The sequence below is a fragment of the Cynara cardunculus genome (genome assembly GCF_001531365.2).
Source record: "Cynara cardunculus var. scolymus isolate 2C chromosome LG 1, CcrdV1, whole genome shotgun sequence".
Lineage (NCBI taxonomy): Eukaryota > Viridiplantae > Streptophyta > Magnoliopsida > Asterales > Asteraceae > Cynara > Cynara cardunculus.
In genome coordinates, this window is record NC_037528.1 from 7421739 (window position 1) to 7477845 (window position 56107).

Sequence of the window (56107 nt, forward strand, 5' to 3'; positions counted from 1 at the left end):
AACTTGCACCTGATTCCTATTTTGGGAAACCAACTTTCAAAATCGTCATTTTGGGGAACCAACTTTCAAAATCGTCATTTTGGGGAACCAACTTGCAAACGATTCTTATTTTGGGGAACCAACTTTCAAAATCGTCATTTTGGGGAACCAACTTGCACCTGATTCCTATTTTGAGGAACCAACTTGCAAAATAATTATAGAAAAATAACAAAAATTCGTTTTTTTTTCCAAAAATTAATGCAATAAAATCTATCTTTCATTTCAAATATCGTTTTTTAATTCAGATATCAAATTCAACATTAAAAAAAAATCCAAATTACCACAATAAAAATTGTTTTTTACAGTTTACTAATGCAAAAAAAATGAATTTAATAGAAAAAAATTAATTGATGCAATTGGTTAGATATAAAAATCTTGAATGTGATATTAAATATTTATTTTTTATTGTATCAATTAATTTTTTTCTATTAAATTGATTTTTTTGCATTAGTAAAAAACAATTTTTATTGTGATAATTTGGATTTTAAAAAAAAAATATTCAATTTGATATCTGAATTAAAAAAAATGAGATTTGAAATGAAAAATAGATTTTATTGCATTAATTTTTGGAAAAAAAAATGAATTTTAATTATTTTTCTATAATTATTTTGCAAGTTGGTTCTCCAAAATAGGAATCAAGTGCAAGTTGGTTCCCCAAAATGACGATTTTGAAAGTTGGTTCCCTAAAATAGGAATCAAGTGCAAGTTGGTTCCCCAAAANTGCAAGTTGGTTCCCCAAAATGACGATTTTGAAAGTTGGTTCCCCAAAATAGGAATCAAGTCCAAGTTGGTTTCCCAAAATGACGATTTTGAAAGTTGGTTCCCCAAAATAGGAATTAGGTGAAAGTTGGTTTCATTTTGGTGCAATTTTCCCATGAGAAAATGAAAGTACAATGTTATAGTGATTTTTTCTCGAATTTAACCCTATAAAATACAGCAAGAAGTAGAATGCACAAAAAGAACAAGAACCGAGGCCGCATCAAGAACTAGACCTTCCTAGATCGATTATGGGATCAGTCTAGGTATTTCGATCCAAATCAGATAAAGTTATTGGACCAATGACAATCTTTACAACCCAGTGGCCGGTTCAAACCGGTTAGTGGGCCTCGTTCAAGGACCATTTTGGGCTCAGTTTTCAAGCCTAATCAAAACCCAATTTCCGACTAGTTTAAATATAAATAAAAAACAGGTCCGACCCGAAGTCGGTTGGTTTTGTTTGGTCTGAATCAAGCTTTAATTTTTCTACGATCATGGAAGGATTTAGACGATTTTTAATGCTTTGAACTAGGCCCGTCAAGTACAGATCCGAGGACCGATCATTGACCATCTCTACATTAAGGTTACATGAACTTACAATTTATTTTTTGAGATGATACTTAAACAGAGGTCAACAAAGTTTACAAAAGACTCAAACAGGGAAACTCAACTTCAAGATTTGTCCTATTTAGACATAAAAAAGACAAATATCTCTAAATTAAATTTATTTCAAAGTCAAAACATATAAATATATATATTCTGGTAGTCAGAAGTACTAAAAAAATTCAAATAATCTTTAACGGAGGAGGGGGGTTGACGAGCATTTGGTGGTATTGCCATCGTCGAACGAGGGGTCTCTAGGTAAGGAGAGGGGTTGTTTGCAGAAGAAAGGATGAGAAAAATGTCGACGAATGGCTGCTACTGGTTGAGAATCTTATAGAGATATAATTCGATAATGTCAAAAAAAAGACAATATGACTATTGAGCATTATTACTGAGTTGATGTATTCATTGCTACTGCCATCTATTGATGGTCAGTTTTATAATAAAGCTTTATATTACCATGAATGATGAATTTTTAAGGGGTTGCTTGATCCTTAACATTGAAACGGAGATTGTTTCTTTCTTTTCTATAAACAGCTCAAGGACACACAAATCATCAAGCGCTTATGGGTCGTTGAGATCGATTGAATAATGGTGTTTCAAAGTTTGTCGGGAGGTTGGTTCACTGGTAATAACACTTGGGTATTTGGGGTTCCTCTCCAAATGCCCACTGGTTCGAGTCCCTCTAAGGCCACTGGAGATTTTCTTGATTGTTCTCTAGATTCCTATAAAATTAGTCAAGGTGTGTGCAAGTTCATCTGGACACCCACAATAGACAAAGAATTTGTTGGGTACCATGATAGTTAAAAATGTTCATTGGAGAGTGGAGAATTCACTCTTTTGCGTGCTTGAATGGTATTACCTGTGACGTTTATAATAAAAGTGGAAGAGTCTATAAGGACGCTCAAAAGATGTGTCGATCAAGTTGAATTTTGGGCAAACAGGACTAAGAATATTGCTTCATGTCAATATATTTCATCATTTTCATACACAAACACGTTAATCCATGTTGGAACGTCGACTTATTGTCCACACGAAAGGAAAACCTAAAAGAATAAAGGTAAAAAAAAATCTTTTCAGATGATCATATTGAAAGAGTTCATGTGGTAATGAAACAACAATTTAAATATCGAGAAGACACAGACACTTACTGAAAATGTTACCAAATGGTAACAATAAAACTAAACATAGACAATTACGGAATTCAACTTTTATATACGTTGATATCAAGTGATGGTTTTATTTACAAACACAACCATTAGTATAATTATTTTGCAAGTTGGTTCCCCGAAATAGGAATCAGATGCGAGTTGGTTCCCCAAAATGACGATTTTGAAAGTTAGTACCCTAAAATAGGAATCAGGTGCAAGTTGGTTTCCCAAAATGACGATTTTGAAAGTTGGTTCCCCAAAATAAGAATTAGGTGAAAGTTAGTTATATTTTGGTGCAATTTTCCCTAGTATAAACCATACAAACCAATTAACTGGGATATTTATAGAAATGATGATGATTCATTTATTATGATCTGGATATTTATGAAAGATTATTAAAGTTCATTCACCATGATCAATGCTTTATATTATGAAATAACATAAATATTCATTGAACCAGATATTCCTAAGGCTAGATAAACGGTTGAGATTGATTTGCAAAATTTATACCAATATAACAATTTGTAAATGATCCACACTCTTGATGTCAAAAAAAAAAAAAAATGGTAGAGTGATTAGTATTACATTTCCTAATTTGAAATCATGTGAGACCATATGAATAACACTGAACTTTTATAATAAAATACAATTTTTTTTATTAACTTGGATATCCAACCCGTTATACGAGCCGTCTAATCCCAGAACGACCACCCGCTTCGTGGGTAGCCAGGTGTCACCGCATTTGAACCTCCGTAGTCACGAGGGGATTTTTATTCCTCCTTTGATTCGAACCTAGGACCTCCAGATACTTTTGACCTTTGGAGTCCAAGCTCAAACCAATTGGACAACATCTTAGTGGTTAAATACAATTTTTTTACTATATAAATTAGATGTTTTTTATACATTCACAGTGTTTTATTGTAAAATTCAGTATATTTTAGAATAGAAGAAGCTCTACATCTCAACCAATTCTTTTATTTGTATTAAAAGAAAAGGGTGAATGGGGTAGGGGGAATATATACATAGTGCATATATACATAGTGCATCGTCGAACATCCAAAGACCAAAACCAGTCTCTCTCGATCCACCGGAGGTTTTCATCTTCTTCCCAAATTCCTCCCAAGATTCAGAAACAAAAACCCCATAAAAAATGCAAACATCATCATCATCATCATCATCATCTTCTTCTTCAACTCCAAATTCACCATCTCATTCATCCATTACTCTTCATTCACTCGTTGCATCGTCAACAGACTCATCTTCTTCTTTCCAATCATCATTGCCATCTTCTTCTCCTTCTCGTTGTTTTGGTCTCAATCTACTCGTAAAGGCAATCCACCAAGTTACAGCAGGATCGGTCGTTGGTGTTCCTTACATACAAAGAAGAATCGTCACCAGAAGAAAGAGACCCATCCAATTCAACAATCTTATCCTCACCACTACCGCTTTACTTCCCAGATCGGGATCGAAATCGAAATCGAAATCGAAATCAAAGCCAAAAGCGAAAAGGCAGAGGAGGGTTAATATGTCAATGCCTTCTAAGTACAGAGACTCTGTTCTTCAGCCATTGACTCTCAAACGACGCATAGAGAGATCATCCTCAGATAAGATCATCGGTGAATGATGTTGTTAATTTTTTGTTATTTGATGCTTTGTCATTATAGATCTGTTCTACTACAGTGGTGAACCATATATAATTCTTTTGGGGTCGAGTGTTTTTACTAGATTTTTTGTGATATATCTGACTATTATCTGTAGTTCTGTATCTGATCTGTTTAGGATCAATGAGAAAAATTAGGGGGTTTTGGAAGTTTGGGTTTACAATCGGTTGTGCACAATTTGTAGTTGAATTTTGTTTTCGGCCAAGAGAGTATCTGACCTCTTCATCAGTTGTATGCTTTCTGTGCAGTTTCTTTCAACATTCACGACCAAATTGTAGTAACATCAGTCATGATCCAGACTTGAATTTTAGCTGTTCATCGGTCTCCAATTAGCTTGGAAAGCAGATTATATGATAAGTTTTGTGTTTTTTGTTTGGGTTTGTTGGCACTTCAAGTAGTTTAAAGTTTGTTTTTGGGCTCACTAAGATGGTTGATCAATCAAATCTACCTTCAGTAGCAAAACACTGATCAGATGTGCATTGCAATTCAGCCACCAAAATCAGATGTTTTTGTTTCTTTTGTAACGGTGGATTTACGTGTCAGGTTGCACGCACCTCCATTAATCCAATGAGGCCCTCGAGATGAAAATCCCAGTGACCCTAAAGAGATTTGAACGGGCCAATTGAGCCGACCCTCTTGGTTACTAAGATGGGATGTTTAATGACTTGCTGATGGTCTTTGACCCAACAGGTGCTTTATAGAGTCTCACTCACCCATAACCATGGTACATATATATATATATATTTCATGGATGGCCTTTTCTTCAACCAATAACATTTTTAGTGTTGGCCTTCAGTCATCGAAGATGGCTTTTTTCGACTTCACAAGGGCTTCTTGTAATAGAACTCATGACTTTGCTTTTTTACATAATAGGCATGCTTCTTGGATGGCTCAATACCATTCAAAAGGTAGAGACTTGATGGTTTTGGTGTTCTGTTCTGGAGGCATAAATCTTTAATGTTTAGCAAATGTTACTATTGATCATGTTCCTCATAACTGTATCTTCTACCCATCTCTTGATGTTTAGGATATCTTTATGTTGATGATGTACCTGCTACCCATTTGAAGTTGACTGCATAGGATTATGGCTTCTGGGGTTTCATCTGATGCACCCCAAGACCCAATGGTTTGTGTATAAATGAATCATGGGAGCTTCATGAAGCATTAGACACTGCTTCCATTTTTTGTGGTTGGAAGACCCAAAGTTTGTTTGGGTTATGCTTTTGGACTTAATTGTGTAGTGTCAATTTTTTACTTTATATTCTATGGGATATGAAAGTTTATTGCAACTTTCCACTCGTTTCGTATTTTGGCACAAGCCAATGGGGTGCAATATATTGCTGTTTAAGGCATGTACAATTTGGTTTGTGGTTTGTTTTGCGGTTTTGGCTTTAAATCACACTGAACGGCGAACACCTCTATCGGTAATCGTGGTTGTTTGGGCCAACTGGTGGTTTGGAGGGAACTTCAACTGTAATCTCACGGGAGCAAACCTAATATAATATCAGTTGAGTCAATATTTTCAACCATTGTTTTTCACTATGTGCAACAAACCGTTGTAGCTGCTTACGCTTTGAAGCATCAAGATATCTTCTATTGCAAAGAAACTCTCATTTTTTTGGTAACAAATACTAGAAATAACTGGTAGCTGCTATATTTTATAAGAATCTAATGATATTCAATTAACTATAAGGATCTTAATACAAAGAAAAACTTTATGCTACAGAAAAATTCTCTCATAAAGAAAAATTTATTATTCAAATATAACATTTGAAAGAAATCCATTACCAATTCATAAGATAAGATCTGATCCTGAAACACATATTTACCTACCCTACCAATCTTGGTCATAACTACTGATCACAATGTGGACATAGTTATATATAAGAATCAAAGCATACACACTATTTTACTAGCAGAAATGTTGAACGTTGGTCACCATATGTCATACCCTTCCCAGACCTTATCTTTGGATAGGCATGGCTTGACCGATCCTTGTATGAGAATAGATATTGATCAACATTAACAAGATTAAATATCAATAAATTCTTATATATAATAATAATCTCCAAGAAGCAAAATTGATTCAACATAGAGAAATCAGCTTTTAATATTCACAAGCACTATCAAAGGCATATATAACAGACTGTTGACAAAAACACTATCATACCCTTTATTCAAAGTATACTCACTCTATCACCACACAAAATACAAGAAAAGTGACTGTACTTTTGAAATGCAGTTTTATAAGTTAACTTAAGCAGCACCATTGTCCAATCCTCTCTCCAATCTTGTCTTAGTGGGTGTAGAGTGACAGCTTGAGGCTTTTTTCTACAAAAGATGATGCAATTCATCAGAAAACTTTCACTTAATGTCAAAAGATTTAAAGCTAAACTAGTTAACTGTATCTTACCTCTCTGTTTCTTCTGGATTTTCCTATGTTTGAAGAATCTGCAGCCTGTCCAGTATGACTCCAATAACTCCCCACAGTTCCTATGATCGGCATCTCATCAGGGTTGCGGCATGGTGACTTTCTTGGAGATGATCTTGCAGATACCTGTCTCACTTCATCAATGGTCCAAGCTCCTAAAATGGGTCTATCTTCAAAGCTCTTCCAAGAAGTTGCCTCGTCAGAATATGAAAAAGAATTCCCTGTAGAAAATTGACTATCTCCCTTGCTTATTGTGGGTGTCTTATCTGGTCCAATCAACCAACTCGAAAGGCTTGTATTTACTGCACTATTATCGCCTTTCACTTTCCCCTTCTGATCCGAAACTTTAAAGCTAGGCTCTTTGCTTAACGGGATATTGGTTTCTTCTAGCTCTAAATACATATTTTCTTTTTCTTGGTGGTGATCCAAGGTAGGCGTTGGTTCCGCCTTCAATGTTTTCCATTGAGAAAGATTCTCAATTGGGTTCAACAAAGAATCGATGTTCGGATTGAGATCACTCCTATTAGGACAAGGCCTGATTGATTTTGTATTCAGCTTCGGTGAACAACTGGTTTTCAGTGGACTATTGACCTCTTTATCATCAACTTCAACTGGACTAGACTTTGATTGCCTCCTTGGATCAATTGCCAAAGAAAATAAGGATTCGGATGAATCCTCTTGAACAATAACATGATCTTCATCCTCATCGATCTCACAGTTATGGTATCTATGCATCGGTGGATAGGATATATAGCTTGAAACACTAGAATCAGAGAAGGCTCGATTTTCAACTCCTGAACTTTGATTTTCTCCTTTCAGTTCCCTCTCTATCTTCTTTTCATCCTCAGTTTCTGCATGAACCCCAAAATCTTCATCTTCTTCTTTCGGTTCCTTCTTTCTCTCCTCATTCTCAATTTCCACATGAACCCCTAAATCTTTATGTTCTTCGTTTTTTCTCTCCTTTTCATTCTCAATCTGCACTAGAACCCCCAATTTCCCCACTTCTTCTTTGTCCCTCTCTTTTTCATTCTCAAGTTGCACAAGAAATCCTAATCTCCCACTCTCATTCACATTTTTCTCCTTACCTTCTTTGCTTTCCACCGAGAGAATTTCAACCTCTTCCACTGAGATATCTGCATTGGTGTCAACATCTATATCTATAGTAACAGTCTTATCACAACTTTCATTGATCAGCTGATCTTCACTATTATCCCTAGATGTTCAATAAGAAGAAGAAGAAAACAAGCAAGCAAACTGTTCGATAAAATGCTTCAAAGAGAGAACCACACAAACTTGAAACTACAATAAAATTTATCATAATTTAAAGCTCAATTTCTGTAAATACACATGCTTCATTTACCGTAAAGAAAAATCTATGAAAAGATATAGAAATCAAACTCATAAAATTACCTTGATTCCGAAATGGGGGTTTTTAGCGAACCAAGATTTGTTGATTCTTGGGTGGGTACCGTGAACAGAATAGACTCGCACTTGTTCTCATTTCCCTGAAACAGATTAATCATTCACCCATAAATACAGATGATAACAAACGAGTGGAATGCAATTATGTACCTGATTTAGAGAAGGAGATGAAGTGGTTGGGGTAACAGATTTCTTTAGTTTCCGATGCTTGGAAGTGCTGAAACAAATTGAAAAGCATCCCATGATCTTGAAAGTTTCTGATGGTAGAATCAATGAAGCTGATTTTGTGTCCCCAAGAAGAGACGGCGGAGAGAGAGAGAGAGAGGTGAGGGGTGAAGGAGAGTGGGGGACTCCTTAATAGAAAGGAAGAAGAGTTTGGAGCGGGTTTGAAAAAAGTAACCGTTGCTCAATCAGGCTCTTATGGCTTTTTTTATGACATTTCTTTTTTCCTTTTCATTATATATATTAGTTGTGGACCCGTACAATACGACGGGAGCCGTGAATTTTAATGATTTTGAAGTTTCATTGGTTTTATTAGAGAAGATTTAACGATGATATAAGTTACACTTAATCTTTATATATTAATACAATTTGAATAAATAAGAGTTATGGTTCCAATTACAGTCTATCAATGAAAAAAATTGTATGACATTTTAAAATCCAATATATTTAAAATCCAACATATTTAAACGACTTCACAAATGTGGTCGATTTACATCAAGATCAAAGAATCAAGAGATCGAGAACGAGACCGAGAGTTCTAGAGCAATTGAATGAGAGATGAATGAGACAACTGTTAATAACTCATCGTGTATATCAGTTTGAATCTCACCTTGGAAAATGAGGAGAAGACATAGAGGTATGAGAAGGTGAAGACATGAGTGAAATGTGTCAAAAGTATCTTGGGAACATGAAAAGAAAAAGCAATAATATGCATTGGTAACTTGCACTATATGTTATTTTAATTGTAAATTAAAAGCTTTTAAGATTGAATGCATAAAGTAGTAGTACTTAATGTATTGTAAGTTGTTTTTAAAACTTTGTGCATAAATGTATAGTACTTTGTGCATTAAAAATTGTTTTTAAGATTTTTGATAAATCTGGTTTATAAGGTAGTATATAGAAATATATATATATATATATATATATATATCTTAATATTTGTAGCGGATTGAACTTATAAGATTCGAATATATTTTGTTAGACATTGGATTTAAAATCTCGGGATTTTATTAAATTCTCATAAACAAAGGATTTAGATCTTATGGAATATTTATTATTTTGAAGAATCTTTCTAAGATTTATTTATAATAATAAAATATGTTAAAAACATTTGTTTTATAATAACTAATCAATAAAAAGATAATTTAATTTTTTTATAATTTGTTTACATAAATTTTTTATAAATAATGAAATTGAATTTCATTCCAAATATTACAAATCAAACAGACCAAAAATTACGAATTTATTTTAAATCTAAAACTTTCTAATTTCAAAAGGGTGCCATAAAATTTATATTTTAAAAATATTTTGTCAAACCAAATAGAACATAAACAACCTTAAATATACATTTGAAAATTATTTATTATTTCCTGTGTATATAGTAAATTATTAATAAATAAATTATGAATCAAAATAACTAATTTTAATCAGATAATAATAAAACAGGTCATTTGATTATCAAAATTTATTATTAAATAACTTATAGTAATATTAAGACAAATAGTATTTAAATGGTACGTATTTGCGTTCTGATTTATATTTTAGATATCTTGCTTTTAAAAATCTTGGTTTTGATAACTAAAAGGCTTTTAGTCTAGCGGTATATGGGTCTTTGACATCTTAGGAGTTCAAAGGTTCAAACCTCATCAAAGATAAGAAAAATATGTAAGTTTATTTGTTTTATTTTACCATATATAAATATAAAATACCCCTCATATTATTATTTGATAACCAACGACTCAAGCTTCTAGTCGAGCCTCGAGCCCTGCAAACATGGGCTTGGCTAAGATAAGCTTAAATATACTTGTATTCAAAACGCTAAATAGTTCTATAAAATTATCGATTCAAACAAACACTATTTTCATCATATACTTTTTTTTATCAAATTTAATTAAACCACTTACAGATTTGAAAATCATATCTATACTATATTATAGCATTTGATAATAAACTCTTAAAAACCATTTTTCATGCATAAAGTATTGCTTATTGATAGATATTACTTAAAATTCAAGATTACAAGTAAATTGTGCGTAAGTATAACTTATTAAAGTTTTATTTTTGAATTCGTATAACTAACTGCATATAAACATAATCAAATATAGGATAAACATCTCATTTTAAATATAAAAAATCTAAAATACAATTAGGATAATCATTGACTTCTAACAAAATACTTAATTATTATCTTTAGTAAAAAATTATATTATTAAACCAAAAATAAATTAAAGATATACACAAAAAAATTAAATAGTTAGTTTGATACTAATACCGATATTTTTTTTATCATTTTTATGATATCTTCTCAATTATATTTTATTTAAAAATAAAAACATTATCGTTTTCTCAAAATTACATAAAATCGTATTACAGCATCAACTGAGACAAAGCAAGAAAAAATAAAACAAAACATTAAAATCGAGATGTATTTCACTGCATTGTACGAATACGGTTCTAGTTTTTCGTAATATTAATACAATGGTAAATAAGAAAAATTATATTATTAAAAATATATTTAAATTGTTTTTTTTTCCTTGTATTATTACTTGAATGATCTTATATCTCAAGTAGATTAACAAGTTATTTGGTTAGATTGGTATCCATATGATTTGAGTTTGTATAGTTATTTTTTTTCCATGATATATATTTTTTAGATTAAATGGAGAAACCATAGCCGTTATAAAAATGAAATTTGATGGATGGACCAAATTATATTTTAAAAATAAAAGTAGAGAGAGAGAGAGAGAGGGGAGTGGATAATAGACGGAACTACCCCTCACTGTCTAATGGCACGTTAATTGATGATGCTATTAAAAGGGACCATGTCTGTTATAAAAATGAAATCTTAGGGATGTCTTTTAAATAAATAAAAAATAAGAATCTTACTCGTTAGTTTATGTAAACCGTTGGAACAAAATAAATTTGCGTTTGACTCTACATTAGTAAAATAGATAGATATAAATATATAAACATATTATATTGATGCAGTGATACATCGCAATATAAATGTATCTAATTATTTATAAAACTGGAATAGACAAGTTTTCATTTTCTAAATGTATCAGTGATATTTGTGTCACTAATGTTGACAAAACATCATTTACAATATATGAATGCAGGTGAATTATGATTTTTAATAAACTACAACTTCAAATTTATATCTAATGATAAAAAGATATAAAATACTTTAGAAAACATAACATTAGACATATAAAGTGCTTGCTATGTGAGAGAGAACTAAAAATGACTACCGAGTATCAATTAAATAAAGATACAACTGATTAAAGCTTCTTCACAGTGCATAAGAAAAAAAATTAAAAGTTAATGCTGAGCCAATGACCCTAAGATTTGATGTGTTGGCAGTTGGTTGTAATAAAAATCCATCAAAACCACAAAAGTGGTGTTCGATTGATTTAAGTTTAGGTTCAAAAAATCAAAAAGTGCATGAAGGTCTCATGTTCGAATCCAATGAGAAATAAAAATCTTTTATGGCCACAGAAGTTCAAATATGGTAACTCCAGGCTGGGATCAATTGGCTTGCATAGCAGGTTGGATATTCAAGTTGATAAAAAAATCCATCAATCAGTTATTTCATAAAAAAAATGTACTTGATAAACATTTGTATTCTAATATTTGAGATAATGCATCTCCTGTTATAGTTATGTCATTTAGGTAGCCAAGCCATAAAACTGTGCAAAGTGGGTGAAAAAGGCATCACTTTATAATTATATGACAAACACAAAAATGTAAAGTTTTTAATAGCTAAACTCGTAAAATTTCAAATTATAGAAGGGGAAAAAAAATAGAAAGGGTTTCCAACAAGATCTGGGTTTGCAACAACAATATATTAAAATGTGCATTTTATCTATTTAATATATTTGATATTAGATAACTCAACACAAACATTCGGTACATATGAATTATATAATTGGATTAATTATCGTTGAAGTGCAAAATCAGATAATGTTAACATCAAAATGAAAAAGCCCGGTCCCTGGCATTGACACGACCTTAAAGATTGATCAGGCCAAAAAAATTCAAGGTATTGGTTAAAGTCTGGATAAAAAAATCAGACTTGAAAAATCTAATCATGCCCTCTTTCAACTTCAAAGCCCGGTCCCGGTCTAGCCCATACCTAAACAACATGGTTTTTTTTTGCTTACTGAAAAAATCTTGTAAGGCTTGGGCTCAAGCCCGAAAAAGCCTCGGTCTTATGCATTTCTTATTAGAGCTACAACAAAAGGAAGTTGGAAATATTAGTTGTGGAGTGAAGTTCAAGGACAAAAAAATCAATGAATTTTAGCCTTTCAGGCAAGAATCTATCCTAAGTTTCAGTTTAATGCATACCCATTGTCTAGTCAAAATACTCTTAAACCCTAGTTATCATACATACTCACTGGACCTCTCGACCACAACAGTGAGTTGATCATGCAACCATCAAGAGGCAGTGGATTTGGTGGTAGGAGTCCTGGTGGAGGAGGTTTGGGGGTGGGGGTGGCGGAGCCGGAGGTGTTCACTCTAGAGGAAGTTGTAGGTCAATTAATATCTCCTCGCATATCTCTTTCTCACACACATAGAGAGTTCTTTAGCCCATTGATTGTTTTCAGGGCCGGCCCTGGTACCTAGGCCAAAGGGGCGACGGCCCAGGGCATCAAAAATCCTAAGGGCATCAAATTTTTTTAAGCCCAAACAATATACTAGGTTCAGTTTGTATTTGGGCCTTAAAAAAAATTACCGTTAGCCTTCTTAACCTTAGTCCATTCCATTAATCGTCGCTCGCTGCCTCGCTCTCGCTCTCGTCTCTCGCTCTCGCAAGTCGCAACAGAAATCGAAATCCTTCCTCGCTCTCGCTCTCGCTCTCGCTCTCGCTTGACGCTCTCTCTCTGGTCTCTGCCTCTCTCGACTATCGACGGCCGTCTGCCGTCTGCGGCTGCCTCGCCGCCGCCTCGCCGGTCACTCTCGGCCCCTCGCCCATCGCTCTCTGCCTCTCTTGTCGTCTTTTGTTGAGTGTTGAGCCCTTGACATTGAGGTTAGGGATTTAACATTTAAGTTTTAACTTAGGTTATTTTAGTACTTATTCAGTTATTTGGTTATTTTATTTACTTTATTTTTAAAAATTTTAAAGTTGTTTGATTGGGAAACCTAATTAGAGTTATTATGTGCTCGGAATTTCCAGAAATTAACCTAGTTCATTAGAAGGCTTTAGAGGCAATCAAGTAGGTAAATGTTGAAATTAAGTGATTCAAGAGTATATTTCAACTCGTTTTTGAATTATATTAGTATATTTCAGCTTATGGATAGGGTTAAACTAGCTTTGCCTTTGTTTAAGAGTTAGAATGGTTAAGATGATTAAACTTATGTTTAATTACTTATTAGGTAATGTGTTGGGCAAATGACTAATGTGGTTGTGAAGATTCATAATTTCAATTCTGATGATCAAATTGTCCATCAGAACTTTTGATTTTTGAGTAGATGGTACAGACTGGGGGAATTCAAAATTGGAGCTCCAAATGTGGGAATTTGGGACTGACATTTGGTGCCCAGACCATATATGAATGTGCCAGAGTTAGAATGGTTAAGATGATTAAGTTATGGTTGTTTGAAGTTGACGTGTTATCCTGCACACTCTCTTCATCACACTGTTCCATATATGAATGTGTCAATTGTGTTAGTTCATCACCGTAGTTACATTGCGTTTAAAAGAATACTCTCCTCATGTGAGTGAAAGAGATACACACTGATGTTCTGCTGCAACGCAACATCTGTGATCAATAACACCACAATTCGTGGTGAAATTGAGTACGTGGCATCGATTATTTATGTATGATCTTTTGTAGTGTTTCTTTATGGCTTAGATACATTGGGGATGATTGTTGGTTGTAATTGATCATGTTGAAAGTTTGGCAACATTTTAAAATGAGATCTCAATAGCCTCATGTTAAGGTTTTAGTTATATCTTTTGTTATGTTTTACTTGAAGAATATATAGGATGGTACAGATTTATGTGTTCTTATTCTTTTGGATGGTTTGTAGGGAGATAAAACCAATTATGAAGGATGCATAAGTCATGGAACATGGGGTGGATTTCATGGACGTGTTAGCACACACCTTGATGCTATTGGGATATATGTGATGCCTGAATCACTTGCACTTGGTCGAAACTCTACAACTAAAGACAATTCCATGCATGAGRTTCATTTCTTAAAGTCTCTTTCTCATATTCTTGTTCTTAACTATTTATGTTTCAAGCCTTATCTAAAAACCTATAAATAGTTAAACCTATGTTGTTATCAATAATTGGCATCTCGATAACCATATATCTGCATAGATTTCCTTTGTGAATAATGAATACTGATTATTCATGTTGTTTTAAAGTTAAAAATATCCTCATATATACTTGTGATTGAATTTTTTTTCACTATAAAGGGCATTTTTTTGACTTTCCGCCGTGGGCATCCAAAATCTCAGGGCCGGCCCTGATTGTTTTGATGTCATTTGTTTCTCCTACATTCAAGATGCTTAACTACCAAAGAATAAAAACTAATTCCACCGGCAAAACAATCACTAAATTTGGTGGGGACATCAACAATAAAAACTGGTTCAACTCCAACCATACAACATATATGATGTCTAAACATGAACACTCCAACAAGTAAAATGCAGTTTGTACCGTGCAATTGGAGTTGCTTATCAAAGCGTTATTTTTCCAGCATTTGTTCATGCGTGAGGGAGATGCAGTGACAAAGCTTATTAATGAAAAAAAAAAAAACCTAATTTAATTACCTAATTTACCTTTAAAACAAAACCCAGATTAACAAGAGATTATTGGTCACAAATTCTTAATTGAAGGCCCTCTTACAAAGACAAAATCATTTGATGGATTCTTCGAATTAGGTTTACGCTAATACTGATTATCATTTAAAATTTTGCAAATTTTTTTGTTAAGACAATGAAAGATATTGCGGTAACATCATTTCCAACTCAAATTATTTACTCTTTATTGTGGACTCATTCCCTACTCTTTATTTCCTTGTTCCTTTCTCGAGACAATTCTTGTTTAGATATTACTATCGATTATTCATTAAATTATATTTAAACTATATCTGATCGTTTAATTTAATCTTCCAACCAATTAATCCATTATTTCAATCATTTATTCATATATTTTTTCTAATTTGCTTAAAAACACTTCAATACAAATATCAAATAAACATAATAGATATTCATATGATCATAATTCACAAGCTCAATAATAAGAGAAATATTAAATAAAAGAATATCATAAAATATTTATATTTATTTATTAAATGAGTAATTAAATTGAATGGAATTGATCACCAAATTGTCACTAAAATTGGTCGACTCAATTTTTAGATATCCGGTTTTGACTTGAACTCTCTCCGTTAACCTTTTTCTTGTTTGGCTTACGTCACACTCACATGTGGATGCTTGTCGCTTTATTTTTTTGGATTTTACATGCTATTTAAATTTACATTTTCTTTCGTTTTATTATTTATATCAACATCAATGGTCTTTTCCTACATTTCTAAAGCTTTTATTTTACCTTTAATAGTGGTTTGTTAAACATTGCACCGTTACGCTATCTTTAGGATTTACAATTTTTTTATTTTTTTTCCTTTCTAAAATTGACTCAATCCATGATTTACCATAATTATAAGGGCAAATTGCATGAAAAAATAACGTACTTTAACTTGATTTCTATTTTGAGTAACGTACTTTCAAAACTTTCATTTTGGTACCTAAAATGTAAAGTTTTAAACATTTAAGTACCCGGGTAACTGGTTGAAGTATTAACCGGTTATCATACTGATGTGGTATCCAATTCGGTATTATTTGTTGACCTAGTCAGTGACGTGAAATTTTTTAATCTAAAATTAGTCTTTTTTTAAGTCTAAAATTAGTCTTTACTGGGTTATCCGGGTACTTAAATGTTTAAAACTTTACATCTTAGGTACCAAAATGAAAATTTTGAAAGTACGTTACCCAAAATAGAAATCAAGTTAAAGTATGTTATTTTTTCATGTAATTTGCCCTAATTATAACAACAATAAATTATAAACTAGAAGATGAACCATAACTTTAAAAACACGAAAACAAAAATAATAATTTTTAAAATAACAATCATTCAGAGGGTTTTAAAACCATTAATTAAGCAGATATTTTTATCAAAGAAGATTTAGTTCTTAATAATTTAAAAAATTGTCTTTTAATAAAACTATTAAAAAATAAATAAACAATCGATTAATCATCCCTTTGTTTATGTATAAAATATGTGTGTGTTCGTAAACAAGGGTGGGTGAAAACGATGGGAAAGCCGAAAAAAATAAAGAAAACCAGAAGTATGTGGTTATGGATACGATACGTCAAAGTCATCTTTTGCGAAATAGGAGAATTGGTTGGGTCACAAGAGGGTGATGACCGTAACCATCTTTAAATATGTTTCTGGACTAACACGTGTCCTTTAATAACCCCGCGGCAATCATTCACGTGACGGCCTTCACAAAACCATGCACACGAACAAGTGACATTAAAACTTCTCTACAATCCGACACGAATAAGGTTTCATTTTCATTTTTTTAATTTTGTCTCCTGTTTTTCTGCTGTGTGACATATGACCATTTTAACAAGAGAAATTGATCAATAAGTTATTTCTCTCATATCAATTTATTATTTTTGTAAATAATATCTTAATTTGTAGGAGCAGCTAAAACCCCAAAAAAAAAAATTATAAGTTTTACCCAGGTCTATAAATGACACTTCCTTCATTGTGGACTTGGACAGTAATTATGGAGGTGTCATTTGTGAACCAAGGTAGAAAATTGTATTTCTTTTGTCTTTTACTTACATTTGCTAATTGTGGAGGTCTCCTTATGGAGGTAGTGACATTTAGGTTAAAATGAGAGAGGATTCACTAGGAGATCAATCCATGTGAGAGAAATGACCATTTCGATCAATTTTTCTTTTAATAAGCGCGGTTACATTAAGTTTGTTTATCTTCACTGATTTAATTGACCGAAATAGTCAATCTTCTCATTTCAATTTACTTTACAGCTATTTTTAGAAAAATCAAATTTTCAAATTAGCCAGATTTTACGCAAATGATTATACATTTGCGTAAACCACTTTTTCAAAAATAATATTTCGTCATTGTTTGCCTATAAAACACCGTACCATGACCCCAATGCTTTTACCTCAACAAGATTGTCATTGACACACCGAATACATTCAACAGTGTCACTTACGGAAATTTTTTGGCTGGTGCTAGGGAGTCATCAAGTCATACGAGTTCCAATTTTTTTCAAAATGTCATATATTTAACTTGGTTTCTTGTTCAAGAATAACATTTCTTCAATTCTTAACTAGAAAGTTGTCTAATAACCACCATACGGTATGGGGGCCGTCATGCCTAATTGGATTCACAAATGTCATGATTTAAAGTAACAATAAAATCATAGTAGTTTTCGAAACAACGAAAGAGAAGGCCATAGTGAATGTCTAGATTTTTACTTGTAAGATTTTCGTTAAATTTAACTTAAAATGGTTTTTTTAGAGTACTCAATAAACAAAAAAAATTAAATTTGAAAGCGAATCAAAAAATTCCATCAAAATCATTCAAAACACGTGTCTTAATACAATATGCACAACCAGTAACTAAATTTTATACGATAAGTATGGTTTGTTTTCTAACATCAAACTAAAATACCAACTTTAATGCACGATTGCATAAACTTCGGACTCTTTTCAAATTTCAACGCAAAAATATAGCAAACAAATATTGAAAACGTCAGTTAAACCAGAAACTTAGAAATTTGTTTCGAGATTGAAATTTATTGTTATGTGTGTCCAAAATTTAATAATAAAAATTAATAAAACTTAACAACAAAATATAACAATAACAAGATTCATGAAACGATACAAACTCTTTTTTACGAGTTCATCCTTTGGGGTTGTAAAGGAAAGCGTACATGTTTTGTGAATGTGATGTTAGAGTGTAAAGGAAAAAAGAATGGGGGGCCCATATTGCAGTGAAGAACATATTCCCTTACCTACACATGACACCACCAAATCCTCCCTTCCTCCACACACTAGACTCTTCACTTGTCCTAGTGAGAGATACATATATATATATATATACACATATAACATATAGATATATATGTATATATATATATATATATATATATAGAGAGAGAGAGAGAGAGAGAAGCAGAAGGAGAATTAAGGGTGGCGATATATGATTGAATTCACAGGAAGATATATCATGTCGACCTTCAATCTGTCCTGGGTTTTTATGTGGTAAGTTTAATTCCTATACATATATATGTATATGTATATATATATATACACACACACACATATGTATGTGTGAATACACGTTTTTCTTACATTTTTCAGTATATTTCAGAAATGGAAAATTGCATCTTTCATGAGTTCCTGTTCGTTTTGAATTTTCTTTAAGAAAAAACCCATCCTCAATTCAATTTTTTGTACACCAAGAATTTTTTCAAGATAATGCTTTAAAATGTAAAAAAAAGCTTTTTTTTTTTTTTTTTTTCTGGTAAACATAAACCCAATATTCATATTATTTTTAAAATCAAATTTTGGATCATGGGTTCGACTCCTGTGCCTTTAATTTGTGTATTTATTTTGATATTAATTTTAAAATAAATGTATGGTTTATTAATTTTGCAGAGGATTTGTATATATATATATATATAAAAATGGAGGGGAATGGAAATGGAAATGGAAATGGAAAATCGTTGGAGAGAATGGTGTCATTGAAGGCATTGCAAATGGGGAATTCGTTTTCATGCCAAATATGTGTGGTTGGATTTCTGTCTGGAGTTTGTCTCACGTCTCTCTTTCTTGCTGCTCTCACTTCCTTCGCTTCTTTCCAGTTTGCTTCTCCCAATTCCACTTCCTCTTTTCTCAGTAAGTATTTTCTATTCATCTCTTCAAAAAGATCTTAATTCAATTTTCATTAATCACAATCGAATTTTACCAAAATTTACGGCATATTCAAACACCCAAATACTTGATTTCTGATTGCTAGATCCGAATACACCTTTAATTGATTCTCGAAACCACAACAGGTGATTCAAGTTATGTAGATGGTTTTGATTTTAATAGACTAAAACCCTAATTATGTGTTTGAAATTGGAAAATTGGTGGAGTATTTGTCAAGTGATTATGACATTGAGAAAATGATTGAGTCAAAAAAAATGTACAAATGAATATATCTCCATAAGGGTGTCGTTCAAGCAAACTAAAGTTGTACACTAATTAACACTCCTTATTCACTAAAAATTATTTTTAATAAAAGTAATTTAAATTATAAAATATAGGGTCTCTTATGTTATAAGAAAATTGTTGTTTTTAAACCATATTTAAGTTAAATTAATAACATTAAAAAAATTATATATATATATATACATACAGAAATGAAATGAAATCGGTAGGAGTAATTTATTTATCCATCAAAAATCTTATGTACGGATTTCTATGTTCGACAATCACACACTCCAACGTACAACATGCTTTGTTGAAAAAGACGCCCACCAAAAATTTTAGCTTAAACTCCAGGACAAACGTACAAGTCGACACAGCATTATTGCTCTGGATTTAAGAATTTCAGCTCTGGAAAACGGGCCATCGCCGAGTAGAAAGATTTTATTGTTTAGCCATTATAAGCAAAAATCATATTTACAAAATGAACCCTTATCTTTTAGATTTTTTACAGTTAGACCTCAACTGTGTATTTTGTTGCAACTTAATCGCTATTTTGTAATTTTGTTCTTAAATCTTTGGAAATTTTATGATGTAAGATTGTTCTATAAAAATGGGTATTATTTTGTAGATGTATTTACGGGTCAAGAATGCGATTCTAAATCACAAGCAGTAGAAAGAATGGTGATATCACACAACGTTATCGAGGTCCGAGTCAACGACCATGTCAACTCGATCTACTCGGCTTGGAGTGAAATGCTGAACATGTCAAACACCGGTCAAGGTCTGTTCTCACGAGATACAATCACTGACGGATCTCAGGTGCATAGACCTCCTCATTTGGAGAACTGTAAGTTGACGAGCGAAGCCAACCGGCTTCTCGATAAACGTACTGAGGATGCGAAGTTACCACCATGGACAATGTGGAAAGGTTTCTTGAATAACTACCCTCTATCAACAAAAGAACAACAACAAGGGTATAATGGTAATCAAGCCATCTCTAAAGGTTCTTATCCTCCATGGGTACGTGTTTATAACTCTTGGAACCATGCGTTAGATTTAGACCTGGTCGGTACTAAGATTTTTGATGTCTCGTGTGAAAATAATAAAAAATGTCTTTAAGTCAATGAAACAACGAAATATGCGATTTTTTAAAGAGTTTGGAACCTAGTCAAGCTAAGTGTTTCATCTTCATGTTGATTTTTATTAATTATAATATATAAAAAATTACAGGGGGGACATAAAAAGCAAAACTCTGAATCCAAAAAATAGAATGATAAAAGGATAAATCTTGGATTAAATTGTGTTTTCTTCTTTTCCAGTTTTCTCTTTTCCAAATGGAAATTAGCAAAATAAAAACTTTATTTCAATACATGAAACTTAAAACACAAGGAAAACTACAATTAGTTTTTAACTAAAATAGTAAATTACATCCAAATTACTATCATAGTAAGCGAAAAATAAAACTAAAATAGTTACAGGTCTAACGACTAAAGTCTAAGGGTCTATTTCTTAGCAGCTTAAGAAGCTTAATGGAACTAACAGCTTATTCGCTCAACTATGCATGATTGTTTCGTAGTGGCTTAATGATATAAAAAGTGACTTATCCAATAAGCTTCGAGGGGGGGCTTTATATAGAAAACCAAGTTTTCTTTTCCAAACATGTCCCTCCCAACTAAAAAAACGTTAATGAGAAAACTCTCTCAAACAAAAACTTTTCCAACTTATACATACAGATTAATTCACACAGACAACGCTATCTACATAGAACTTAATAAAAAACCAATCAAACGGCCCTTAAATCTAATGCGGTAATGTCAAACCTAGAAGTAAACAAAAGTCAAAAGAACAATGATAAATTGTAAAATTCATAATCTATGTTACTGTGCATTGCAAAGAACAAGTGCTCAATAATTAAGACAATATCACAATATGTTGTACAACATGCTCTAGCTATGTTGATATAACGATGTGCTCATGTGCATTGCAAATTCCAATTCCTAGATATTTCAATATGCAAAAGAAATACTCATTATTAAAATGACAAAAGCCCTTTAGTCTTAGCCTAGTAGGTCAGTAACCCACATGACCACACATGACACAACTTTATGATAATCAGTTAGATATTTAGATATTTTTTGGAAAAATATTTGAAGATTCATAAAATCATAATATGTCTCACACAACAATTCGGTAAGTTCAAACAACAGTAGAAATCAGTTATTCAAGATTTTCATCTTTGATTTATTGAATCTAATTTCATGACCGCTAATTAGTTGAAAACGAAACTCAACGCCTTGAAAATCTAAATAGTCAAACTTTGAAGAACACTATAAATTAGATTGACTTGTTGGAATGATGACGTTAACCGAGACACGATGTGCATTCAGTATCCATCACTACTAGGTAAAATTACAGTTAAAGCAGAATTATCCAATTCCCCCAAAACTAGTAATAGATGACAATTTGATGCCCTTTAGGATTTGATGCCCTATGCGACCGCGTCACACAGGCTGCACGTGGCCAGGGCCGACCCTGACCTTCATACTTTAATATATGTTGTGTCGGAACTTATTTTAAGGGTTCTTTTAGTAAGTAATCTGATACATTTACGACAACAACAATTGATGATGTGGTCCCACATATTCGATAATAACATTGGCGGGTTTGTTGCAGATAAAAGGGTCGGACGAAGAAAATTATCCGCTAACAAGGAAAGTGCAAAGCGATATATGGGTGCACCAACATCCCGTGAACTGTAGCGATCCGAATCTGAGGTTTCTCGTTACGGATTGGGAGAGAATACCTGGATTTGGTATGGGAGCGCAGTTTGCCGGGATGTCCGGGCTTCTTGCAATTGCCATTAACGAAAAAAGAATACTCGTCACAAACTACTACAATCGAGCCGATCACAATGGTTGTGAAGGTAAACAAACTTGCGAAAACGCAAAATCCTTGCTAAACATTCATCTTATTTGTTTATCTCATCGTCCGGTGATCCAATTTTCTCGTTAGGTGCATCGAGGTCTAGTTGGTCGTGCTATTTCTTCCCGGAGACATCACAAGAGTGCAGGGATCGAGCGTTTGAACTCATGAATGAAAAAGGAGCATGGGAAAACGGAGTTATCACGGTGAAAGAAAACTACACAACGAAGCAGATATGGACTGGCCCGATCCCACGGTAAATGCCGTTACTAAATTTCGAACCTATATGCACCATTCGAGATTAAACGCGAGATTCTTTTGTTCTTTCCAAAATCTTTGTCGCATTGATATAGTGAAACTTCATTACAGGGTATGGGGTAGTCCTTGGACTTACATTCAGCCAACAACAGAAGTAAACGGGACATTAATCGGCTATCATCGGAAAATGGACCGGAGATGGTGGCGAGCACAGGTAGATCTACTCGATTGTTATGAAGTATTCAAACGTTTGTATGGTTGTTTTGTTCTCTTTAATCGATCGATATTTGTACCACAATCATTCAGGCTTTGCGCTACCTTATGAGGTTTCGAACAGAGTACACATGTGGCTTACTAAATGCGGCACGACACTCAGCATTCGGATGGGAAGCTGCCGAGTTGGTTCATTCATCCCGTGTTTCGGAATTCGACATGAAAGATTCTCCATCTGCAATTGAAAAGTACGTATGGTCAAATCACGAGCCTTGGACGCCACGGCCATTGCTAAGCGTGCACGTAAGGATGGGAGACAAAGCCTGCGAAATGAAAGTCGTTCAGTTTGAAGAATACATGCATCTTGCTGATCGGATCAGACATCGTTTCCCTCATCTGAAACGCATTTGGCTGTCCACCGAGATGCAGGAAGTGATCGACAAGATAAAGCTGTATGCAAACTGGAAGTTTTATTACTCGAATGTGAGACGGCAATTGGGAAATATCACGATGGCGGTATACGAAGCGAGCCTCGGTCGAGAAACAAGCACCAACTATCCGCTCGTTAACTTCTTGATGGCTACCGAAGCTGATTTCTTCATCGGGGCCTTGGGTTCGACTTGGTGTTTTCTCATAGATGGAATGAGGAACACTGGCGGAAAGGTGATGGCCGGGTACTTGAGCGTTAACAAGGATCGGTTTTGGTGAATCGGTTGGTCGACCAATGTCGAATATGGTTTGTAATAGTCGATAGTTTTAGAGCAAGAATTTGTATGGAATTGTTGTATCTTTTAGTATCTATCATCTTGTAACCAAATCATCATACGTTGGTGGCTTTTCACCTATTTTGTGTATATAACAATAATGCATAAGATGAAGTTATGAGAAGTTATAGGCATTATAGTTTGTGTTTGGTGTTATGATACCATGTTAAAATTTGTATAATATTTTTTAATAAAGTGACAGTTCCTTTTTGAGTATTTGGTTTATCTAAATATTTTAAAAACCATTAAAATATTATGAATTATGAATTATGAATAATTCATAAATATGAAAATTTTCAAAATGTTTATATAATTGAAGAGCATAATAAATAATAAAAGCATTGATATATTGAAGCTGTTCCTGATACAACTACCAAAACCCTGACTAGAAACAAAGACCGCATGCATACAACAATCAATCGAACAACCCCAAATCAAATTTTTACCACACAAACTCCATCACTCCAAATCTTCACTCAGCGGACGTCCGCCATTTTCAGTGTTTCTCGCTACTGCAGATTGCTTCTTGTGTTTCTTGATCTTGGCTTTCTTGGCCTTCAACCTACGTTTCTTCTCGTTGGCATCGACCCACGTGTAGTCGGTCGGTATGTTGAATGGATCCGTCTCGTCCCTAAAACTACGACCCTCGCTGTCGCTTGATTGATCGCCGCGGTTTCCTTTCATCCATGAGATCCAGGATGTTGACCCCTCTGCTTCTTTCGGTTTTGAATCTTGGAAGTGAGCTGGGCTCGAGAGAGGTGTCGAGAATTCTTCCGATGAACTTTGTAGCTCCTTGAATTTTGTAAATGTTACGAGTACTCTGATTGTTGGCACAATTGGAATTGCAATCTGCAGTTGCAAACGGATATTTATATGATATTTTGACACAAGGGGTGGATTCATTTGAGAACCGTAAAATATTTTGAGGATTGATGAACCAATGAATGTTCGTGATGAATTACATGAATATTCAAATTGTTTCATTCTAGGTTCCTAAAATATTTACGATTGAACTTTCCTATTTGACATAATTATATCATCGCCTATATAAAGAAACAAGATGTCGGAAAAATAGAGTGTACCTTGACGGGAAATGTCCCGTGAGGTAGTTTTGTGGTTAGAAGCTCCCTAAGTCTCCGAATGGCCTTCACCTTGTTGGCCAAGATGTCGAGCAATGGCACAAGCTCGTCGGTTTTCAACGGGAAATCTGGTGTCAACCAAAGAACTGGTCTCAGCCCTTTTTTATATTCGCTTTCATGTTTAGGTTCCGTTGCCGATCCTTTCTTCTTTTTCTTCTTAGCGCTCTTATCTTTCACTTTCTTAGACTCACCATTGTCCTCCCCGTGAGTTTCAGACGATGATTTTTGAGTTTCATTCAGTTTCGAGAACTTCTTTAGAATCTTTGAATCCTCAGGATCATTTGTTTTCGATCCTTTCTTGTTCCAACCGAACCAACTTTTCTTATCTTTCGAGTTGGATTCGTAGTTTTCAAACGAACCTGGCTCGCTGTTTCCGTGTTCGACTTCGCGTTCTTCATCATCACGAAGGCTTTCTGAGTTTCCCATTCGAAGGGCAGAATTCAATTGGATCTTTTCTTCAGGTGTCAACACATCATCATACTCATCATGGTCGTCGGTTCCACCTTCGACCGCCCGTTCGTTAGAAAAAAGCTCCTCGTCCGTCATAGCACCGGGAACCCGTCTCGATTTCACGCTCACAATCACGTTAAGCATTTCATACACTTTACTTTTCCAGGGTCCAACGACTTCCGTTCTCTCTTGCCGTCGCCAATTCAAATGAGGAACGAGCTCGGCCTGAGTCACGTCGATTCCCGGCCGGTACATGTTAGTTTGAGACATCAATGCAACTTCATGAGCAACTTCCGCTTCCGAAGGTTGAGCACCGGCTCCCTCCAAAGCGTTTGTTATTTCTTTCTCTTTATGAGAAAGAACGATCAACGAACCTGGAGGCAAAGACGTGTTACCATCTCCACTTAAATACCCATCTCCAAGAAACATGAACGTTTGATCCGACCGCTGAATTCGGAATCCGTCAAAGCCAGCGAGCGTCATATCGGCACGTAGATTCGACCCACGTTTCCAAATCCGGTAAGTATCCGAGGGGGCAATCCTTCCTATAAAAGGAATAACCGAACTCTCGAAATGGAAAGTTATCTCCATATAGAAATCACGAATACGAGCAGCCGAAGCTACGATTCGAGGGAGCCTACGACACCACTTGGCCCACGCAAGCGGCTGGTAGTGCCGAGCAATGATCATGGCTATGTTCTCTTCTCGATTACAAACCGCTTCTTGAAGTGCACTCCATCCATGCTCGTTTTGAAGACTCCAATCGGCACCAGCAGCCATCAAAATGTCGGCTGAGACCGGATCTTTGAAACGAACAGCAAGATGAAGAGGCGTTTCGCGGCCTGGAACATCACGGCGGTCGATTACAGCCGACACAGCATCGGCATCTAACTCAGCGGCTACTGATTCAGACTCGGTTTTAACAGCACCGGCTTTGGCCAACCGTGGGAGGGCTGCAATGAGTTTCTTAAGGGCGGCATGGTCTCGTTGGGAAACTGCTAAATGAGCAGGACTATGGGAATACTTTGCACAATCTTCCATTGATTCTTGGTGTTCTTAGTGATTCAATCAAGCCAAAGATTCACCCATTTTCTATACACCATCATAAATCATAAATGCCCAATTGTTAAAGCTGAATGAACTATAACCTAATGTTGCTCCACATTTGCCAAAAAAAAACCCCAAAATCTGAAGATCAAATCGGGAAAATAAAACCTTCAACTACTGTTCATAGCTTCATACAGGATTCGGATTTCCCAAATCTGAAAACAATAAATTTCCTAATTATAACATTAAGAACTTAGAAGCAGATGAAAACAACAGATCCGTGTTGCTTTTTTAAGCATTTGGTTTGCCCCAAACTTCAAATTCAAACATCCATAGAACAGTAACAAAGAATAGCAATCTCTACGGTTTTTTCAACTTAATTTGTGATTTGAAATGAAGATAATAAGAAAAAGAGCAACAAGATACCTGAAGGGAATGAATGTATGGAAGCAGTTGAAGTAGGGATTGTGAAGTTGTTGTTTCAGATCTTCCTCCATCCTCTGGGCATCGGCATCTATCTGGGTGGAGTGAGAGGCTTAAAGTGGTTCAATTGTTTTTGCCTTTACTGCTTTCCAGAGGTCAAAAAGACGACAATGGCAACTGGATGGACTCAGACTACAACCTTGTTATTACTTCTCTAATCACTTGCTTAATTAAAAACAGTAGATTATATGTTTCATTGCGTTTTTTATTTTTTCAAAGTTCAACAAAACAGATCCTTATGGTTACGTCTTTTAACGAGTTACATACATATAGCTGCAATTTTTTTTAATGAGTTAGGTTCTAATGGGTTACATTTTTTAATGAGTTGGGTCTCTATGGTTGCAGTTTTTTAAAGACCAAGTTCGTTATAAAGTGCACCTACATAGACACGATCCTTTGAATTTTAAAAAAGGGAATCAAAACCGTTCAAAACATATAACCACAAAGACAAAACACGTTATTTTCTCAAAGTATAATAACTGCACATTCTTAAAAACATGGATGTTTATTTTAGGACCATAATCCATTTCAATTTAATCAATATTTACCATATGTTTTTTAGAAAATAGAGTTAAAAAATAATAATAATCACCACTAAATGAACAAAAACAACACATGAAGTTAAAAATGTATAATAAAACAAATTAACATTAATATGAAACATAACTTAATTTGTTTGGTTTCTAATTTCTACTAGATATTTTGTATACAATACCAAGGTAATAATTGAGTGAAGACAAATGCCAAAATATAGGGTACTGTTTGCAGGCCTAAAACAGAAGGACATCACTTCAAATGGTAATAAAGATGTGAATTTTTCACATTTTAGCTCTTAGAAGAAGAGCCATAAATCAAAAAACAAATTGATGTCAGGATTTTGTAGCAAATAGCTCACAGGTGACTATATCATCCATGGAAGCAGCAGAACTCCCAACCCCAATCACAGGCACGACGTTGAAAATGGGTTCCTTTCGAATTGTCATCGTTTTAGTCGTTTTAGCAAATTCATCGAATGTGGTTTTGAAGATTACTGACAACGTTTCATGGGAGATGCCGCTGCTCGTCGACAAGTAAATCCTCAGATTCTGCAAAACAGAAGAGGCATGCATAATCGAGTTATAGAGAGACACATATGTATACACATACATATATAAACACACGCACACACACTTAAATGTACATGTGCATGTGCATACATTCAAACATATATAAACACACACACACACACACTAACCGTTACGTCATCCCAAGAAAAGAAGTTCTGCAAAAGGACTTTATCAAGACGATATACACAAAATTTTGCAGCTCTTTCCATTTTCTCCTCAGCAGTGATAATCAAAAGATCATCAGCGTTTGCGGATATGAACTTATCAGAACAGATCTTCTTAGCAATTTCAGTTGTAATGGATAAAATGACTGCACAGATTCTCCCATGAACAAGACACTTCTGAAGACACTCATCATGCCATATTTCTGGTTGAAAACATGAATCGAACTGATTCACATTATATTTTAGGTCCGACATAACTTGATTGTTAACAATTTCCACACTTTCTCTATCATGCTCAACAAAGAGTATGGGCTTCACTTCAACAAAAGCTCTACAAGACCACCAAAAGAATGGTTATTATAAATTGAAAAAAGAAGTTAACTTTTCATTTATATGTTCCCAAGACTTCACTTTGGATACAAACAACAAGATTTCCCGCTGTGGTGGAAATATATGCAAGTACAACTGAGAGGAAATGGTAGGAGTACCTTTTTGGCAGATCAGGGACAAGCACGTACAAGAAAAATTGATCGAGCACTCCAGAAAGACGCTGATCTAAGTTGAGTAGCTTCATCTTACTAAGGACGGCATTGTGCTTCTCTTGCATACTGATTCTGTCCAATGTCGAAGTAGACTCTGAACAATAAATCACAAACAGTATGGTTGATGTACTTATTGAACAGTTGAAGCATTTTGCAACAGCTTCACTGTTCAGCAGGGATTGTTCCAGCTCAGCAGCAGGGCCACCACTACATAATGACATGGTTGAAGGGTCAAGACCCAATTGCCCAGCCATGTAAAGTATCTCTTTATGCAGTGTTGCCTACAAAATAGTAGAATACGACCAGGCAAGATTTTCTTTAAGATGCATTGAAGAAAAAAAATCTTATAGATGTTTAAGCTTTAAATATTTACTCCATCCCACAAAAATTGCAACACTTCCCAATTTGGGATGCTCCCTGAGAATTGGAAAATTTTCATTTTAGGGAAGTTTTCAAACTACATTTACCCATTTGTGCAATAAAAAGTTGGCTTGAGACTAAAAGATCCGTTCATTTTGTCACCATCTTAGGGTATTCTAGAGATTTGACGAATAATCAAACATTTTCCAAAGGCTATGTGCCAGTAAAACAATGCAAATTTCATGAGATGGCAAGAGTATGATTTAATGCTTCAACAAACAGATGATATAAGTTTAGATAATTTACCTGGCTGTATGGTCCAATACAACTAGGAGCCCATGAAGAGATGCTCTGCACATGAAGTACCTTCTTACTTTGATCATTTGTTACCAAGACTTCTACATAGGCCCTCCCTAGACCAACTTGCGACAGAGGAAGTTCAATCGTACTGCGGGATGGGACACCAAAGCGACATTTATCCTGGGTTATAAAGTTCACATATGTTTCGTTTGCAATAGCAAACATATTCATATCCGAGATGTACAGATGAACGTAAAGCACATTCTCCCAAGAAAAACCAACTTCATTAAGCTGTGATTCAAGTTTCAGCAATATGATCTTCAGATCTTCCTGCAGATCTGCCACCACAGAAATTTACTAAAGAGAGAGATGTATGTATGTGTATATATGTACGTATGTAAATATGTGTGTGTGTGTGTGTGTTTGTAGATATCCACACATTGAACAATATGAAATACATGGAAGACATAACAAAAAACAACAATTTAAAGATGCACCAATAATTGAAAACTTCTATTATCACTATTACTAACCTACTGAAGTTTCTGATGAGCCTTGCAGCCAGCAAGACATCGAGAAAATGTTCTCCTTTCGAGTTTTCGAAATATGAGGTCTATGCTTCTCAAGTTCAGCCAAATCGAAGCCAACTTCAGATGGCCGGCACTTCTCTTCCACTATTTCTAGACATTCGTTTTGTACTTCAATTACAGACTCCATATTCTCCAGAGAAAAACCATTGCTTCTGTTACTGTCACTTACACAAACAGATTTTGGCTTATCTTCGCAATGGAATGCCAAGGGGTGAAGGAATCCCACAGGAGCTATGGAATTTGAAGACTGAAGTACAAGTTGGAATTCATCTAGAACAATTCGAGCGTACTGGAATAAATCAAAGGTGAAACCGGAAACATGAACAGAAAGGAAGATAAATATTACAAGTCACCAAAACTTAGCAGTAGTAAAATAAGTGTACAAAAGCTCAAGAGGTAATAACGCAGCTATTTTCATAGAGACCAAAACTGAAAGAAATGGACGGTGGATACGAAAGCAATTAAGGTTCTACTTTCCAGTTCAAAACAAAAGCTGCCGCAAATTTTTTTGGTTTGTAATTCCTTATACCAGAAGACTTACTTCAAAGAGGGGGCAATCAAGCGTCAATGTTTCATACTCTCCCCCTTCACCACATACATTACTTCCATATAACCTGCCAAGACAACTTATAACTTGAAATGTTGATAAAGAAAGCAAAGATAAAACTTCTTTATGCAACCAACATACTCTTTTAACTTAAGCAGGTGTGGCCATAGATATGACATCTCTTTCCCCAAATGCTTTGAAGGATCTAAGCCAATTGCTGCGACCTAAGAAATTCAAGGAGAATGACCTTAGGTTAAACAACCATTAAAGAGTAAGATAGTAAGATAGTTGTATACAACTGTGCATTACAAGACTGCATCAGGAAGACTAAAAGTAGTCTTGTAGATAAAACCCTCTACCTGATGATATAGTTAGACTCAGGGAGCTTTTTATTTATGTTCCTCCTATTTCCCTGTTTGAGTTTCCTTTTGGCTTACCCCAACTGGTTTGGCATAAATATGTGTCGACAACCATAGGCAGATAACCAATTACTACAGACCACCCTGAGGTACATGCACTTCTATTACCAAGTCTCCCTGCACCTTTCCCCTTTGGTAGGACCTTGCCATATTTGACACAAAGAGATTCTGACAAGTGTCGCCACACACACTAACAAAAAGTTGATATTATAATTAGTATCCTTTCAGGATATTCAACATAAAGAATTATATGATCCAGTTCCCTTGCCCACATAATCTAAATGTCGTATATTTACTTATACATTCTAGTTATATGAATAGAACTTTAAGAGCGTGATAAATTGTAACCACAGCTACTGCCTAGCCACCTGTTGATTTATCCAAATTCAACTCAGAGGAGTATGCAATGGTTTAACAGGAATGTAAATTCAGAGTTAAGTATTACTGCGTTTACCTTTACTGTGATAGCGAAGATCCCAGTTTCAATCTGGTTAGGCCCAAAAAAGAAAAGACCGAACAGAGAAAATGTTTAGTAGAGATTAGTAACATTTCACAGGATTGCCACCCAATATAATAAAACATCAGGTACCATTTCTTGTAGGAGCAATGATTGATCCAACTTCCATAAATAGGCTAGAGAAATCAGCCCTAGTCGTGAACAAACATTTTCTACCCGTAATCTTTGATAGTCAGAAGCAATTGCACCAGATGATACTGCTGTGACAGCAGGTATCTGTTTTTTGACTTCTTTTAACAGGATATACATGTCTTCTACTTCATCACCAGGAGTCGTTTTGTAGCTAAGGTCATGACGCCTGTACATTCAACAATATAAATAAGTTAACAGAGATAATTCTCAAATTCTTTGTCCAATTAGACAATATCATCAACATAACATCAAAAGCATACGGAAGCAAGTTTATAGAAAGAAGTCAACATGGAACCTACCTAATTCAAATTAGAAAAACGAATGCGTAGACAGAAAATCATACAACAATGCCGCAAAAAAACATTAAAGATCTGCTGAATTCATATATAAAATTGCATCCTGCACAATGTTCCCAAGGGGTATTTGATAACCATTGCCCTTGTGCTCTCTTGCAGCTGGAGCACTTTGTTACATTTTCAGGACAACTTTTAACTAGACTATGATAAAATTAAAGTAAAAAAAGAACAAGCTAGCTTTAAGAAGCTATTATATCACACATGTGGTGTGGCCCTTCCATATGCTGACTTGGGTAGATCTTTGGTACCCCACTCCCAGAAAAGAATAAGTTGTGACCGTATGTTGGTCATGTCATTTGATTTCTTTAGTCAAGTCATTTGGTTTTCTTAGACAAATTTCATATAAACATGTCAAAATAATTGCTAGCCTTCATTTACAAGAAACTGACACCGAATTTTACAGTTTAAGATAAAAGGCAGAGTGGCTATCAATATGTCTAAAATGAAGTACACTGTTAAACGCTACTATTTGTTTGACAAGAAAACTGATGCAAGAGATCACCTCACTCTCAATCACTAACACTGATATGTATATCAATTATCAAATAAATTAAGTTGTCAAAAATGAATACCCATTTTTGGCTAGACGTGGTCTATTTAATGTAGGAACTTCAACTAGAAGCCAAAAACCTATCAGTGTTATCAACCAAAGCCAATGCCCCGGACATTGAAGCCCACAACAGCAGCAAATTTTACAACTACAACCATCCCATTCCTTTGAACATTGTTGAGAAACAAGTCACTGCAAGAAAACTGACAAACAGAAAGTCCAAACTCATTTGTAGGCTGTAGCTTTCTTATTATGATCTATAACCTTAGACCATGCTTGCCTTTTTATTTGGGTTTAATTTCTTGGCATAGTTGAGATTTGTAAATCAAAGTGATTACAGTTGCTCTTCCATAATATCATGCACCTGTAGAATAGATCGTTCCACAATAAAGTATAAGGATTAATTTTAGTATGACATAAACTGTTACTATTATCCGATATAAGTATGGAATTTTTAAAGTTAAATGGGCATGGCATTCTACCACTTACCAAAAAAGCTGGAGTTGAAAAGTACAAGATGAACATGCAAACAACATATTTTCAGGAAAATAATGTGACTTATGGCAATTTCAGTGATAAACATAACAGAAGCCTACCATGTTGTCTTTTCATTTTACATAACATCCTAACCAACTCAAAGAGACAACTCTGGTCACATAAAGTTCGCAAGCACCAACTACCAAGTAATACAACACATGCCAATCAGAATTCAGTCTAAAACTTCGAGCAAGAACTATAAAAAAACAGATGCATATGTATTTGAGAAAGATGGACGGATCAAATACAGTCCCTCATCTAATTTGTTTGACCACCTAAGATTCAATAAAGAACTAAAATGAAACAATCAACAATTCGAAGTTCTACTAAATAGGAAAATGCAATTGTATGCTATGTATTGCTTTAAAAGCGTATGTTTTCCAGAATAAATCCAAAAGCTATGCTAAAAAAAGTTCCGGTTAAATAGCTTGCCTGGTGGATCCTTGTATTCTTCGTCTAAACAAAGGCACTCCCATGCATTTAGCATAACTGACGACAATCTGGTGACCAACCTGGGAAATGCAAACACGAAGCAATTAGTTTAGCACATAATACAAATCGTATCGGCTATGTTCATTCAGTATTTCTCAAATCCAACAAGCTAGATATAAATTGTATTCTAATATTGCTTCCTCCCAATAGGTTAGGTAGATATCACATTTTGCTACATAGAATTTCATTTCTAGTAACTGGACAACAAGATGATATATGTACAGGGCAATGATACACCAAAGGTTAACAATAAGATATCTTTCTGAAATTTCATGAAACTTTCAAAGACAACATTATATCATGTACATAACAAAACATATTATTAGGTTAGGCTACATATTTTTTGAAGTTCTTTTAACTTCCAAATTATATTCTTCAAGATAAATATCGATGTTTTTTTTCAAGTGCATACTGAATGCAATATCAGATTTTTGTATACTTGTTTATTTAGTTGACAATTGAAAAGTAGCTTGTAAATTAGAAAAGTTTGTGTGTGTCTTAAAATAAATAAATAAGCTTCACAAGTATCCATAATTACCCATAATCATAAGCATTGGGTCCAAATTATCTCATACCCAATTATCTCATCCCCATAATTGCATTGCCTAGCAGCCTAGGGGTACCCAATTGTCAAGTCCAAAAAAAAATTGCATACCACTATCAGAATTCAATTCCTTTAAATTTTGCATTATCATGAATTATGCTTGTGACTTTGTAACAGAGACTTACAGTTTGATACATGTAGCTATCAAGCTCATCCACAGCATCATCGGCAGGCAATAAGTTCGCCAATGCAACAACCTACGGTACAAGTATCACATGTTTAATTAACATTCACTCCAAGTAGTACATAACAAACTAGACATCAATAACCACTTCATCCATGTAGACATGGAGTAGTCTTACTTCATGGCCATATTGGACACATTTCATCATGGCAAAGCAGCTGTCCTTGCCGCCACTGACTAACCCTACCACCTTCATCTTCTCTTTATAGATTTATTTTGGTTGACAGTGTAAGGTTCAACTCTTTTTAGGACTAAAAGAAGTGCTTGCTAACAAGATGCCCACAACCAGAAAACTGTCAGTAAGAAATTATATACAATCATTAGAGAAAAAATGATCAATATTCCAAACATACCCAGATCCAATCCAGTAAAATTACAGCTTCTGGTATATTTTGACACCTCATACTTCACAATTACACAACACACTAAAATTAAACTACACAATAAAAGGTTTCCGATTTAAGGCTTCAAATCAACTTACATTTCAAACTTTCAAATTTTAACAATTAATACAAACAAGTAAAGCAATATGAAGTTGGAATACCTAGCTGCACCAATTAAACTTTCAAGCTTCCAAAGTCAGGTCCCAAGTTCACGGCCTCAAATTACCAAGGTAGGAAGGAGCTGAGGCAGTGGGGCTGGGATAGTATGTACATTTTTCGCTTTAAAAAGAATTGATAGTTTTTCTCACAGATTCGATAATTACAATGGGTGATTGTGGTTTTTGATAAATAAATTATAACAGTAAATTTTTTAACAAGCATTAGTTTCAAAAAAAAAACAATATAAAAATTTTAAAAGTACAGATATTTCAACGGACAGAGTAAAACGAAAAAAACATAAAATGATCATATGTAACACCTCCTTCCAATAATGGAAAGGTAGGTAAAGAATAGGAAAGTAACATCAAACCCGGCACATAAAACCTCAAATATTCAACAACATCCATCATTAAATCATAGCCACAACTAAATTTTAAGGACCTTGTCCAATCTACATAAAGAAAATAACAATGATTGGTTTTAATTCACCGCACCAACGAATTAGCATAATTTTTAGGTTACTATAACCAAAGCAAACCAAACGAACCCAGTATATCCCACTCGAAAGTAGGGTCTAGGAGGGGTAACCGGATAGGATGTACGCAGACCTTACCTAAACCACTAGGATCGAGAGGCTGTTTCCATGGAGACCCCCGGTTTGTGCACGAAACATAAGTTTTTTCAAACAGGAAATAAGACAGGTGATATAACAGATAAATGTGGAAATACAACCAGTAGAATAACTATTCAATGGTGTGTGCATGAATCAATGGTGTGCAAGCAGAAAATGCAATCAAGTAAACATGAAATGCAAGTAGAAACTAATGTACATGGCAACTTAAACACATAGATAAGACCAGTAAGAAAGACAAACATTTAGAAGCTCACAATGTCCTCCTGAAATTAAACAAAACTTAGCTTGTTGTGCATTACATTTTAACTACAACTAATGGGTTCAATTGCAACCATTTGCATACATCAAAACAATGCTAGATGGGAGTTAAATAGTAGTATTTATACATTTTAACCTACAACTAATGGGTTCTAAGACAACATGTGCATCAACTGATTGTACGTACAAGTAGATGATACATGGAGGAATGGAAGATGTCCCAGTCCTTGTCAATCGTCTCAAAGTGATACAATATCAAAATTATTTTTCGATCATATTAGTTATAAATGCAGTAATTGACCATCCCTAACAATATAGGCACTAATTTCCACCAAGTATATGCGAGTCATAGAACTTACCGATATAGCACAACCAGTCGCAAGAAACCACTTTAGCGGTTACACCTCTTTTTCGCGTTCCCTGAAAGAAAGTGGAGAAAAGGGGGTTTATACGGGATGCCCATACCCTAGGCCCAGCATAGCATTCTTTTTTCCTAATCCGCCAACTTGTATCGGGTTCAGTTCGTTTCAGTTAATTACTTCTTACCCTTAAAAACAAATAAAGATTGATTAAGAAGAACAAAAATACCAAGTATTACATCATACCTTGTTCGACGAGATGAGATATTAAAAGGATGCAAGAACGACAGACCTTGGAAACAACTGACTTTGACTACAACAATTTGAGACCCTACAAAATGGTGAGCAAGAAACTACGAGCGAACTTATAGCGGTTAGTTCAGTTGCCGACGACGGGTAGTTAGTAGGGCGATTACGAGTGGCGAACCCGTAATCGCGAGAAGGCGAAGTGGCCGGAGACAGCAGAGGAGGGGGGGGGGAATGAATTAGGAATCCAGGGTATGACCTTCCTTTTGGAGTCAATGGGCAACGTATCCAAGCGTAAAATACAGATTCGGAAAATAGAGCCGAATCGGATTGTTCTAAAATCCGGTTCTTTTTCACCTAAAACCGGTTGGAACTAAAATAGGAGAGTTAATTTTTACTTTTGGTCCCTTGTCTATGATTACTTTTTGGTTTTAGTCCCTACAATTCGTAAAATACAATGAATGGTCCATTTTTTGTTTTTTTGGCCCAATATAGTCTTTCTCCTTAACACCGCTAAGTAAGGCTCCGTTGGTCATCCATATACCCCTCATGTGAGTGGTAATTTTGTCATTTTACCTTTCTTCCTCCCATCTCCTTCCTCCTCAACCAAGAACATACATGAAAGTCATTTACGTAAATACCGTAAAATGAGTTTTTAATTAAATTCCTGGTTGTGTAAAAAAAAATAGATTTATACTAATGAGAAGGTCACAGATTTAATTAAAATCTCATTTAAGATTATATACCTACAAATCTCACATACACCACCATCGTTGCCACCCACAACCATCACCCATCGAATTGGAACAAATAAAAGAAGATAAGTCGTATAAAGATGAACATGAATGAGAAGAAATAACATAACTCATTTAAAGATGAACACGAAGAGAACCAACAATCCATAGCCATCATCATTCATACAAATCAGATTAATAAGAAACCCCTAAATCTAAATTAAATCCATATAAAAACAACCCTATATTTATTTAATGCATCTAAATCTATATCGAAATCAAGACCCTAAATCTGAATTGTTGGATCTTTGACTTTTTGATGTTTTTGTTGAAGTGTTCTTCATCTGAATCGTTCGAAATCAAAACCATCAAGTTTGTAAACCGATACCATCTGAATCTGAATAGTTCGTAAACTATAAGTCTAGAACCATATTCGAATTGTTGACCCAAAACTACTTCATTCGCTCTTCCCCTTCTTCTAGGATTTGCTTATGCCACTCAAACTAGAAACTAAAATAAAACACGACAATCTGAACCATAATCGTTCCTAAACAAAAGCCATGACGAGTGTTGAAGATGAAGAACCAAATAAAGCACGAGCATCAATGGTTGCTTTATTTATAAATCACATTTTGATCATTTATCTATGCCTTCTTTTTGGTTTCCGACGCTCAAATTCATAAGTTACATCGGTTTTCGTCCCTCAAATTCATAATGTACATTGGTTTTCATCCCTCAAATTCATAAACACGATTTTATTTTTTGAAGAAAAATAAAAAAAAGAGGTATAAAGATGAAAATGCCAATCACGCGAAAGGCACATGACCAATGGACGTTTATATTATGAGTTTTTCCGTTCCATAAATATAAAGATACATTTGTTTAAAAGCTTAATTATTTAAAATATGAAAATTTGAAACGATTTGATTTTAAAGTTGCTCATGTCACTTCCATTTTTGGTTTAATTATTTATAAAATATTCATTTTATAAGGAGTCCATATATTTGATCCATTAGGTCGGTTTTAAATCTAATTGTAAAGCCATGCAAACATACAAACTGAAACTATTATATAAAACGTTATGCGTAAATAAACATCTCATTCATACAAACCACAAAAACAAAAACAAGAAGATTTTATGAGACTATAATCTTAAAATTTCCTCAATTGTACTGAAAAATAGCATTTTAAACATTTAATATGAAATCAAACTTTCTACATAACTGCATTAAAACTATCTTTTTTCGCAAGTCCCAATCACCGGAGAGGGTTTGTCTAACCATTAACTTCAGAACCTCACGGAATTAGCTGTAATGTACGCACGCTAACCCAAGCACCCACATTTATAAAAGAAATAGATATAATAAGATGCGCCCACGACTGAATATAACGAATGAAATATATCTGAACGATCAAAACATTGATTTCGTTAAAAAGAAACACAACAAATCTACTGTTTGCAAGTCATCCTTAGTTGAAGGGAAAGCCACATCGTCGACTTAAAATAAGAAATCCTGCCAAAAATACGAAACTAGTGCCATTCTATCTCTATGTCCATTAATGAAGACATTACATACAGAAATCTCAATTGACATTGAAACAAATATGTCCAGTAGGAATTGAAAATTAAAACTACATCAAAGATATGAAGTTGAAGTAGAACCTGAGCAGCCTATGCCATTAAGGAAATGTTAATGCACATTTTAAAGATGTTATGAACATAACACCCTTTTGGGAGATGGAAGAGAAAGCAGTTTCTAAAGGGAAAATGCTAAAAAGCAATATGTTTCCAGAACACTGAAATGTCTCCAATTAAATCACCTGAGAATGACTTCATCTTCTAGCCAAGACCCTTCTGCTGACGTGCAATTTGGAAACTGGAAACCCCTTTTTGATTTGCTGGATGTATCTTGTGGAGATTAATCCTTTCAGCTTCATCATACTTGGTGACTGATCGAAAAGCTTTGCAGCCTTCTTGTTGGGCAATCCCGCTTAAATTAAAGAATGTTTGAACTCGTCTGCAGCAAAAGATAAGGTGATTTTAAGAATGATAAAAAGTAACGAAATAAGTTCTTGAGTAGAAGTAGATATGGAATGTTCGAAGCTGCAATCATTGTAAATGGCAGCAATAACAAAGAACTATAATGACAAGTACAGGATTAACATGTTAAACCAAACCAATCCAGAGGTAGGGGTTTAGATGTACGCAGAAGAGACACAGGCTTTTTCCAAGCATGTTGAAATACTATCTTCTGCATCTAGTTTATTAAAACTGATCATCTTATTTTAATTATTCAATCACAAAACGCATCCAAACACCCCTTTTGTCATTACTAAAGGTATTTTGTTTATTTCACTAAAGATCAAACACTTCTACTAAACTGCATGGAAAGTCAAAACTTATCATTTTCATGAGGCGCGAGTAATAGAACTTGATAATTTGTCTTTGGAAAAGCACAAAGCAGAAATTATTCCTCAAGTAGAGAGAGACAGAACTTGAAACTATCTCACTAAATGAAAAAAATAGAACAATTGTTTGAAATCACCAAAGCCGAAAGCAACAATAATTATCTATTAAATACCAAAAAACTGTTCATGTTCATATGTATTTACACTTAATTTTTTAGTTTAGGGGATTAAAAACAATAGTGATCAAATTGTTCACAAGAAAATTCGTGAAGGAGATATGCAGTTGTTTATACCACGTTATATTGAGCTTATAGCTCCTAATTTTGTGGTTGAAAAAGCAATTTCATACATTACTTGTACCTATCAAGTTCAAATACTCATGCATAGCATTTAGAATGTATAATTCCAAAAATACCTCAATTAGTATCCTCCCAACTAGAACTTAGAAGGGGGCTTCAAGAGATTCATCCCATACATCTGCACTACCATTAGAGGCATCTTCAGCATCTTCCTCCATTGAAAGCCTAATATATTCCCGATGCGCAAACCGATCCCATTCTGTCAATGTCGGATTCTCACGTTCCTGTTCACAATGACATGCTGTTTTAGTGTTTTGTTTTACTGAAAGTTTGGTTTAGCAGAATTGGAGCTGCATTGTCTGCAGTATGACCCAACAATTGCTGATTGTAACAAAGATGGCTAAGATACCTGACGAATGAGGAAGGGGTCACGACTTTCATAGGCCATGAATTTGTTGAGATTGAAAAGGATATTGAAAGCACTGCCAGAAAGTTTGTTTCCTTTCAAGTCACGAAGAGTAACATATCCCTCGTCCTGCAACTCAAAGAGTTAAAACACAAATCATAATTGAATGCTAATTTTCTATACCAGTTGTATCATATTGCTTGGGAACATATGCACAAACATAATCATACTTCAAATGCTTATGACTAACTTTTTGAGAAAGCTCAACATTTGCATTTTAATTGAGAAACAGTTTTGATATTGTATGCAGTGCTTTATTTCATTTGATTACTCATGCTTATTCAAAAGCATTATTTAGGATCATAACACAAATTATGAGTGTCTGTAAAAACATGAATATTCACCATGTCAACTGCCTCAAGGGTACACAAGCATGAATTAAATAAATGTCTGTTCATATCTCTCCCTCTTTGATTCCAAAGAGGCACACTTTGACGTATGAACTCACATTCAGTACTTTTAACTTTACTATTGATATGAATTTTGTCGTCTTTGTGAAACCAGATCTTTGCAGTTTGTAGTATCTGTGATAAAGTTCAATGTGAATATGAAAGTTCTCGGAAATTTAAAGAACTCGTAACAATCTTGCAGTCATAGGATAATATGTCAAAACTGCAAAAAGTAAATAGTTTTCCCGGGGTTAAAGAAGAGAACCATATAGGATTCCCAAGCTATTTTATCAGGCTGATGCAGATGACTCTGCTTGCAGCCAACTTTGCAGAAGATGCCCCACACATCATATCTTTGAACAAATATCAAAATAGAAAGTTTGATGTACATACATCCAAAGGCAACAATCTATATATATTATTAATTTAACCACGCGTAAAGAGATTAAAAACCTGTAATGAATAAAAAAGATCAAAAGCTTAGATTCAAATGATACAGTGATAATATAAAGTAACCAAGTACCTTTGGTCCAATCATGTCAACTATCTGACATAATATGTCCTCAAAAAGAACAGGCTCTTGAGCCATGCATTCCATGCGATGCAACTGTTCCTCATAGAAGAATTGCATCTCATTCCTGGTCAGCACCCCATTTCCATCCAAGTCTATGCACTTGAACCTGAAAAGTAATTGGTTGTTTCTTATGTCACCGGTACAAAATAATGTATGTAAAGAGAAGCTGAAGACACAAACCTACAAAATTATTGACTAGAAAAACGTAAGAAATATAATATAAAATTGAAGACAAAACAAGGTTAGATATTGAAGCAAAGCTTATCAACTTCATAGGCCAGTAACCTTGACTATCAGGGTTCTGAAATTCTCAAAAGACCAACCAAATTCGTCAGTTAGTCAAATGGGGTGCCAAACAATCATAGTACCCCAGACCACCCAGTTTTCACCATTGTATAACATCAAGTCATCAACCATACTCTCTCGTCTACAAATATATCAAGTTGAAAAAGGTGGGAGAAGCAAAGGCGAAAAGAAGCAAAATCCAAAGTAGCTACTTGCATGAACTTTAACTTGCAAAAGAGAAGTAGGAAATGTCAATAAGATTGACTCACTAGTCTTTTGCAGGAAATTTCCAGATTGTGCTCGTAAAAGAAAAAATATCATCTGGTTCATTTGTAGGTTCCTCTTGGTGCATTGTCCAAAACAAAGGCCACTTGGATGGATTTGGGCAGTTTGATAATAGGTTATAGAATAGTAGGAAAGTAAATAGAAGGATGGGTGCTCCACTGAAAGTAAATAATACAACGCCTAACATAGAGGAAGGTTCACTACATTACAGATCTTGAGAAAAGGATGGGACAATGAACTGTAGTAGTCCTTCCCAAGCAGTAACTGTGTCCTAATACTGTTGAGATGCCTAACTAGAGTGCTTATATCTTGACATTGTACATGTCCATGTGATGTCTTACATGGTTATCTATCATTTCATCTACTAATTTCCCGTTTTATCTTCATATTTTGTAGTTATACAAACTGCTCATTCATTTCAAAGCACTAATCACAACTACCAATGCCTATTTGCAAATTCCAAGCAAGCTTTGGCGATTGAAAACTTATATATGCAATTGTATAACTTAAAACCATGATAAACCCGATGCATCAAGGGCATAGGAAGTGAAAACAGAAGGAAAAAAGTCATACCAGTACTCAAGACTTGGCTCAGATGATTTATCCTCTTCAGACAAAATGAAATAGACAAAATCTTCATATCCCATTTTCCCTTCAACCTTACTGGTGAACTTTCTTGGAACCTGATGTTTCAAGTTTAAATAGGAGGCAAAAGGGGGAAAATGATTAAATACATGTTGCAAAACAATATATATTATTTTTTCAGAGCAGGTGGCCTTGCCTAGACTAAAGGCAGCTATTAACATACCTGGGAAAATATTCTGTCAACAATCCTGTAGGTCAATGCATGGTTGCCATATCTTATGAGGTTCTCTTTATCAATTAAAAAATCATGATCCGTGTCCAACTCCCAGAACTTGCAATATATGACATAGAAGTGCTCGTAAGAGAAATATCTGTGGACAAAAATGATATTAATACACAGTTCTATAACTTATCATAAGAGTTACCATGAGGGAAAAAAAATGTTTCTTAAGTTCAACGACCTTATCTTTTATATTAGCTAATGGCATTTCATACATGTTAAAAGGCTCGAGTATTTATAAGGGTTAAGCTATTCTACTCCGAGTCTAAGCATACATGATTATATTTAAAAAGGACTTAATCCATGCTGAAGACAATACAATTAACTATGAGCAGCAGGTATACAGGGGCAAAGCGGATGGTAACCAACTTGGTGGCTAGTGAATAACCATGGCCCAAGTGAAGCTAATAGATGTCATTAATCAATGATCTTCTATGACAGAAATCACCAAGAAAAATGCTAGTGTAAGAAAAGCTACCCGAATGTTAACAAAAACATAATAGGAAATGCAAAGAAAAAATATCATAATTAATGTCCTTTAGAACATAGTGAAATGCATACCTTTATAAGTTCAAAGAAAGAAATTCTTGGTATAGTAAGCACTCATTTGAAAAACAACATGAAGATACAACATATACTTTTTACTCTAACCAACGTTTCTGTAATGTTTGAACGCCATATACTTCATGTCCAGAAACAATGTATTATATAATACTTACAGTTTGTTATGTACCCACCATCATCGCCTTTTAAAAAATAATGTGTGTTTTTCCTTGGTTTTTATTGTTTCATTGTGCCTATTTCTTTTGTTTCTTTTCTTTTTATTGCTGCTGGTATTTACTGCTCTTGGTTCTTCTTTCCTGTTTGCTCAGACTTTTGCACAAGCCGGAGGTCTTCATGGGTCCACTCTATCCTTTGGGATAGAGGACAGGTATGCATAGATCCCACCCTACAGACCCTGTACCGAGTGGGTATATTGTGATCGTTTGGCTTAGTAATGGTCAAATAACCTTGTAAAGCATCCAATTGGTCAAACTGATATCATCCATTTCTATACAGTAAAAGGTATTATAAACTATTTACATGATATACTATTGTTTTATGAGCTCAGTGAAGTAGCAGGCCTATTTAGTGGGAAAAACATGTAACCTGTACCCAACATATGGTTAGCAGCGACTCATAACAATCTCATTTGCTATTTCACCAACCTTCATTGTAAAATCTATTACCTCAAAACTTTGTTTATGTCCTCTTCTTCATCTGCATGCAGCATTGCAGCGATTAGATTTCCACGTTTCAGCTCCCTGAGGGTTAGACGACCATTACCCGCTCTATTCACGTAGTAAAATATTCTGTATATTACCGTTTCAGCTGGCCATTGAAATAACATATATGTTAATCCTTAATGCAATATACTTTTTCATGTCAGTTTGAAAAAAAGAGCAACATGTCAAAGAATTAATGCAGGCAACATTATAGATGTTTTGATGTGCATAGAGAAAAGAGCAATCAACATTTTTACAGTGCAAAAACCAATGACATCCAAATCTGGAGCTACCCAAGCCCCCCATGTACATGAAGACAACAAAACATTGATTGCAAACTCCACACCAGCAGGTAAAATCTACAGTGATATTGAACAATAAACAAAATCAAAATATTGAAATATCTTATGAAGTAGCATGTTTAATAATCCACACATTGCATCTGGGAGTATGGCCACCAGACGATCAAATCCAGTTTCATTCAGCTAAGAAAGTTAATCAAATAAGATATATTTCTCAAAGAAGATTTTTAATTAGCATGACAGCGAAATGAAATTGAAAGGGTAGATCATCAGCATCAAGAAGGCTTTATCACAAACTAGTTAGTAAGTAATGGTCATCTAACCTTATATTGCCAACATCAAAGATGTTTAACTGAAAGTGGTTTGTTATAATTATTGTTCTTGTAGTTTTCTGGTTTATGAAAATGGTGGACATTGCACAGCATACTATGAACCATAGCTCTTTTTCAGTTCGGAGTGAAGCTTGCATTGCACATCAGGGGATTTCATCCACAAACCCGAAGTTTAATCAAACAAAGCCTCTCGACTTGCTTGATGTAACGTGCAATCGTCCCGAGGCATTTTAGGTCCTCTTTCTATAGCTTAGATGGAACCCTAAAAAGAAGTATAACCGAAATTATACATTTTAGGATTTCAAAATTCGAAAATCTGAACCTAGCTAGTAATGTTGGTTCTTCCCTTGGCAGATCCTCATACCAACACTTTGAAGGTGGTGGAGCTTTGATTGTATCACCAAATTTATTCTATGTTATTTAATATGTGATTGATAAAAGAAAGTTCTTATATTTGTTTGGTTTTAGACTTGTATGTATGTATTATAGTCCAGGTATTCATGTATCATGAACTCATATCCCCACACCCGTTCCTTGCATCATAGGTGTAAATTGTTAGTCAACAGACATCCTATTAGCCAAATCTCAAAGAGTTTCAAAATATTTGTTTTGCAGCTAAGGGGTTGTTTGCTTTATTTTCTATTAAGCTTTGTATGAATTAAGATATTTTGTGTACTGAGTAAATAGTCTGAATGACAAAAATTACTGTTTACCTTTCGTCTAGATTAAGTGTTGGATGAAAATGATTGTTTAATTTTTAAAAAAAATATATTCAAAAGTTATGAATAATAAAACTATCAATTTATAAATTTTTTAAATAAAAACTACTTAATCTAACATAATGATGGAAGTTCATTAATAACTTAAATTATAATTAAAACCATTGTATACCGGAATACATGGATTATTCATAACAAAAACTAAAGCTGTATCGATTGTAGATCTAACCTAATAATACATATTAAATGATATTATCGCAACATCATTAATAACTTCAATTATCATTAATACAAAATCAAACAATATTTATTTAGATGTCACAAAAAAACATCAAAATAATATTTAAAGGATAGAGTGGGAAATAACACTGTTGAGTACAAAATTGAATTGTAGTCTTTTGCGGACATCAATACAAAATTCAGTTTAATAAATTATTTAATCATTAGTTAAGAGTATCTTAAAAAATTAATAATACATTAACAAAATATTACTACAAAAATTTTAACCATCAAAGTATGTTAGATCTAATTTTTTTTATAAAAAAAACCTCATATAGCATCCACACACATAAAGAAAGGGCTGCGCGTAGAGTCGGAAGAACATGGCTTGATGCATTAAGCAAGGGGGAAAGGGCTATATATATCCCAGTTAAGCCAAATGTGTAGATGGCTTAATCATTAAGCCACAAACAAGCAACCATATATGGCTTAACGAATGAGTTATCCATATCATTACGTCCATTAAGCTCTAAACAAACAGCCCCCAAGGGCATTTAGGATTGGCCAATGAATGCCAATTCCATCAAGGTTGGATAGCAGCATTAGCCTAATTCAGATTAATTTTTTTTTAAATGTCTAGGAGAGAAATTTATACTTCGACCTCGCGGACATCTTTAGGATCGAAATTGATTTAGCACCATGCATCAAATAGTATTGCTTATTGAAAAAAGTTTATATTACTATATCTCACTTCTTTTGCGAAGGCTTGGGTAACCATGTCCTAGGTAGCACAAAGAATTTTTTTGCAGTTTTTTAGGATCCTGTGACACTGTTTTCCTAGGAAAACAGATAAGGCATTCTGATTGATACCACCAGCATGGAGAGCTACACACAAGACTAATACCCCTATGCCAAACAAAGAATAAGCAAGTAAGCAGCCGAAAAATAAAAGCTTTCCATCTCTCTGAATGACAACCACCATGCCCCAAAAAACTCCAATATCTGATTGCCAGAAACTGTACTTTATATATCTAAATCTTAACATATCTCTCCGGTCAATAGTTTCTAAAAAATTGCATTACCGCAGGCCAAGTATAGTCAAGAGTATAGAATTACTTGGTTCCTTGCAGACTCCAGGCAAATCCATCCTATAAGTACTTCCTCACATAAATTACGTGCAATAATTCCCAGTTTTCTAGAGGATTTAATGCCATTAATCAGCCCACTTTTTAAAGCTTGGAACTTAATATGGATCATAAAGAGCATGTGGTCATGTATATAAAAACTAATCAATAGTTTCAAACAGAACAATGACAGATTATAGAACAACTAATAAAAATATTATCATTCTCTCCCTGCTTTGCTGATAAATAATAGTAAATAAATAGGAACATACCATATCTCTCCTGAAATTCGGGTGTGCTTTGTAGGAACTCCAGACCTGGATGAGTTGTCAAAAGTTCACGAAGTATGGGTTTGAAGTCCTCCTATTGCAAAGTAGTTCAACCCCCATATCAAAGAGACGGCACAAAGAAATACTACTACCAGGTACAGATATACAAGAAAAATCATATTGCATGGTAAATCTTATATTATTGATACCTTCATTCCAAAATTAAGGACGACTTTCATGATGAAACAACTTGTTTTTGGAACCAAATTTGCAATACATTCAGAGGAAACAACAGTACCATGATAAAATCATGGAAGACTTGTAATCAAAACCAAAGGTTTTGGTACTTCAAAGAAAAAAACAAGAATGATGAATTCAGATTTGAAATTCAAATTGTAACGTTAATTTTGGAAGGAAGGTCATGTTATGTTCCTTTATGAAACAAAATTTTCTGTAAGCACAAGATTTTTGAAGTTGCAAAAATTGAATTTCCAGCATCCAAATAAGGCCAGTGACAATGACGATGTTTGAGTAAGGAGGAATACATGAGTTAGATATCTCAAATCAGGCTGCTTCAATATTGCAAATATCTGTGTTGCTATATCTTTCGTCAGCATGTTGCTGTGGACCCAGTAGTCAACAAATGCATCCCTGCAGGCATGTTTACAACCAATTTTGGGAAATAAAAATTAGTCGTCACAATATCGCTCATAACCATAAGATCATACAAGAAATATTTGATAAAAAATGCCCCAACAAAATCTCCTTTTGCTATTGGATGATATAAGTGTGAATTTTCAAAAGCAACCTAGCAAAACCAATTATATTATTATGACCAGTATGCGCCAGCGTCTGAAGGGGAATCAGATCTATTGCACAAGGTATGACACCAATTACAAGATGAATTGTCCACATAAGCTGTAAACGATCACCACAGGTGGAACAAAGTAAACATAATCACTATTTGTTAATCAAATACAAACATTGTACTCCTTCATCGACTAAAATCCTTGCAAAATTCATTAATGTATCAACTAAACTTAGAGGAAAAGTTGTTAAAGGCTCAAGGTGCCTTAGGTGCAAAGGGGTCCCAGGGCCTAGGCCCAAGGCTTAGGCGTGAGGCGCGGGCCTCAGGAATGCGAGGCGCCTCACACAGTTACACACAACTCAAATATGCAATAAGTACAACCTCCAATGCAGCAACCAACAGTACTTAGATAGAGGCAGAAGGATTTTAGGCCTGAACCTCTCAAGAGAAGTTTTAAGGTCTGGGTATTTATAGAGAAGGAGGCTTGAAGTTCTAAGGACTGGGTACTTAATATTAGAGTTTCACTTATGACATCTATTTAATAACACTTCTCTTAAGAAGTCTAGGAGATGAGAAGATGAGAAAACTTATTTAATCTTTAGGGTTTGACTAGGTATTTAACAACTCTTTATGAGGCGCACCTAGGCCCACAAGGCGCCTAAGCCAAGGAGCAGTGCTTATTGAGCCTCGTGAATATGCCAAGCCTCGACTTGAAAAAAGCCCAAGACTTGAGCCTTATGAGCCTAGGCACGCCTCAGGCACGCTTTTAACAACTAGATATAGAAACCTGTTAAGCAACAAAAGCAGAACAAATCTCCCACAGAAAGAATTACAAATCTTAGTCCTGCATCTGAATCTCCCTTTTAGATTTGGGGTCATCAGTTTCATTAGGTACAGATTAGCAAGGGACAATGTGGAACAACATACATCTCATAGTGTATCACAAACAAAGTAGTAAAAGATGCAAATATCTATCATATTTATTATTTATTTTAAAATGACCACTACGCATTACCAATCATTACAACCTATTAAGATGGATTTTCGAGAAATTCAGATCAACTACTCATAAAAGCTTAAATAAGAATATACCTGGTCACAACGCCAGTGCCATTAACGTCAATCTTTTTAAAAAGAGCGGTGGAGAAAAATGATGGCAGCTTGCAAATTTCCTTCGTAACTGGTTTGAATTCTATTCATTCAATTCAAAATTAGCACAATAAACTATCAACATACATACCCTAGATTTTCAGTTGATGGTATAAACTGATAGTTCATGGTATAATATGAATAATTACTATAAGGGAAACACCTCACCATGCAGTTGTAATCCTTCCATATGACCATAGAAAAATTGGTTACTTCGAAACAAACATCGTTCTTTAAGTTCATTTGGGGGTGGACGACCATTCTGAAAGTAGAACTGCAACCATTGCATGTACTTTGGTCAAAAATAGAGCATTAAGAAACAAGATATACACAATAGACCAGTAACGCAATCAATTAGCAGATTGAATCATGGTACATACAAACAAATAAGAATTTAGATTAGGTTGCTTTTTCTGTCATACCTGAGGTATCAACTCTTTTGCTGGCTCGCTCACTAACTTCAAAGGAGAACCTAAGACCGATGGGCCTGCTCTCTGTTTCATAATACGAGGAGAACCAGAAGAGCTCCGAGGTGAAAGTGGAGGTGTACTGCCACCAGGAAACATGGAAGGTATCGAGTTTCCAGAAGTGGCCTTTGGGCTGGAAATTGATCCAGACACATTCAATGGAACACCCGCCTTAGCATTGTTAAGCAAAGATTTTACCTATAACCAGAGAGGAAATACCATGAACAGTTTTCCCATGTACTGAACAAACTAAAACTAATGAAAGTGGTCGGCATACAACAAAGAAAGCAGCACATAGACATTCCAGATAATATCATAATATCACTTAGATGGTTCTGGCATACAAATAATAAAACCCAAAAAGAATTACTCTACATCCTATGAATAACATATGTATTGATCATTGGTTTGTGCATACACGGGATTCAAGCTATGGACACTAAAACTGTTGATGCCTACTTATATGTAAACATTGATATACTTATCAACTATATAAGTAAATAAACACAAAATTCATAATATTGGTAATATACTATTAACCTTACACATAAGAAGTGGCAGAAAAGTTTCTCGTTGACACCTAGACTACCGGCTTAGACAAACAATGCATGAAATGTTGGTGCCCGTAAGAGAGGAAAAACACAATCAATGGCAGGACACAATCCTAAATCTTTTGCTATTCATGTGAAATTTAAACAACATAACATGTTTTAATATAATGCAAAATGTAAAATGAATGTCGTAACTGTAATTGATGCAAATGACTTCCTCCAAAGGGGTTCCCACTAAAGTAATCATCTATAGGGCTACAAACGGAGCTTGGCTGAGTTTGAGCTTGAGAGTCCTCGAACTTGACTCGACAGTGTTAGACTAAACTCTAACACAATTCAACACCCCAACGAGTTCTCTTGATGCAGGGTCGAGTTTGGCTCGGGAAAGATTTGAGGTTGGTATAAAAGCGCGAATAGCTCAAATATACCCATCAAAAGATAAAGCAAGTCCAATTCAAGAATTAAAATAGCTCAACAATATCAATTATAAATGTGTTGTGCTCGATAAAACAAGCTCGACAAAAACTTGACCATAAATATATACATATCAACACATACACAGGGTCCAAAAAGCTTGATAAGAATTCAAGTTGAGTTCTCATAATCTCAAACTCAACTCATCCGTATGTTTTAAGCTTGTATTGTCCTCAAATTCGAATTCAATAGAGTCTTGAGTCGGTCAAGTTCGAATTACACTAAAGACTCGACTAGTTTGCAGCCCTAAATTCATGTGTTACCTAAGGTAGGGTTTGGTGTGCAGACCGGATAGAACAGGACCGAGCATGAAAGGAATGGACATGAGTCATGACTTAACTGGATAGAACAGGACTGGACCGGTCAACGTGACCACAAAACCCCACAAAATTAAGATCAATGACCAACCCATTTGTGATGAAATTTTGGTAAGTTTTTCTCCTTTTTTTCTTCTTCAGAAGGTATACTCTATGACTCTCTTTATACAAATCAATTGAGAATGATACATTAGAAGCCTTTCCCCACTGGAATCCTCACTCAGATAGCATATTTGTTCTAGACTGTCTGTATGTAGTTTTGAAAAAAGGATCTATCTGCTGTCACCCAAGAAAATCAAGTGAAACACCAATGCGTCATTGACATATTAAAGGAAAAAGCTTCAGTAAGTAGCATATAGAGCCAAGGCAGCATTATCAATGTGATAGTTGGTAGTTACTTCTCCTACCAAGTTTTTCATTAAGGTAAAGTGGTAAACCGTCGATGCCAAACCCTAATTTAAGCGAGATAAACCATGAACTGACGAAGAGCATCAATTTCACCATTTATTAACTGCCATATTGCCACCTTAACCAAGCTACGTCTGACAGAAACCAGCCTAACCACCAATAACTGATAATATAGAAATACAATGAAAACAGTATAAAACAAACGCGATTCTTGTAAAAAGAAATATGAATTATAGTACTCACCAAAGGAGTGGTTTCAGGAAGCGAAAGCCATTGCTCGAACAGTTTCTCAGCAACATAAGGATTTGATTTAATAGCCAAGGGAGACACTTCATTCAGCTGTAACAATTCAGGGTCAAGACAACCCGCCTCGCCATTATAATCCATATCCATCTTTCGTCAATCAATTTCTTTATCAACCCCTGAATTCAAACTCTATCATCCAGATCTCAAATTGAAGACCAACGACGATCAACTTAACCCTAGTAAACCACAAAAGAAAAAAAAAAACAAGAAAGAAACAACCCTTTTTCACGTATATTATAAAGGTACAGACCAACTGTTCTCTGGCTTTCAAATCAAATCAATCGAATTGAATTATACTTCTGAATTGAGAATTATAAATATAGGAGAGTTTACAAAGCTAGAGGCAACAGATCCCACCCTGGAATTGGGTTTTCTTCATAATAATGTTCGCAGAGATCGATGTGATAATTTGAGGATATGACGGAGTAAGATTCGAGATTCTTGCATGAGTGATGTTGCGGGAAGAAAGAGAGAGGTGTGATTGATAGCACCTGAAGTGGGGAAGAGGAAGAAGACGAAGACGAAGGAAACGCGTCGTTGGAAGGAGTAACCAGGCGAGCGAATGGACAAAGGTATGGAGCCAAGTGTTAAGAGGTTCATAAACCACATTTTTCTTTATATGTCGAATTACTACTTTCTATGCTTTCCATAATTTGACTAATCATCAAAAAAAAAAAAAAATTATTTCATTTTTAAATAAATCATTAAATTATTTGTTAATTATTGACGTCTGTATCTGAAACACCCCAAATACGCAGCAGAAACAGAATTTCAAAATAACATAATGAATCATTAAAATGTCTGAAATTAAATCAAGCCACTTAGTTCCAACAAAAGTTTGACTTAAAGTTGCAGCAATAAAAGTTAAATCTCGAGTAAACATTAACTTCCAAAATATTATTTTAGTTCAAAACTAAAATTAACTTCAAATGAATATAAGTCCTCAAAGGCAAGTGGTCCTCTATTCAGAAAGCCCGATATTTCCCCTAACTAGATATCCAAAAATCCTAGAGCCAACCCATACGACTCTTGATAACCCATCACACCATAGCCAACTCTCATCATAGCGTACATAAATCGGAAGGAGACGTCATGAACTAATCACACCGCCACAAGTCATGTCACGCCATTGGCGCCACAATGACATGCTTGTAATACCCATACAGGTGGTTAACTTGGTGTTCCTATTCTCCAAACTAATCTAACAAAAGGTTCTATGTATGCATGGACGGATATAAAACCAACTGTAACTCTAAGTATATTCATCGTGTTTCAAGATCTTATTACATCGGAAAATCGAAAACGTATTTCTTACGTAAAATAAACCAACATCGCAAATTGAAGTGAAGGTCTCGAATATTGAGGTTTTGAACAAAATGAATATTATTACGAAAATATTTTGAGGATCGAAATTGCAATTATCAATCAACAAAGCAATTTAAGATGGTTGATTCACGACAAATGTCAAAGTATAATAAATAAAACGTTACATTAACCTTCTAGTAGCTTTTAAATTATAAAATTTATTTATAAAAACATTTGGAACCAAAATATAAAGTTTATTTAGAAAAAACAAATAAATAAATGATATATATTCCATTTGAAATTATCTAGGTTATAATGCAATAAAATCCTTAAATCGAGATTGAGACTGTTAAATCTTCATAATATAAAGGTCTTGGACCTTTTTGTAAAATATTTTATGAAACATGGCCAGAATTACAGTTCCTAATATTGAAAACAACTTTAATAGCAGGGCTAATATATAATCACTGACATGCGTGGTTTAAAAATGTCAGAATAACATTATATTATTATTGGAAAAGAAAATATGAAGCGTCATTTACAAATTGAGGTCTGAACTGTAAATAGTAAAAAAAAAGTGTGTCCAAACAAAATATCCCATGTGACGTTATCTTCTTCACCCGATATTACCCATATTTATTTATTTTTGACCCATATTCCAAACCAACCTAGAAAACCGTTCGATTTTCATATTATTTTCTCTGCAGAAGACGTTTTTATGTTATTTTCTAGACGAAATCCATCAACTTCATTAAGAGATCTCAGTAAAATATTCATATTTGAGTAACTCTAAAAATTGGGTTAAAAACACCATTAATAATATCATTACAAAAACTTCGAAAATCATAAATAAATAAAATTAGGAACTCAAAAATTAACAAGACAATAACAAATTAATATGCACATTGTAATCGAAGACTTACCTCCAAAATGTGACCCAATTCTGAACCCCCAAACTCGAGTTTGAACAAGATTTATGACCCAAAAAAGCTTACAGTGTTAATAAAATTATCTAAAAATTGATTATATTTGTAACCCTTTATGTTTATAGGATAAATAAAAAAGATAATTATGAAATTTGAGTTTGATTTCCAAGATATATCCAGAACTTATTTAGTATTTTTTTTAACCATACTTGAATGGGATTATAAAAGCCCATCAATTTTCAATAGCTTAAATTCCGCCTTTAAAAAAAACTATTTTTACCATTTTTTATGGCTAACAACATTTTTATAAATTACGAATATTACAGTATCAATTATGTATGTATGTAAAAGAATGAAGTATTTTCCCACTAAAAGTACTTTGTGAATATAAGATGTGCACAAATATGTCATATGCCTCAAAAGACAAGCGACTAGTATGTGTATGTTCAAGTGCGTACTTTAGGTCTATACTTGATTTCAATGTCTTTGTGCTTACTTTTTTAAAAACATGGTGTTTTTTGTCTTCAAATTATGATTTGTTTGTTAGTATTTGGTTATTTTGTATTCGTAATCTTCAGTTTGTAGGTTATCAGGGATTGTCTGGTAACAAATTAGTGGTTTGATTCAAACAAGACCTCTTACGTGGTCAGATGGACCTCTTGTTTGGTAACGCACAATCATGTGTACTTGTTTGGTACATTTCTCATCTATCACCATTTTCATATATGTTGTATTCTTTTTGATACAATTAGATGCAATAAGTACGGTCATTGGACTGGACAAATCACGTTACAGTAGAACATACCGATACGACTGTTTCAGCGCAATGTTTACGTCAACTTAAACAAAAAAAAAACAAACCTTTTATATTGTAATAGTGCATTTTTCCCTATCATGTAATATATAAAAAGATAATAATAAATTTTTATTATTTGTATTTTTTATAGTTATCAATAAAAAAATTGATTTAAAATTAAACCAACTTTGAGTTCGTTTTTGTTAACATTCAAAACTTTGTTTGAAATTTGTTAGTAAATTTTACAAACAATTAAGAGTATTGATGGCCTCATCATCAAGCAATGGATGATTTTGCTAACGTCGCAATTTATTCGACCCGTTAATTTTAAGTTGACGTGTTTTTTTTTTTTTAATTGTCAACATAGCAGATAATATAACACCCTAAAAATATATGATGACAAAAATTTCAATGAACAACCAAGAACTTGGTATTATATATCGAAATACGAGCTTTGCCCAAAAAGGAAAATAAAATACACCAGTTAAATGCATGTGTAAATATTTGGTTTGAGGTTAACAGCCTCCTAATTTTTTCTTCATTAAGAACTAGATTATAATCGAGTGTCACCTAAACCATCAAGAGGCAAAAAGCAACATTTGGCATCTCAAAATGCTCCCAGGCTCTCTAAAGGCGGTCGATCAGATCTCCCTAACAACCTTGCCACTAGAACATGAGATACACATCGACAATAAATAAGCGTTATGTCAAAAAGTATAGTAAACTTGAACATAAATGTTCATGAATACTAAGACAATGACGATTTAATAATTATGCGAAATCATTTAATCTTGTTCATAAAACCACATGTACCATTCTTTTGGAAACAAAGGGGGAAACTATATCCATTGAAAGTGACGGGAACACAAAAGTATGTCTTTCATCAAATGTTGTCATATGACACTTTAATATACAGTGTCCAGGTGCCCAACGACCTCTAACAAATTTCAACTCAATAGCAGGTTGACCTTAGCGTCTATTCATAAGAATCACATCTCAAAGGCTCTCACACTTAGTGTCCACCTCAAACATAATGGTTCTTAGTGTCTACCATTCTGAGTAGCATCTCAAAGCATGATATTTAAGTGAGGGTGCCCATTCATTCAAAAGTGAGGTAACGCCCCACACATCATATTTGAAAGTCAATAAACAATCCATAACATTTAATAATAACTAATACGACTATAATTTATGACAAACCCCAAATTAGGTCAAAATTGCAGTTGGAGCAAGAATAACATAGAATCATAGAAACATATTATAAGAACAAATTTCCAAACAATTAAAACTTTTAATGTATTTACGGCAACTATTTTGGAATGTATATAGTTTTACAAAACATTTAATGATATGTTTGGAAAACTAACTAATAAGTCAACTGATAGTTGATGAATAAAACATGTTTGACACAAACTAACTGATAAACATGTAAAATAACCAAAAATGACATTTTAAACAAACAGTCAATTACAATATTTTATAATATAGTTAAAACAAATCTATAATAGTATAATATGTTAATTAATACAAACTATATAGGAAAAAATCAAATATATAATATGTCGATTAAAATAATTTTAAATTGATTATTATATACTAGAAAAATACTCGTGCAATGCAGCGAGACACATCTCGATTTTAATGTTCTATTTTATTATTTGTCTCTGTCGATGTTATAATACGATTTTTGATGTGTTTTTAAAAAAATCAATAATGACTTTATTTTTGAATAAAATATAAATTTGAAGATATCATAAAATTTTGAAAAAATATATATCAATGTTAATATCAAATCAACTATTTAAAAGTTCTCA

At 34.2% G+C, this 56107-nt stretch overlaps 5 protein-coding genes across 12 annotated transcripts; 1 reads left to right on the forward strand and 4 right to left on the reverse strand.

Annotated features, from left to right (window-relative positions):
• Positions 1-6359: 6359 nt before the first annotated feature.
• LOC112528865 (general transcriptional corepressor trfA-like) lies at positions 6360-8328 on the reverse strand. The gene is made up of 4 exons (XM_025139913.1): positions 8214-8328; positions 8052-8146; positions 6624-7854; positions 6360-6541 (listed from the first exon to the last, which is right to left on the reverse strand). Exons 1-4 carry the CDS (start codon positions 8304-8306, stop codon positions 6467-6469), a joined length of 1494 nt encoding a protein of 497 aa, XP_024995681.1. The 5' UTR covers positions 8307-8328; the 3' UTR covers positions 6360-6466.
• Positions 8329-18509: 10181 nt separating this feature from the next.
• On the forward strand, positions 18510-23832 carry LOC112501555. Its single transcript, XM_025105222.1, has 7 exons — positions 18510-18602; positions 18999-19238; positions 20164-20555; positions 22209-22458; positions 22548-22713; positions 22827-22929; positions 23022-23832. The coding sequence occupies exons 2-7, from the start codon at positions 19028-19030 to the stop codon at positions 23634-23636; spliced, it is 1737 nt and encodes a 578-aa protein (XP_024960990.1). The 5' UTR covers positions 18510-18602; positions 18999-19027; the 3' UTR covers positions 23637-23832.
• Positions 23833-24021: 189 nt separating this feature from the next.
• On the reverse strand, positions 24022-27349 carry LOC112508075 (ankyrin repeat domain-containing protein 13C-like). 2 transcript variants are annotated; one of them, XM_025112864.1, is made up of 3 exons: positions 26755-27349; positions 24775-26543; positions 24022-24541 (listed from the first exon to the last, which is right to left on the reverse strand). In XM_025112864.1, exons 2-3 carry the CDS (start codon positions 26320-26322, stop codon positions 24152-24154), a joined length of 1938 nt encoding a protein of 645 aa, XP_024968632.1. In that variant the 5' UTR covers positions 26323-26543; positions 26755-27349; the 3' UTR covers positions 24022-24151. The 2 variants fall into 2 exon arrangements, with proteins under 2 accessions (XP_024968632.1, XP_024968625.1); XM_025112857.1 differs by lacking the exon at positions 26755-27349 and having other exon boundaries at positions 24775-26734.
• Positions 27350-27441: 92 nt separating this feature from the next.
• On the reverse strand, positions 27442-36517 carry LOC112508050 (diphthine--ammonia ligase). Of its 3 annotated transcripts, XM_025112836.1 has the most exons (14): positions 36251-36517; positions 36005-36065; positions 34330-34504; positions 34153-34224; positions 33364-33443; positions 31429-31654; positions 31294-31326; positions 30562-30644; positions 30415-30487; positions 29817-30162; positions 29290-29621; positions 28570-28904; positions 28046-28412; positions 27442-27896 (listed from the first exon to the last, which is right to left on the reverse strand). In XM_025112836.1, exons 3-14 carry the CDS (start codon positions 34405-34407, stop codon positions 27681-27683), a joined length of 2241 nt encoding a protein of 746 aa, XP_024968604.1. In that variant the 5' UTR covers positions 34408-34504; positions 36005-36065; positions 36251-36517; the 3' UTR covers positions 27442-27680. The 3 variants fall into 3 exon arrangements, with proteins under 3 accessions (XP_024968604.1, XP_024968610.1, XP_024968616.1); XM_025112842.1 differs by having other exon boundaries at positions 34330-36065; XM_025112848.1 differs by lacking the exon at positions 34330-34504 and having other exon boundaries at positions 36251-36514.
• A 1868-nt stretch (positions 36518-38385) lies between these two features.
• Positions 38386-51804, reverse strand: LOC112509935 (probable serine/threonine protein phosphatase 2A regulatory subunit B''delta). 5 transcript variants are annotated; one of them, XM_025115177.1, is made up of 14 exons: positions 51624-51804; positions 51204-51382; positions 49166-49408; positions 48912-49017; positions 48687-48786; positions 47332-47437; positions 46790-46880; positions 43786-43927; positions 42500-42647; positions 42265-42374; positions 41071-41227; positions 40102-40227; positions 39809-39976; positions 38911-39002 (listed from the first exon to the last, which is right to left on the reverse strand). In XM_025115177.1, the coding sequence occupies exons 2-13, from the start codon at positions 51351-51353 to the stop codon at positions 39836-39838; spliced, it is 1620 nt and encodes a 539-aa protein (XP_024970945.1). In that variant the 5' UTR covers positions 51354-51382; positions 51624-51804; the 3' UTR covers positions 38911-39002; positions 39809-39835. The 5 variants fall into 5 exon arrangements, with proteins under 5 accessions (XP_024970919.1, XP_024970945.1, XP_024970928.1 ...); XM_025115160.1 differs by having other exon boundaries at positions 51204-51442; XM_025115169.1 differs by having other exon boundaries at positions 51204-51442; positions 51600-51804.
• Between the last annotated feature and the right edge of the window lie 4303 nt (positions 51805-56107).

Excerpts from the sequence above, each read along its gene's own strand:
- LOC112509935 (XM_025115151.1), bottom strand. The coding sequence starts at position 51,353 with ATGGATATGGATTATAATGGCGAGGCGGGTTGTCTTGACCCTGAATTG. Across the intron at positions 49,409-51,203 it reads TTCCTGAAACCACTCCTTTG|GTAAAATCTTTGCTTAACAA; the intron begins GTGAGTACTATA and ends CTCTGGTTATAG. Across the intron at positions 47,438-48,686 it reads GGCACTGGCGTTGTGACCAG|GGATGCATTTGTTGACTACT; the intron begins GTATATTCTTAT and ends ACATGCCTGCAG.
- LOC112508075 (XM_025112864.1), bottom strand. The coding sequence starts at position 26,322 with ATGGAAGATTGTGCAAAGTATTCCCATAGTCCTGCTCATTTAGCAGTT. Across the intron at positions 24,542-24,774 it reads ACGGGACATTTCCCGTCAAG|ATTGCAATTCCAATTGTGCC; the intron begins GTACACTCTATT and ends TTGCAACTGCAG.
- LOC112528865 (XM_025139913.1), bottom strand. The coding sequence starts at position 8,306 with ATGGGATGCTTTTCAATTTGTTTCAGCACTTCCAAGCATCGGAAACTA. Across the intron at positions 8,147-8,213 it reads CATCTCCTTCTCTAAATCAG|GGAAATGAGAACAAGTGCGA; the intron begins GTACATAATTGC and ends AATCTGTTTCAG. Across the intron at positions 7,855-8,051 it reads ACCCCCATTTCGGAATCAAG|GGATAATAGTGAAGATCAGC; the intron begins GTAATTTTATGA and ends TTGAACATCTAG.
- LOC112501555 (XM_025105222.1), top strand. The coding sequence starts at position 19,028 with ATGGAGGGGAATGGAAATGGAAATGGAAATGGAAAATCGTTGGAGAGA. Across the intron at positions 19,239-20,163 it reads TTCCACTTCCTCTTTTCTCA|ATGTATTTACGGGTCAAGAA; the intron begins GTAAGTATTTTC and ends ATTATTTTGTAG. Across the intron at positions 22,459-22,547 it reads CGATCACAATGGTTGTGAAG|GTGCATCGAGGTCTAGTTGG; the intron begins GTAAACAAACTT and ends TTTTCTCGTTAG.
- LOC112508050 (XM_025112836.1), bottom strand. The coding sequence starts at position 34,407 with ATGAAGGTGGTAGGGTTAGTCAGTGGCGGCAAGGACAGCTGCTTTGCC. Across the intron at positions 30,488-30,561 it reads CACCTGCTTAAGTTAAAAGA|GTTATATGGAAGTAATGTAT; the intron begins GTATGTTGGTTG and ends TTGTCTTGGCAG. Across the intron at positions 30,163-30,414 it reads TTGATTGCCCCCTCTTTGAA|TACGCTCGAATTGTTCTAGA; the intron begins GTAAGTCTTCTG and ends GATTTATTCCAG.